A 72,089-nucleotide genomic window follows, 5' to 3' on the forward strand; every position below is an offset into this window, starting at 1 on the left:
AGAAGAAGAGATTGAGAAGTTAAATGAAAAACTTGCAAATCAAGAAGCTGAAAGTGAAAGGAAATTGGAAGAAATATTGCAGCAGTTTAAAGAGGAAGAAAATCCAAGCACTTATGGATGAATTCATGACAGCACTTCAAGGATGTAGAGAAGCCCCATTAGTTCAGGTAAAAAAAATTTGGATATTGATTTTACCAGCAATGATGATATAAGATTGTTAACTAACAAGTTACTTGCTCAATTGTTTCATATACAGACTGCCCCAGAAAGTGCAGACATCCCAGGGGAAGCTACACCACCAGTTGACAAAAGTGCTGCCAATATTCCATCTTCTAATGCGAGTGAAACTCCAATATATAGTCCAAGTACAAAATTCTGGATAATTAACACACCCTTGATAATATTGGAATATGACCTAAGTCACTTGCTCAATGTTTTCCTATGCAGACTGCCCAAAAAGTGCAAACATCCTAGGGGAAGCTACGCCACCAGTTGACAAAAGTGTTGCCAATATTCCAGCTTCTAATGAGATAGAAACTCCAGTAGTCCAGGTAATAAATTCCTGATAATGATCACACCCTTGATAATATTGGAATATGACCTAAGTTCCTTCGACAATATTATCCTACGCAGACTGCCCGAAAAAGCATCGACCCAAGTGAATCTACGCCAACAGTGGCGAAAAATGCTAGCAAAAGTGCATCCTCTAAGGCGCCGCGAGGTCTTCTTCAAAATAACAAGAATTTTATTTCTCCACATCAATTGATGAATGCTGCTGTGAAACATGTATGGACAAGAAGCCAACCGATAAGAAATGCAAATATGAATTCCATTCAATATTTGCAACTTTGTATATGACCTACATTATGTGTCCACTATAACAAAAACAAGGGACATGTTCTACTACGAATGACTTGTAGTTTAGTGCTGAAACAAGCTAAAATTTTCTTGCAGCATATAAAATTACCTGTTACTTGACATGTATTTTGTTTAATTTATGGATGTGCAACTCTGATGTGATAAGGTTATACATGAGACTTTATAATTCAAATATGTTTCAATTTCTATATGGAGCATGACATTAGAGTAGCACCATTTCTTTGATGACCTGTACATACCTAATATACTAAATACTGATTAAGAAAAATAACTATGGAACCATGCATACAAATTCTTTTTTATTCAGTAGGATAATTGAAGTTGCATAATTGATCACTCTAACTCGGATGCCTTCCATGGACAACACAAGGATATTCTGCAATGCCAAATAATGTTTGTTGTAGCCTACATAAGATAGATGTAGTTGTGTTGTTCACCTAGCACTAGCTAGCTAGCTATGAACTATTCGAATTTGAAAAATGTATTGGGCACTTTACACACTATTATCAACTCATTGGCAGATTTAATGATGGATTTTGTTTTAGTTTCATGATGATTCGATTCTTGAATTTCAGTTAATTGTTTATTATTCAGAAATAAAATTATTATCCAAATATATAAAATGCAATATGCATTGCTGCTTCAATAACCTAAATGCAACAATTGTACTTTGTTGCTATAGGTTATTGCAACAATTGTATTTTAGTTTCGATAACCACCAATATGGAGTGCTGCTATAATCGGTAATAGCCTTAAACAATACCTTGTTGCGATTTCACTTCTTGCTCTTAAATATTTCCCATTGCAACACTTATTGTTGCCACCAATATTGAGTGCTACAATAATAGTTAATAACCTCGAACAATACTTGCTTCTAAATATTTTCTGTTGCAAAACTTATTGTTGCAACCATACATGTTACCGTGGCAATATAATTAATTACAACGATTCAGTCTGTGTTGCCATACGATCAATTGCAACATAATATATGCGTGGCAATATACTCTATTGCCACGATGTTGGTAGTGGCCATACAACCTATTGCCGTAGTGTCAGGCCATTGCAACTAAATAATATAGCAATGCCTAGTTGCGTGGCAATACATACTACTGTCACCACATCGGCAGTTGCCACACTTGCAACGGTTCATTCCATGGCAATTACTAATATTGCAACATGATCAAAAAACCATTGCAATGCACCTATTACCACAAAGGTACTTGCAACGGCTTGCAACCAAACTGATTTAGTTGCAAATTGTACCTATTGCAACTATATTGGCCCTTTTGCTACTATATTGCGACCGTTTCCATAAGCCTAAAATCTAGTAGTGTGCCCCACACGTCACCTGCCAGCGTGGATGAAGCCACGTCGCGTGCCAGCGTGTCCCGGCCACATCACCTGTCAGCGTGGACGGCACCACGTAACCTGCCAGTGTGGATGGGGACATGTGGATCCGGATGTTCTGTGACATTTTCGCGACACGTCATAGAACGAAAAATAGTTCCGTGATGAAAGTTTTTTCGTCACAGATAAAATGAGTTTTGTGACATTTTTGGCCATTTTATCACGGGAGTACAAACTTGACGCTCGATTTTTTACGAACGGAAATTCATCACAAATTTGTCACAAAACTTCCTTTATGACGAATTGTCCTTCACAGTGACGGAAGTTATTCGTCATGGAAGTTACGATTTCCACTAGTGTTAAGAGAGTTCTCAATGATATTTCATTATTATTGTACACTGATACATTGCACTACTTTACATACTCCAGAAAATTAAGATGGATATCCATAATGCAAAGTTTTTTTTCCAATGCAATAAAATATGATTGATCCAATGCTGTCATAAGATATTACACGTTTAGTTTTACTTTTTTTTGTTTTACATTTAGTTTTACGAGCATCCCATTGGAAATATCAACATGAGGCTTATTACAAAAATTATTGCTACTGCTATGTAATCCAATTTTAGCTTCAAACAGACAGGCGTAACCCGTGACATACTCATGTAAATGGTGTGTAAAAGCAGCAAATATAAGGCATATGTAACCAAGACTAGCAAGTATGTAACCTTCCTGAACATGATGTAATCCATAATTGTAATAGATCCAATCTATGGACTTACAGATCAGCACTCCATCCTCGTGTAGACTCGGATGCAGGGTTACTTGACGAGTGCAAAACGTAGATGAGGCAGCGTAGATTTGAGTGGTCGTGCAGTTGTTGCCTAGAAACCTTGTTGCCGTCCCTCGTGCAGGCTTCCCGATGGCAACTGCTCGGCGATACCGCTCACCCTCCTCCTCAGTGCACGCCATGGAGAAGAGCCGGCAAGATTCAACAGCTCAGTACCACAGCACAAATAACCAGATGGAAAAGAGAGAGAAGAAGGAGTTTGTGGGTTTTTTGCTTGTACTGTTCCTCGACATCTCCAGGACTTCTTATAAAGGAGGAGGCAGCCCTCTTCCGACCATTTTTGCTATAAAATCACACCACTAATTGGTAGTAGTAACCATCCAATTAACTTGGGATTAAGCTATTGGTTGCATGCCTTTCACCTCTAATGATATTGTCAAAGGTTACACGCAAACGACAAAAAGGTTTACACCGACTTGGATGCTCGCTACCTTGCAAGTCACAAGTCACGCGGTTTGTTACACAAAAAGAAACGCAAATACGCGCTCGTGCATTGTGTAACCTATGTCCCATTCTCTTCTTCAGTTATGTATTCAAAGAAGTGAGGGAGCTCTCCTATTTAAGTTGGCTTACACCAACTCAAACTAGCAGTATGGGACTATTAAATGCCATCCACTCTTGCTTTGGGATTCCGTAGACCTCTCCATGGGGCTATATATGTTTCCAGCTTGTCCATCTCCACCTCTGTCCTTTGAATCACGCATAAGTGCTGATGAAATCATCTGTTACTGTGGCATGAATATGATCTCTGCAGCTTACATAAGCAGACAATTTTTAATTAGGTCATATTTAGGTCAAAAATTGTAATGAATATTTGCACTCTGATAGTTTGAAAGAGGGTACTCGCACCTGATCATTCCCGAGATTTTAGAATACATGAGGTGCAATCAATGTGATGAAGCGGTTACAAGCCATAGCTCCAGTCTATTAAGACAAAAGGGTGGGCAAGAATAAACTTCAAGAACGTAGGCAAAGCCAAAATATTATTAGTGCGTTACACGGAATATATGGACATGGACACATGGTGTTGATCTTTGGAGCATGCTATATTGAGGCTCATTTTCACAAGCTTCAACTTTTACGTAATAGTGTTAAAGCAAATACGAATATATATAGAGCACACGAAAACTATCCGTAGTTTAACATAAAGGAAACAAGCTACGTCATGGTATCCATTTCTACCACAACTCGCTTTCGATTGGATTTTCCTGCGATGTGGCAAAAATATTATTGTATGCTTGTAAAAAGTACGTACTTTTTTATATGCACTCTCTTCGGACGATAATACGTCGATAAGATGCTCCGCCGTAGTGTTTGGCCATCCTATCCTCAAGCTAGGCACATAAATATCTAATGTTAATATCATGTCTTGGTAACTACATACTCCTTCCGTCCCAAATTATTATTCGTTTTGGATTTTCTAGATACATAGCTTTTGCTATATATCTAAACATACATACATCAGATCCATATCAAAAGTTTTGTATTTAGAAAAGTCAAAATGAATAGTAATTTAGAACGGAGGAAGTATAACTGTACAATAAAGTATTATATCATTGTACAGACTGGCATGTATGTCTGTTTCACACGGGCATGTATTGTAGAATGATATAACCTGTTAATTAATACATGTGGTTGAGTGAAATGTCAACTATTATTACTACTTTCTGCGATAGTGATTCAAAGTAAGTACCCGTCAGCGTCCTTTGGAATACCATCCAAAAGTATATCTGGCCACACAAAAACCTCCTGCTGCCGTAGCCTATACTTTGGGGGAAATGTGTATAGTTATACTCATATTCTTTTTGTATGACATATCATTACATAAATCCGGAGTAGATTTGAGTAAGAATTTCATCCTCATGGTCAATCAAGGTACATGTTATCATTGAGGATAAAACTCTTACTTTTTTAGACCAAAGGCAATCATGCCCAGCTTTATTAAAAGCCCAACAAGCAGGATTACATCGGTTAGATAACGGGGTTACCAGTTTTACAGCTACGGGGCCAGCGCGACAAACCAGAAACAAGGCAAAACATCCCCTCTACTGGATTCTAGCTCTACACCCAAAGACAGAAAGCTTGAGCCACGAGGCCCAGTAACCGTTTTGGTGAACGCACTACACACAAAAGACATCCAGCTAGCCACAGAAAGTAATTCTTCATGTAGTCCCAGAACAGGCTTCAGCTAGCTTGTTGATCACCGACTCCATCTTCTCTAGATCCTTGATCTTGATGAGGAGTTTCCACTGCATCAGGAAAGATAGCATTTTGCAAGGCACCACCATGGGCGACTCGACGACCTTGTTATTGAACACCAGGTCATTTCTTATTTCTCACAATGCCTACATAGCACCTGCACACACATAAACAAAGATTTGTCTAGTTTTATTTCTCATATCTCTCATTATCTCTTCTATTAGTTCTGAGTAGGACTATATATGGTGTTTTGTCCATGCATAAAGTTTATTTGATAAAGGTCCACAGGAAGACCGCAATAGGACACTGAAAGATTATGTTTCTTACCATAGTCCACTCCAAACCTAATCCAAGATTGGTGTAAAGATCATATGCCATACAAAAAAGTATGTGTGTAGAATTATAGATGGGAAGGAATTGGTTAAGTATGTACGCACTGAGGTGGTTTTCGCAACGTAATGGAGTATGTGTGGCACATGAGTTGTGGGTTCGCAAATTTTCCTTTTATTAAAAGATACACTTGCTTCTTTTTGTTTCATTGTATGTGTGCTGTTGTTGAAATACATTATACAAACATAAATTACTCTCGATTTTTCTGTCGCTTTGAATGTCAGATTACCAGTAGATCAACCCTTTTGCCCCATGCATACTTTCAACTGAGATCTGAATTACCCAAATTGTAAAAGTCTCCTTCGGATACTACGAATAATGCTTGTAACATGGGTGGAGGGTAACACGAAAAAGGAAATTATTTGATGGGGTTATTAGTAAATTTGGGAGAAAAAAATTAATTTGAATCTAGTTGGTCATTGCTCAACGGAAAGGAATAAGGATATGCTATAAAAAAGTGTAATGAAAAAGCTAGCTTTTATAGCAATGGATATGTACTTCCTAAGACACGATAATAACGTGACACATTATATATTTATGTATAAACCCAGGCTTATACAACAGGTACTCCGGCAGGAGTTCTTAATCAACATATTGGTGCATGAAGAAAATGCATATCAAAAACATACTTCATGCATGCTTACAACAATATCTTAGCTACATCATATACTACTGGGGAATGGATCTTTCGTCCACTATATTAGTGCCGGTTGGTTTTTTACCCGTACTAATGTGAGCATTTGTTATTAATACCGGGTCTAACGGATAGTACCTCATGAGTCCCCCATGACCCTAGTTAGGGGCTCCACCCAATACTAAAGTCACCCATTAGTACCGGGTGGAGGCTCCACCCGGTACTAATGGGTGACCTTTAGTACCGGGTGGAGCTCCCACCCAGTACTAAAGAGCTCCCGTCCACTGCCTTATCCATCACCCCTGCCTAGGTCCCGGCCACTTCTTATCCATCCACCTTCCCCCTCCTCTATCTCTCTCTCGTCTCTCTCTCAGCACCCCCTTTCTCTCCTCCTCTGCCTCTCCTCCCCTCTGCTCGCCCTTCACCGGCAGTGAGAAGCAGCGGCGGGGCGAGGTGAGGCAGTGGCGGCGGGAGGGTGGGCGGGGGCGGCAGGAGGGCCGCGGCGGCAGGACGGGAGGACAGAATCTTTTACTATTGTTTTTTTATAAGAAACTGACATCCATTTTGTCTGAAAGAAAAGAATGGTCAAGTTATACTTGACAACTTAGATATTTCTCATATGTAAATAAATGTTTTTCTCTAAAAAAATGACGTTGAAAGTAGCTTTTATCATGAAATTCCGCACCCAATTTTACTCCCCTCTCTCCCATGGATCCCGAATGATTTGCGCGCCAAAAGAGAATCCAACGGAAGTAGAAACCAAATTCGCGCGGAAAGAGAAATCAGGTGGGTGCTCGCGCCCGCGGGAAGCCGTGCTGCCGCACGAAAGCACCCAAAAGGGAATGATTAGGGGGCCCGCAGGTACCTGAAAAGGAAAATTAGTTGCTGATCCTAGCGCGGGCTGATTAGACGGCCCTGTAGAAAAGGGGCTTGCGAGATCAAAGGCACCACGTGTTGATACCTTGCCGCCTTGATGATCCTTCACGAGCTAATTCGGTAAACCATGATTAACGACACAGACACCATTATATATTTATATTGTATAGGATTGTGCCCGTGCATTATTACGGGCAACAAAATATTTATATTGAAATACACATAGCAACCTGCAGCAGAAATCCAAAATAGGACATTCAACACTCCATTCATGGGTCAAAAGTCCATTCAAATTACATTTTTCTAGTATGATCTCAGTCGTGAGTTTAATAAGCTAGAAATCAAGCCTTCTTTTAAGTTTCACAAAGATAAATTAGATTTCAGACTGAGTTCTGAGTTGAGTTGGACTACCTCTTGCTCAAACTGTAATTGTTCCTATAAATTATTTTGATTAATCTGTTTGATATGCAACTCAAACGAATAGAGCTAATATCTCTACTTAGCATGGCCATCCTGTTAAACGTAATTGTTACCATGAAACATATGCATTACGTACTAATAAGTCTACTCCCTAGCTACTCTATAGTGATCAATATCAAATATATTTCTGAATATATAGATGGTAAATAAAAATAAAGATTTAGGAGGTAAACAGGAAAAACATGGCAACTTGAGTGGTAGAAAATACAGTAAAGTTCAGAATACAGTCATAAACCAGATACGACAGATAGTACAGAATGCATGTTAGAAACATCACCATGCAACTTAATTGGCAACACAACATTGCCTTCTGTGTCCATTGACGGTCAATCTGGTGCCATAATTCTTGCAATTTTAGGAAATACCCTGCATTCAATAGAGTAAATTCAAAGAATTATGATGGACCAGGTACACAGCCTCATGGTGGATGCTAATTCTGCAACTTGAGTAACTCTAAAATTAAGCAGTGTCCATGATGTGAAGCAATCTGCCAATCTTCTCACCTTAATCTCCATCTGCCGCTTGAGTAACTCATCCGCTGCTAACCTCTCCAATTCCTCAGCTCTCAACTTCTGCGGGTCAGAGTTCCCTGGACCAGTGAATCTAGAGTCTAATTGCCAGACCAATTTGTGCCACTTCAATGAAAAAGCAAAAGAATAAGCATGAATAGAAATTTCCAATAAGAAGTTCACCCAAATTGCAAATATTTCATGCTAAAATCGAGGAAATCACTCAGCTAATGAGGAACCCCGAACTCCCGGGGCCATAACAATCGTCGCATGCCATCCAGCGAATCGAACTCATGCCGCTAGTCCCCCGCCACTAACTCCTCTCCTCCCCCACCGCGATCTTCGATCTCGGCCAGAATCTCCGCCTTGTCCTTCCCTGTTGCCCACTGCCTCGGCTGCTCGAGCAGCAACGATCTGTTCGACCCTTTCTCCATCACCCCTGCTGCCAGAGAGAATAGGAGCAGGGTGGCGGCCAAGATGGCAGCGAGGAGCGCCGGTAGGTAGCAGCGGCTGGGCTGCTTCACCCCTGCCATGGCCGCGAGGCTACCTCACCGCCGCCAGACCGTGAGCTCGGAACAAGCAGCCGCAGGAGAGGACGAGGCGCAAACCTGAGCCTAGGGTCCTACACCGCTGCCTGAGCTCGAGCTCTCCCGCCGCTGCTCGAGCTCGAGCGCAGAACGGGCAACAGTAGGAGAGGACGGGCCGCCAAGGTAGGGGCAGGCGGTGGCCGCCAAGCCCACGGCAGAGTCAAGGAGGAGGTACCAAGAGGCAAAGAAGAGCACAGGGGCTAGCGCGACGAGCCAGGCGAGCGGGCTCTGGCAGGAGGCGGAGGCAGCAGCGGCCATGGTCGGGGGTAAGGGATTTGAGGATCGCGTAGGGCACGGGTAGCTGCGGCGCCTGGGCGGAAAAAAAGAGGGAGGGAGAATGTACGATAGAGAGTTACCGATGGATGCTGCAGAAGGTGGAACGTTGATCGAAAGGCTGTAATCCTTCCGAGGGACGACCACGGGGGGAGGGTCACGAGCGAGGCCGAAAAAAAGTCCCCCTTTTGGTTTTTAGGAGTAGAGAAGTTGAACCTGCTAAGGAAACAACTAAAATTCAAAAGTTTAATAAATTATGTCTGATTAAGTGGCCATCTTAATTGTTAGTCAAAATCTTTAAACTTCTCTCAAACATAACCTTTTTAAAAAGTTAGAAGTTGCATTAACTTGACGTTTGCACTTCACTTCGAATAATTATGTGAATCATCGGAGGATAGTCTGGAATCTGCAGCATTTATGCCCTACTTCCGCCATGGACATCATCTAGATACCCTAAACCCAAGCTGCGTGATCACGGCGATGAACAGCTAGCAGCCGCGCTATCAGGGATGGGATAGATCGAGAAGGGGTTGAAAGTCTTGATATATTTCTTGCTTAATCAAAATAGATACGATCTCCATGTGTATAGAGATGAGATGATTTTACCTTTAAGAAACGCATCTCTAGATCGAATTGAGAAAAAAGATAACAACTCAAACCAATCTAACCTGCATGCTTCGTTCCAACATGTAGGTCGTTTTGACTTTTCTAAATACATAGATTTTACTATACATCTAGATATATGCTTATGTCTAAATGTAGAAAAGGAAAATGACCTATATTTTGGAACCAGGAAGTATTATCTAACCTGAACAATATCACGTAGTTCTAGCTATTCACGTTAAGTCACATGCATGCCTGCCCTAGGTTTTGGGCTGCTCCTTCGAATGGTCCTAATTGGCTCGATGTGACAACTTCCAGGGCATCATCCAATGGATAAAGAATGCCACCATATCAAAACACCGATGAAGACCCCTATTTATTCATACTCCCTCCATTCTGTTTTCGTACGGATATTTCTAAAAATCAGATTTTCACAAATGATAGTCCTATTTGCCACTGATGTGGGCCGCAGCAATAAATTGCATAGATAACGAGGAGTCATTGAGGCAAACATTGAAGGGCTAATGAGAAAAAGCTGGTTTGCATTTATTAGATGATAAGTAGGGTTGTTTTTCTTGGTCATTGTGTTAAGGTGAAATATCCCTATCAAAAGAGAATAGAGGGAGTATAATTTACATCATTATATTTTATTTAACAAGTACTCCCTCCCTTCCAAAAATAATGATGTTTTGGCATTCAAAATTTGTCCCAAAAAGAATAATGTTCTAGGATTTAAATCTTATGGCGCGTTGATCTTGTGCATGTATGATTGAATGGAAACATATTTTCTCCATTTTCAATATACAAGCTAAACTAACTAAACGTACATGCGTATTTTTCATTCATCTCTAATCTGTCTGAAAAATCCCAGAAAGTCATTCTTTTTGGGACGGAGGGAGTAGTATTGATACGCGAGAGCCTTTTAAATAAGTTGTGCATGGATTCCTCTCTGTGTCGGCCAGGCCCCCTGCCGCGCTGCTGCCTCCTGTGCGCGACCGCCGCCATGCGAGGGCCTGCCGCCGGAGCCGTGCGAGGGCCCGCCGCCGGAGCCGCGCACGGGGGCGTCGCCGCTGGAGCACCTCCCCGCCGGCTCGGCCCTTGGCCTCACCGGACCTCTATGTTGCTGCCCCAGCACGCCCCGACCTCCACGCCTCCTCCTCGAGGCCGCCCCACTGCCACCCACCAGGCTTCTGCCCCCACCGAAGCATGGCCCTAATGAGCCCTCGCGGCCGCCGCCAGCCCACGTGCAATAGGGCCGCCGGCCGCGCCTCGGCATTAGTGCAGAGCAAGAGAGGGGGAGTGGAGGATAAGGGAGAGGAAAGGATAAGAGGGAGATGAAAAGTTGTTAGGTGGCGCGGAAAATATAAGGCGAGAGGAAAGGTGGGTGTGTGGGGCCCATGTGACGAACCGCATATTTTTTTAACGTGCCTTCCATCTTTAGCGGTGGATGACCGCGTGGTCCGCCCCTAGAAATGGATTTCCAGGGGTGGCTCACCCCATCGGCCGCCCCTGAAAATGGGGGTTATTTTCAGGGGTGGCTTATCGCATTACCCGTGCTTGAAAATCCATTTTTAGGCGCGGGTGGTAAGCTACGGTAGCATGTCCAATTTTTAGGAGCAGGGGACCTTTCAGTTTGATCCTGGAAAAAAAATGAGACGCTCCTAAAAATCATTTTTTATATTATATGCTAAATGGCTAAAAGTTCAGAAATGACGATGCTTTAGGATTGAAACATGTATGTCAATAACAAGGAAATGGCGTACGTGGCAAAGCAGCAACATACACTACAATGGGAAATTTCGTCCGTACTTGTTAAGAGTTTGAGGACAATGGATGACACAGCTTTTCGTCTTAGCAGTCTTCGCACCTTCACGCCGAATCTCGGTGAATCCAAGTAGAGACGCTCTTATATAACTGATCCATAACTTAGATGGTCCTCCTAATATTCTCTTTGTACAGAGCTCACATAGTTTTCCATGGCTTTATCTCGTCTGCTTCTATTCGTTCTCTTGTCTAGCTACTACTACATCGCTCATGGAGGCCACCGGAATGGCTTCGTAGTGGTGCAAACCAGGTCTTTTGAGTCGAAATCACTATGCTCTGCATCCACAAGTACATGGCCTCAATATTTTGTACCTTGATCGTGTGGCCTGCACACTTTTAACACAAGTAACCATATTCATGACTTTCAGCGAACCTGGAACTGGGCCGCGCCTCCGTGCCAGTAGTGCACCGGCATGGACCATGCGCGCCGTCACAGTCCTCTCACAAGCTGTCCTTTGCCGAGAGACTCCGCCTAAGCCGCGCTCGTGCTAACTTCATCATGAGCAGAGCATCCAACGGCATGGTGAGTACGCGAGACGACGATGCCAACGTGAGCATCCCAACCCACCTGGGCGGATCCGTGGACTCTCTCGAGTACGTGGTCACGGTGGGCCTAGGCACGCCAGCCGTGTCGCAGGTCCTCCTCATGGACACCGGCAGCGACCTGTCGTGGGTGCAGTGCGCGCCGTGCAACTCCGCGGCGTGCTACCCGCAGAAGGACCCGCTGTTCGACCCGACCAAGTCTTCCACCTACGCTTCCATCCCCTGCGACACCGCCGCGTGCCAGAACCTCACCGCCGACCGCTACCAGAACGGCTGCACGGACGGCGGCGCCCATTGCGGATACCGCGTAGAGTACGGGGACGGATCCAAGACGAGGGGCGTGTACAGCACCGAGACGCTAACCCTCGCGCCCGGGGTCACCGTCGAGGATTTCCGTTTCGGCTGCGGCCGCGACCAGCGAGGCGACAACGACAAGTACGACGGTCTCGTCGGGCTCGGAGGCGCGCCGGAGTCGCTCGTCGTGCAGACGTCCCCGGTTTACGGCCGCGCCTTCTCGTACTGCCTCCCGGCGCTAAACAGCGACGCCGGGTTTCTTGCCCTCGGCGCGCCGAGAGCCGCCGACACGTCGGGCTTCGTGTTCACGCCGATGAGCCACCTCTCTGATACGGCAACGTTTTACATGGTGACGCTGACCGGCATCAGCGTGGCTGGGAAGCAGCTCGACATCCCGCCGTCGGCGTTCCGGGGAGGCATGATCATCGACTCCGGCACCGTCATCACGGGGCTCCCGCAAACCGCGTACAACGCGCTGCAGGCGGCGTTCCGGAAGGCCATGGAGGCGTACCCGCTGTTGCCAAATGGTGACCTTGACACCTGCTACAACTTCACCGGCTACAGCAACGTCACCGTGCCCAAGGTTGCCTTCACTTTCAGTGGCGGCGGCACCGTCGACCTCGACGTCCACAACGGGATTCTACTGAAGGACTGCCTCGCTTTCACCGAGTCTGGGCCAGACGTCGGCCTCGGCATAATCGGCAACGTGAATCAGCGCACGCTCGAGGTGCTCTACGACGCCGGCCAGGGTAAAGTCGGCTTCCGGGCTGGTGCCTGCTGAAGTAACATGTACGGAGTAATTTTCTTGTGAAATGTGAAGTGCTCTGCAACACTCAACCAAGAGAGCGAGCAAGCAGTGCCTTTCAGATAGCTTGGGGAGAAACGAGAAAGGACACAATCAGGCACTAATAGTCACTACTGTAATCTTATAAGAACGTGCTGTATTTTCTTCTAGATGTTATCATTACCTCGCATAAATGAATAAACAAAATTCATGAGTATATTGCAGTCTACTTTGTAATAAACGAATTCGAAGCCACACTTTCGACCTTATCTCTCTAGGTTGTAACGCACAGTAGTCGATCTTCTTGTATTTTTCATACGTATGTAAGGCTTGGTTTGACTTGGTAAGATTCGGAAAGCTACATTTTAACTGCTATCAGTGCTGGTTCAGAAGTGGCATTGCTGTTAGTTAGGGATTATAACCGCTCATAAAAAATACAAGAACCCTTTTGGACCTAGGTCACCTTCATGATCATATGTAAAATCATGTGACTTCCGTGAACACACATGCACGTGCACCCCCCTCTTCCTGTTTCTTTCATCTTGCCTCTCACTACTGGAGATCTCCTACATCTATGGCACAATTTTGATGAGGCCTCCATGACCTGCAAGTCCTTATGGGGCTGGAGCCCTGGCCGCCATAGTTGTAGACCTTCCCTGGATCCTGACCATCCCACCTACGTCTACTAGCTTGCTGATAGTGATTGGGTTATTCATTTTGAAATTTTATTTTCCAAAACTTTGGATGATTTTAAAGTAAAAAAATGTTAGCTACAAAGTTGCAGACATCATTGAGCACTATGATGTGTATGCTTTCCTTGGAATTTCCCCACGAATAGTTCAGAATTGAGTTCATCTTCTTACATGTGTTTCTCCTAGAAGTTTGAAGGAGTTCATTTAAAAAAAAGACTAGAGCCAATACAACAGCACTAAAGGGACGAGCAACGACAACAAAACGTCAACTAACCAAACAAAGCTATCTTTCAACCGTAAGCCCGCAAGCAACTACACAACTATCGACAACAGCAAGTGGAATGGGAATTCCACCATATCCCCACCCAACCCTCCCGGTTCCACCATATCTGACCACCTTGGTCCTTGGCATCAACCTAGCATCCCCAAACCTTGTAGAACCACAAACACCTCCGATCCTACATCACTGGTGGATGATCGACCTGTAGTACCAGTCAGGAACACCCCTTTAGTACCAGACGTTTGACCAGTATCGCTTGGTCGGTACTAAATACCACGTCATTTAGTACTGGCAAAAATGCCAGGTACTAAATGTGCCATTTAGTACCGGTCGATAGTACCAAATAACTAAACTGCGAGCCACGTCGCGCTATTGTGGATGACAGTTTAGTACCGACTAGTTGGTTTCACTAAACCGGTACTAAATGGTTATTCATTTTCTTTTTTTTCCTTTCATTTTTAATTTGTATTTTTATTCATATCGTATTCGTATACAGTATCCGTTTGCATATAGTAGTTAATATAACGCTAATATATATTATTCTAGCATAGTAAGGGTTACATATATTATATTTATACGCAATTTTACATTACACTTCAAATTATTACAAGTACACTACATGTCATCATTCGAGTCCACATTGTTTTGAAGTTGACCCCACATTTTTTCCATCATAATAAAATTCTCCTCTCTCTCTCTCTCACAGACTCCTCTATCTTATCCGCAGGGCGCCCCCTCTCTCTCTCACAGACTCCCATCCGTCTTCTTATCATGTATCTCTCTCGATCTCCTCTCTCACCCTCGCACTCTTTTTATCTCTTGAGCTTGCGGTAGCAGCAAACGGCGGGTGGGCAGGCGGGAGCCGGCGGCGGCGGGGCTGGGCGGAGGCAGGTGCTAGGCGGAGGCGGCGGGGCTGGGCGGAGCTTGCGGCGGCGGTGACGGCGGGTGGGAGCCGGTGCAGGGGCGCCGAGCGGAGGTTGAGGCGCCAGGGATGGGCGGAGCTGGGGGTCGGTAGTGGAGGTGGCAGGGTTGGGTGGAGGTGGAAGGGGCCGAGCGGCGGGCGGGTAGAGGAGGAGGCGGCGTGGTCGGGCGGAGAGGGGGGCGGGTGGCGGAGGAGGACGGGGGGGGGGGGCAAGGTCGGGAGGGTGGGCCCGGGGGGATTTTGTTTTTTTTCATTTTTTATACGTTTAGTACCAATTGTCAGTACCGGTTGCGAACCGGTACTAAAGGGGGTTCCCAACCGATACTAAAGTCATTTTCCCTAGTAGTGTTACGAGCTCCTCCAAAAGGAATCCACATAGTTATTCTTGAATTGCCCTTGCTCGTTCTGGGGCGAGCAGTTCTTCTCTCATTTTAAAAATCTGTCACATGCAAACATCATCATTTTAAATCAATACATGTGCAGAATGATAAATAATGAATTGTTATGAATTATGTTTACGTACTTCCCATTCCCGGCCCGTCAATTGCTTTGGACCTACAAAGCTGTGGATGAACTCATATGTGTAGTATCCACATAAGTTGTTTCCATCCTCCTATCTCAAACACTATATATGGAAAAAGGAATTATGAAATATTCAAAAAGTCATGGTGTTTAAAGAAATGACACTACATGTCCAAATTGAATTCATACCGAAAAGTTCTTAATCACTAGATAAAAATAAACCTTACAAACAACCGAAGGATACAGGACACACAATATTCAAACCAAAAAAAAATCTAGTCATGATACAAGCATGTATGTCATGAACAGACAATATAAAAGCATGCCACTTAATTATACAAACAAGAGGTACTCGGTTCACCATTTTTTGCGTCACCAGGATCTTGCCATCACCTGTCTTCAGGTAGAGATGGGAAAGTGCGCTTTAAAGAGATAAGGTGCGGGGAGCGGGCTAAGCGGTTGTTGGAGATATAAGCAGGCCCGAAATTTTAGTTTTTTTGGCAGGTATTTTTCCGCCAAAATTTGGAGTTAGGTGGATTTATTTATCTTTATTTATGTAGATAATAAAGTATAAAGTTTTGAGTATTTGCATCTACTCATATATATTTTACTTTTCCATTTAAAAATTAGCATATAATCTTGAAATAAAAATAATGTTAGCTATTAAGAACCTTGAATCTTGCAAATGAATGGAAAGACTACGAAAGCTATGATCTGCTTTGAAAGCTAAATGAAGTATATGATTGCCCCATTTTCATCTTTCTTAGCCAAACATTTAGGGAATATTATAATGATGTTATAGTCCCGTGAAAATTTTTAGAAATTCCTGATAATATTTTAGGATTATTATGTATTAAAACATTTGGAGTAATTCTAGTAAAGATTGGAAATATAATTAAAATTTAAAATATGAGTATAATTCCCAATAAAATATAATTTATTTTACATAAAAAAAATGTGAACTCAATGTTATATCAAATTGACATTAAAAAGACAAAGTTAACTAGTACTCTATGGTGGAACCGCCCAAATTAACTTGGCTAAAGCACACTTAAGCCGCTTAACACGCGATCATGTACTTTAAACAAGTCAACTTGGTCGTCCGTCGGATTTCATCCGATAAACCACTTATCTCAGGATCGAGAAAGCAAGACTCGCACGAAGGCGAGTGGTTATAGAGATTACAACAGTCCATCTCAATTAAACAAGTGCATTAAATTATTACAACCTCAAGTTTGAAATTGAAGCTAAGTTTGCAGAGTTCTCAAATAACAGAAAAAACTGAGCGAAAGCTAAACGTCGTTGCAGGATATCATGACGAAGCCGATCATGACATCAATGATCCCGGTCCTCGCCATCCGAGGAGGGATCCCACTCAACCGTCCAACCAGGAGGAAGTTGGGGAGGCCAAGTGCCACTTGCGGCGATCTCAGGCGTATCAACATCACCTGAAAAGATGTGCCACAACAAGGCTGAGCGACTATGCTCAACAAGACTTAACGGACCGGTGGTACTACTCCACCAACACCTAGACATGCAAGCTTTTTGGCTCTGGGGGTTTGTTTTTGCCAAAAGCGACTAGTGTAGGTCCTTACTTTCAACATTTTAGCCACAAGTTCTATTGTTGTTTACCATTCTAAGTTAGCAACTATACTAAACCAAGCATAGTTTCCAAGCAATTAATATAGGTAACAAAATTAGATCATCATCATCTTTCATTCTTACTCAGTGTAGCATAGCAATCAAGTAGTCCCAAACTGTGAGAGGCAGACGAATCGATTCAAATTTCTTAACCATGCATGGCGAACCTAACCTCACGACATCCGCGCACCGCGAAGGGTCGCTTCACTTGTCAGCCGTCCCCATCAATTCCCAGACCCGTGTCGGGCCCACTTCCCTTGGTACAAGGCTCCATAGACCCAGCCTCTGCCGTTCTATGACCGCACTTGTCACCACATGCGGCCGTAAGGGAATTCCATTCCAGAGACAGTGGAATCCGCTCACGTTCCGGTTCAGGTACTAGGCTTCCCCATCCCATACTAGGTATGAGATTAGTACTTTCAACACTTGATCACGAACACTATCACATCTCGACCTTAGTCCAGTTTCATGTAGACAGACGGGGCAATCCACCGACCACCAAAATAGTTCACAGAGCCCTGCCCCGTCCATCGTCCTTATAGTTGTAACAAAAGGAAAGCAAACAACTCCTATAACTCGCGAGTGACAGTCAATCACTTGACTTTTACCGAGTCCTATTAAGCATTGAAACTACTCGGCCTATCATACTAGTGTTCAGATCAAAGGGCACTAATTCATGCATCTACGGTTTGAATCAATTCCTAAAAATGTAAATGCACAATCAAGCAACCAAATATATTGCAAGTAGTTAAAGATAGGAATTTATGCTCCGGGGCTTGCCTTCACATGGGAAGTTAGCGAACTGATCCTCGGCTTGCTCCGGTACAGGCTCGACTCCGACTTGCTGCAGATCAGCTACGGCTCCTTCTGGCGCCGGGTGAAGCTCGTATATTCCGTCAGCAAGGTTCAGCTCTACACGCAATGCAAATGCATCAAGTTCTATTACCATGCCTTCTCATAGGATGCAAAACATGAATTAGCACTGAAGTATAAATTACATCATGACCACATTCACAGGTTCTACACCTTCTTTATCTGCATAAGGTAAGGTGTGTTATGGTGTAAACCCGGTTGACTTAATTGTGTTGTGTACATATATACAACTTAACTTTATTAAACTTTAGATTGGAAAGTTAACCTATTTCTGAATGTTCTTTTGTACCTCTTCCGAAAAAGACTATTACCTTTACTTAAAGGTTCTTTCTTCCATTTAATTTGGTTCATCTCCCAAATTTTATTTCTATTATCAAAAGCAAGCTACGGAGTTGAAACTTTACCAGTAACTTAACCTTGTCATGATTAAGCTACTGCATAAATTTGAGGTTTATTAGAGTTGCACAAAAATAATTAAAATTGTTTCATTATGATAAGGTAGTGTGTGCTTAACTATTTTTAAGACAGAAACCATAACGAATTTGGGTATGAAATTTTAACAGTAGATTCCATAGGTGAAATAGAACCTTTGGTGAATTTTTCATAATTTTTAGCGAAGGGAATCTTTTTCCATACATTACTCCCATTTATTTTTCCCCCAAAAAGGAAAGTGGTTTTTCTTCTGCTTCTGATCAGGTTCTATATTTTTCCTACAAACTATACCACACCACTGACTTATTCCAATTTGTTTCATATTTTTCTCATCTCTAGTTTAATTGTTATGCAAAAAGATAAAAGCAATCTTAGATTTCCACGATAAAACTAAAATAGAGATTTGGACATCTGAGCTAGGCTCTACATCATTTTTATAAGCTTTCATTCTCTAAAACAAACACTTGAGACACTATTTTAGCATTTTTCTGCAATTTATTATGATTGAAATGGCTTAAACAAGGATTAAAACATATAATATTAATCCTAGCTGAGACATTTTAATTAGAAACTACACGTTTGTACTGAGTCTAGCAAAATTGGTTTGATATTTTTTTGAATTTTCTACGAGTTTTGGTGAATTTCCAAAGTTAAATACATTTTCTGCCGATTATAAAAGAAAAATCGTGACAAACTTACGGTTTAGCCCTCAAGTCTATACTTTATTTGCGTAGGGGTCCCTGGTTTTTGCACTAAAGCTCTTGGAAGAAACGGGAAGACACAGGGGTGCCCTCGGTGGCGCACCCGGCGGCGGTCCGACCAAATTCCGGCGATGCGCCGGCTAATCCAAGGCAAGAAGTCACGGGAAAGGCGCGAGAGCTCATCGGGAGTCGATTGGCAGCGGTTGGGGTGCAGAGGGGGCTCGGTGGAGGCAGAACGGCAAAAGGCGATGCTGCGGCTACGTTGGAGCTGGGCGGCGGCGTTCCAACGGCGTTGAAGCTTGGTGACGGCAATGGTCAGCGGCTTGAGCTGCGCGAGGTGGTGGCGGAGCGATTTGCGGCGTCGGCGAAGAGTGAGGCTGCGCAAAAGGGGGAGCTGCACGGGAGGACTGAGCGGTGATGCTTGGATGTGGTGCAGGGGAGCTTGGCGGGCGGCAAGGGCAAGCGGGGAAGGCGGGCACGAGCAGCGCTGGCGGAGGCTTTATAGCCGTGCGGGTCGTGTGGCTGGCCGATGGGTCGGAGGGGCGCGGCGCGTGCTGCTGCGGCCATTAATGGCGGCGGCACCATTGGCGGACAGGGGGGTGACTGGCGGGGTGCGGCAGGCGAGGTTACAGGCTCGGGCGAAATGAGCGTGCGCGCGAGGAACGGCTTTGCTGGGGCGTTGGGTTGGCGAGGCGGAGTCCAAGGCGTCGTGGCCGGGGTGGCAGGTGGTGGAGGCGGCGGCGTCAAGCAGGCGTCCGCGGGGACGCACGCTTGGGCAGGACCGCGGGCAAGGCATGCCCTCGGGCGAGGCGGAGCGGCCGGGAGAAGGTGGGACTGGCAGCGGGGTGCGCGAGGCGACGTCTTGCCGGGCTGGAGACTGAGCGAGACGACTTCACCGGTGATGCCGTGCCATGTGGCGGCGGTGCTCTGGAGCGCGCAGCGTGTGTGCTCTGGCGCGCTTTGGGCCAAGGGATTTGCGGGATTTCTTCACCGGGCCGATCTTCAAGCGCAATTACTCCAGATTTTTGAACCGCGCGACCTTAACCCCCTTTACAAAAGTTGTAGTCCTCAGTCCCAAGTTCAACTTTTGTAATTGAACCGAGTTCAAATTCGCAGCAGATTTGAAGATACAAAGCTTCAAAGTTTGGACGAACGCCGGATTTCCAGTTTGGCCAATTTCAAGATTTTTGGCTGACTTGAGCCCTAAATTTGAAAAGCTTCTGATATGAATTTGACCAGAGTCCAATTGAGGAAGTTGTTGTATAAACTTAGTTCTCAAAGTCTTATAAAGGGTTTTGCTGGTGTTCTGTTCAAGTTTTGTGAGATAAGCTTAAGCCAAGATGCATGGTTGAACTGCTTCCAAACTTAGCCTATATTGAGGCTGGGTTGACCGAACTAGCTGACTTTGACCTAGGTTTTGGAAGTCTTCTGTGCGGATTTCGACCTTACTCCTTTAGTCAAAGTTGTTAAGGGCTTGAAGCTCTAAAACTTTTGTATAGAGTTCAGCTTGAGTTTATTTTGGAAAATTCTAGATAAAGAGCTCCAAAGTTGGGGCTTTATCTGTTTTTCTTAAATGGACACAGTTTTGAACTTTGAGTTTTTGAAGTTGAGTTCTACAACTATTAGTTGGACAGATTCTTAAGTTCTTAAGCAAACATTTGAGTTATGGTTTAAACATTTGTTCATCTTGTGAGGGCAAAAGTGTCTTTTTACTTGTCTTCACAACTGCCAATTGTTCTTCTTTATGCTCTAATGACTTTATTTAAGATTAAACATGGTTTAATTAGGCTAGATTATTACATACTCGTCACCTTAAATCATAGTAGGAGAAGGGTGTGACTATGGAGACGTGCTATTTCAACAGCGTAGCTACCATTGCCTCTTCGGCGTGCCATCCTGCATCAGTGCCGCCCACCATTGCCTCTCCCGTGGCTTCTGACATCAGCACCGCCCACCATTGCCTCTGTAGCATGGCATCACGCATCGGTGCTGCGCACCATTGCCGGTGGCGGAGAGGGGATGCAAGGCGCTAGCGCAACAATCAGCGGCGGTAGCGGATTCAATGGATCCAATTCCAAAGAGATAAGGCAAGGCGTCAATGACTAGCGAGTCCCCTTGTAAGTGGCAAGACGTCGTACTTTTGGGATACAATTTTTCAAATTACTTATAAAATGAAACCAAACGTGCTCTATCAGGACATCAACTCCTCGAGACACTCTATATTGATTGTATGTGCATAGTAAAACTATAAAACTATCAAATATATGTTGATTTGGCCTATATATGTGTGCATCAACTCTATATGACTCGTGCCTCATAAACATGTACACACCACCAATAACAACATATATATATTTTTTTCAATTTTTTGTATCCTATTAGATGCACATGTAGTTCAATTTGAAATTAATTTTGATAACCTTGTAGAAATTCATTTAACATATAGAAAATAGTAAATTAGTTCCTAAATTTTTGAAACTTCTAGAAGGCAACTTATCCGTAATCTATTACATATAAAAAATGATTTGGTGCATATAAGATAATTATTTGTGTGTTACTTCACAATAGTGCAATAATAAAATCTACTACTTAAAAAATGGAAGGCCGACGTTTTTTGTATCTCCCTGGGATCAAACTTTCTCCTTCCGCGTCAACACTCAACAGGTAAACATCTCAGTGCCGTTCGTTCTTCCGCTCATCTCCCTACGCCTCCGACTCCACCTCCCCCTCCGCATGCCACCTCTTTCCTGATCCACAATGCCTCCTATGCTCCATCACCACGCCGGGCCGCCTCCACCCGGACCACGCCGCATCCGTGCGCCACCACGCCGAATCCACGGCGGAGGAGCCCGGGGACTCCAACGGTCCCTCCTCTCTTGCTGCTCGTTGCGCTCTCGGGCTCTTCTCCGTCCACCACTTCGGAGGCCATCCCCGTCCACCTCTTCGCCGTACATTCTTCTCCCTCTGCACCTTCTCATCGCCCGACACCGCCGCCTCCTCTTTCCTGGGACTCATCCGCCCGCACTCGCTCGATTGGTGCCTCCATCCATCCCACCGGCGGCCAGAGGACCTAGAAGCTCCCTACCCTCGCCTCATCTCCGGCCTCCGATCCAATCGGACCCGCCTTCCATCCGCCGGCAGCGTGTTACCTACGGGACGGGAGATCCATGGCCGCATCCCTCCGCCATCCTCAATGCGGCATCGGCGGCAGTGCACAGCTGCGAAGAAGGAACTAGACGCGGCGGTCACCCGCGCCTCTGTCGACCCCTCCACCATCTTCCATGGTGATGCCCTGATCCCTCCACCATCAAGCGCAGCCCGGCAGGAACACGGGGATTTGTAGCGTGCTCATCCTTGGTATTAGTTATTCTCCTTGTCCCTGCCGTATTCCCTCTCTATCAAATGCATCCAAAATCTCTCGGTTCAAGCACTCAAGCTTGGCTTCAAAAGACCTTATCTTCTCAAGCGCCAAGGAACACTGCACCAGGCGTTTCTTTCAGTAGCTCTATCTATGTTCTTATTTTATATTTCAGCAGCTCTATCTCTGTTCTTATTATTTTCAGGTATTTTCTCTAGCAACTCTCCATTTGGTGACAAGCTCTTGCCGCTTGCTTTCTTTTGGTTAGGCCATCCATGTTCTTTTCAGTAATTATTCTTGCTCAACGTATCGTGTGGATTAGTTATTAGTGGTGTGTTTGCTAGCTGAATCGAGGTTAAATAAAGGGCCTGGGAGTATGACCATGATGGAGATTATCAGGTATGTTTAATCAATGTTCATTGTAATAAATAGATAATTTATCCACTCATGTAGCATTGAATTTTGTAGTTCTGGATAAATATAGCATAAATGCCTTGCTGCGTGCTACCATTTGACTTTTGTATTTTGCAAATTTCTTATTGCAGTGCCACACTGCAAGTGTCGAATGCAGCTTTCTGAATATGATGGGATCTTGAGATGGGTCAATTATCTTTGAGAAGCATTATAAGCTTGATGTTTTCTGAACATCTCAGAATTCAGACACGTTGAGCTCAATTCATGGTTCTGTATGCAAGAGGTCAGTCCTATACTTTTCGGACAAGTTGATCCTCTGATCCTATCCTATACATTGCTGTATAGTTCATATCGGTTTACATGTGGATGAAATGAATGCCACACAGTTCCATTCGATGAAATGAGTGCATCATCAATTGACATGGTTTTTTTAGTTTGTTCAGTGTAAAGTTGTGCATCGTGAAATGCCGACACTTAGAGCTCTTTCATGCCATGTAGAGTGGACATAGATATAGCAAGGTATTAGGATTGGTACAATATGGCAGTTTTACGTGTTGTGGCTGCTATCCCGGTGACAGTTAGACAGATGCTGATGCCTTAAATTATGCTCTGCAGGTGTTGACCCCAAGTCAATAGTGTGCGAACTGGACAAACATTGATTGGACTACGCAGACAAGCATGATGCAGGTATTGGACAAGCATTGATTGGACTATCACCTTCTTCTGTTCAAATTGTTTTGTATAAATTCATATGCTATTTGTTATTGCCAGAAACTGTGGAGGACTGGGATCAGGAAAACTCTGGAGAAGGTTGTTGAATCGAAAAAGACAGATAGAAGCGCTCAAGAGATAGTAGGCTGGGGAGCAGATGGTGTGACTATGGGCAGTGTAATTGTTTGACAGTTACCTGAAGCTGCTACTCTTGAAGAAGGGTTCAAGAGGCTAGAGGAGTACACCAGGAATCACTATGCCACTAAGGTGCACTACCATGATGAACAAGGGGATTAGAACACAACAGAATACTTCTTGCCAGCGTAAAATTGTACGTAAAATACTTGCTGCTAGCGTAAAGATATAAAATAGAATTTGTTGGACTAGGATGATCAGATTGTACCTAGATTTATTTACTTTAAAAAAACTATATTCTTGAATTAACTATGTGTCTAGATCACCATTTCCCCCCTATCTGTTGTTATAACTATGAGGGTACAAAGGTCAAACGCGCTCCTCCGTTCCCCCAAATCGATCAGCGCCCCTCCGTTCCTACAAATGCGCTCGTGCTAATCACCTATGTCGTTGATCCATTCTACCTCCTCCAAGATGTCCCTTGCCTCCTACTACGATCGCGCCTCCATCTCTGGCCCTCCGATCGAAACCTAGGCGCCCTCCCTCATCACCTCACTCACCTCACGCAAACATTCGCCACCACCGCCGCATCGCCTCCGTCATCGATCCCCGCACCACCATCGTATCCACCCCGCCCCATCGTCTCATCCCCAGCACCTATGACTCAGTGAAGCCAAACCACCACAATCCCTTCTAACAATCAAAATGAGATCCCCGCTGCATCCTCTTTCATTTTCTGTATTTTCCATCGAAATCCATTGCTCATACATCATTCTAGCTTTTCTCCGGTGAACTCCGGCCATGCACGGCACATGGCACCACCGTCTAGTCGTCCTCGGTTTGGATGGAAGGAAGAAGATGAAGCTGTGACCTTTAGATCGAAAATCAACGGACTACGTTAGATGAAGGCCATAAACTTTCGCGTGGACATGGTGCACCGTAGACCATACACTAACACACGGGCAGCATCCGACCACCTGCGGTCGGTCAACGCCGACAAGTGGACCACACGCATGTTGCCATCCCCCTCCCCCATCTACAATGCATAGGCGCCGCCCCTGCATCCTCGCTTCGCTTGCCGCTGCAGCCTCCCCTCGCGCAGCCCCACGGCGTGGGCTCCTTCACCGCGAGGCTCGGGTCGAGCGTGCAGCACGAGAAGGCCCTCCCTCCCCCCCTGGAGTCGACGCCAGCGCCAGCATAGGAGAAGACGGCGGAGTGGCTGCTGTGGTGGCCGTGGTGGAAGGTGAGGAAGATCTCGCCGACCACCCTCCCCGCGATCTTGCCATGGTGGAGGAGGAGGTGGAGGTCCATGGCAACCTTGCGCCCCGATGGCAGGCCCCGCCGCAGCATGTCCAACACGTCGCGTACCACCCACCACAGCCGCCATGCCACGCCTGGCTCCGCCGCTGCCACCATGCCCTGCTGCTGCTGCTTCCCAGCAGCCATTCCTTGCTTCTGCTCTTCTCTCCCTCCCTCTCTCCGCTCTAGCTTCATCGGCGAGTACTTGAAGCTGAGCCCTTGATTTGATCCACGGCAAGCAGGGGTAAGCACCATAAACACCCGCTCGATTTGATTTGATTCGATTCACAAGAAGCCAAGAAGACGATCACCAACGATGCCTCCATCAATTCTTGAGAACGTGACTCCATGAGTTCTGGGCAACATCTACCTCTTTCTTTTTTCGATCAACTGATCTGATCAGTATAATCCTAATTATACTGCCATATATATTTCTTTACAGAGCACAACAAGGGGAGGAGACTAGGGAATCAGCCAATCCAATCACCTATTCGGGAATCAACCAATCAGAACCAAGGTACCGATTGAGGTTTATATTTTAGTATATAGCTAAGAAATTTTGCCCTACCTCACTGAATTGTGTCATTGTATTTTGTTTATTTTTCAAGCACATAGCATGGTCATATCATCAAGAAAATATTCATTTGGTAATGAGCAAAGAAGAAGAGGAAATGAATAGATGTGTTTATAGAGCACAGAGAGGAGCCAAATACATATCAGTTCAAAATCAAAGGAAGTTATTTGTGTAATTATGTACCTGAACCTTTGCCTATCAATCTTGTGTGCTGAAGATCCTAATGGTGGCATGAATTAATTTCTTTTGGTTAACATTGTATGCCAGAGATAAGTTGTGTTACTGTTCAAGTTAGTTTAAATAATTCATGTTGTAATCTTCAAAATTTCTACATCTCACACTGGATGCTTTAGTTTTTATCTATTTCTTATTTGTCAATCACACTGGATTGTAATATAGCTTCAGTTTGCTTATGGTAAGTCAAGGTATATCTTTCTTACTAATCAATCATTGATTCCATATAGCTAAAAGGTGAACTAATTTTGGACATATTTGTTCATTTGAAGGGACAAACCAGCTTTTGGCCATTCAATTACCATCTGTGAGACAATGAGAGCACCACTACGGTAGGTGAAAACCTTTGAGATATTAGGTGAGGCCATTCATTCATATGTGTGCTGTCTGCTCACAATATTCCTGAGCTCCTTGATCCCAATATTTTAATTTTCTGAGTTTGATCATTGGTAACTTAGGCACACTGGTTGACTCAGTGCCAGCTCTAGTATCATGCTTGTTTATTCTTTAGCATATGTTGGGCTTGCTCGGCTGCGCTACTTCCAACTGGCTGCAGCTGCAGCAGCTAGCAAGCAAGCCACTCGGCTGTGTTGGGTTGCAGCGCAAGCAGGGCAACGGAACAGCACCGGCATGCAGCAGCTACTACAGTAGCCTGAACGCTGGCTGCTGCAGCAGCACCTGCAGCGCTTTGCAGCCGAACGCTTCGTTTCTGTTTGAGGTTAATTATGAAGAGGAAGAAAATCCTCATGATCTAGGTATTGAATCAAAATAATTTCTACCATATGAGGTTGCCATGTATATTTTCCTACCAGCTGAGCATATGAGGTCTTGCTACGTGTTCTTTCTCCATCACAATTCACAAGTATTACTTTAGAAAATAGTTGCATGAACAATGCTGGCTGTTTTGTTCCTCTGATAATTTGTGGAGTTAGTTTGGTGCATCTCATAGTTCGTTGAAATGCATTCGTAAAAATTCTGTCTTTATGTGTATACAATGCAGTTTGATTAATATCTGTAATTGCATTATGGTGTCTCATTTTGTGCTCTTGCCCAATGCACTTTCTGTTAGGCAATGCCTTTAGACTGACCTATGCATTGTTCAGGCTTAGCTATATATTAAATTATTCTTCTAATGATAAATTGAATATATTTTCCTTCAGGTGAATCTTGCTGAAATTGAGGACTGCCAATCTGCCTCGATCCGCGTGGATCTACATAAGGTATCCTTACATCTGATTTTCTAGCTGATCAATTCAATCCACTCAAAATCCTGTGGTTCTCCTTGTCGATCCAATTTTCTAGCTATGCATTCTTTCAAAAGGTTCAGGTTAAAACTTTTTAGTGTATTTGAATTAGCATATGGTCACGTTTAATCTATCGGAGTTGACTTCATTTTGTAAATGAAGCTAAAGGTAGAGCAATCCATGTTGAAGGTAGTGTGCATGAAAGTGTTCTATCAGAAGACTTGTGGCGTCAAATAGAATGAATTCTGATCTTTTGATTCAAATGTGTTTTATCAAAGTCTTTTGTATAGTTCGGCAATATCTTCTGGATATATTCTAACAAGATTTGTTCAGAAAGGACTAGCTGGTAATTCATTTGTAATAATAAAAAAGTGAAGAAATTTGGTCCAGTTAGTAAGAACCAGTACAGAATAATTAGTTATATGTGCAGGGAGGTGTAACCACAAGAATGCCTATTTGTAACTGACCCATGTGGGGGCTGGATCCAACTCCATAGGAACACACCAGGTAACTGCACATGGTTGACCTGCTCCTGAATTCCTTCAATTTGTTCATGTAAAATCTAACAAGTTTGATTAGCTCACTTACGCAGCTTATCTTTTTTTTGAAACAAACAGTGATGTCCTTGCTTGCTCTGCTCAACACACCAATATGATATCAGAGATATGGAAATGTAGGTAGTTAGCTATATGAATGTAAGGTTCTCAATTTTGTGATCTGATTTGCAGTGATAGGATCATTTTGTGGAGTTTGTGAAGAACTTGGGGATATTTGATTAAATGTTCAACTGATCGCTGAACAACCTGCATTGTTATGGTATTGGTTATACACATCTTAGTGCACTTGCAGATCTTCTCTGTTAAATTTATCTTAGATTTCTCTATTTTTGTGAATTTTTATTTTAAAGATATGTGTGACAATGTGTGCAAAAAACTATTGAAGGGTAGGAGAATTCAAATATATTGTAGTTACTAATTTGTGATGAGCTCGTGCATTCATGCTTGCATTTTATTAAACGAAGTAGCCATGAGAATTTTAAACAATGTGCATTCATATGTTGATTGATTAATTTAAACATTTCACTTCCTTTCGCATAACATGATGAAATGCTATACTTATTTTGCCCTAGCAACGCAAGGGCACGGTCGGTATCAGTGAGAAAATAAATATAGGAATATGACACTCGTGATTTCAATAAGTTTACACTGCCTATAGGCACCTTTTTTTTTTAGGGCACGCCTATAGGCTCCTTCTGCAGAAGTCCTTTGCCTTTAATTTTTCTGGTGTCAAGAAAGTGTTTGACTTCATTTTTGGAGCGGAAGGTATGGTCATAATTCCTGTGATTATAATACCGGAAAGAGGAACAGACTGTCATGTTAGTATATGAAAATGATATCAATCTATGCTTATGAACGATGAAAGAGAGACCGCGCCGCCAAGATCCTGCACCTTGCGTCGGAGCTCATCCACAGTTCCCGCTGCGCCTTGGTTCGCTCCTCGTCCCGGGCTGCAGTCACGAAATCACTAGCGACGAACCAAAATTTTCGAGAATGAACGGGAATACAAACCATGCTAAGGGACTCACCTAATTTGAGGTTACCTTGCAGTGCCACGGCTTCTTGTTTCAGAGCTGCCGACTCGTTCTTAGCGTGGGCATTCTCTACCTGCAGCTCCTCGATCCGCAGGTTGGCAGCCTGCTGGCGCTCGGCAAACTGCGTCTCCAACCGCTCCAACCTAGCCTCCAGCTACTGCTGCATGTCGTAGGCCAGCATGGTGTTGACTGTCCACGAGAAGATGAGTAAAAGACATAGAAGAGAAGTATGGTAGGACTTTATTCCAAACTATTTCCATAAATATTGGTGAATATTTATATGCAGGTGATTAATTATAAAAATAAGAGAAAACACACCCTAAAGGAGTGTTGGTGGATGTTAGCACACTAAGTTGGTGAACCGCAAGCGTACGGATCAGTTGCAGCTCTTCCTAACTATCTCTAATGCTGTGTTTGGACGTAGATATTCAAGCTCAAAATTCGGAATTGGAATTGGTACCTCCGAATGTCGGCTGTTTGGATGTCCTGAAACTTAGAATTGGAAATGAAACCCAATACCAACTGGTATTCAGCCCACCTTCACCCCTTCATCTTCGATACCAACCCAACCTGCTCTTTATTCACTGGAATCGTCTCCTCCCCCACCCTCCGTCTCTCTCGCAAATTCGTACCAGCGTCTGGCATCGCCGCCCTCTCCTCCCTCCACCGGTGGGCTGCCCCGCGTCCCTCCCCTCCTTTCCCACCGGCGAGCTGCCCTCCCCTCCCCCTCCCCCCCACCGGCCTCTCCTCACCTCCCTCCGCCGGTGAGCCATGCCACCACCGCTCCCTTCCTCCACCAACGAGCCACGCCACCACTGCTCCCTCCCTCCATCGGCAGCCGCGCCGGCCTCCCTTCCTTCCTCCCTCCACCGATGGGTTGCGCTGCCACCGCTCCCTCCCTCCGCCAACAAGAAACACCGCCACCGCTCCCTCCCTCCATTGGCAGCCACGCTAGCCTCCCCTCCTCCCTCCCTCAGCTGATGGGCTATGCCGCCCTCTACTCCCTCTCCACTCTATGTCTGTGTGTGTGCGCGCGTGCGTGCGCTAGCTGAGCCATGACCAGGGTGGAGAAATGGAGAAGACAATGTAAATTCTTAATTTCACGACATACACATCAAAACATGAATTGGTATTTGCCACCCCCATTCACTTCCAACTAGCAATTCCATCTACACCCAAACGACAGATTTGGTATTATAACTCATTTCCAAAATTAGTCTGCTTTGGTATTGAACTCAATTCAATTCTAGGGTCTCCAATATCTACATCCAAATAGACCCTAAGGGAAAAGCTCTGATCCGTGCACTTGCGAATCACCAATTGGCGTGCTAACTGCTGCCAACAAGCATTTCTGGCGCCGTTGCCGAGTGTTGACGGCTCTTAAGTACCAAATCTAGACCGTTAACTCCTACATAAACACTGAAAAGATAAGCATCAACCTAGTGGTAGGGGTTTATTACTAATCATTTCCACAAGTATTGGTGAATATTTGTATGCAGGTTACTTATCCTTAGAAAGGAGGAGAAAACACACCCAAGAGGTAAAGAAACACAACTCCAGCCAATCAAGGAAGAGCACACGGATCCATGGGCCCACATCAGGGGCTAAACCACCTTGATATAGTATACACAAATAGTACTTATACCTGAGTGAGATCAGTTCTCTTAGGGGGCGTTTTCTTCCCGTGTCTTATTTTTAGCACGTGTCACATCGAATGTTTAGATACTAATTAGGAGTAGTAAACATAGACTATTTACAAAACCAATTACATAAGTGGAATCTAAACGGCGAGACGAATCTATTAAGCCTAATTAAGCCTAATTAATCCATCATTAGCAAATATTTACTGTAGCAACACATTGTCAAATCATGGACTAATTAGGCTTAATAGATTCATCTCGCCGTTTAGATTCGTCTTATGTAATGGGTTTTGTAAATAGTCTACGTTTAATACTCCTAATTAGTATCTAAACATTCGATGTGACGGGTGCTAAAGTTTAGCAAGTGGAAGAAAACAGGCCCTTACTCGCGGATTCATCGCAATACAGAGTGCTGTAGTTTGCTATGGGGTGCCGGTCGTAGTTAGACTGCAGTAGTAATCAGTAGCATAGACGTGGTGTCTGTGCTAAGAGTTATCCTTCGTTTTCCTTATATCCCACAGGCTGCTAGAGGTAGGCCGTAGCTAGTGACAGCCCTATTGGTCCTTTGTAATCCTCCACATTCAAATATAGCATAGAGCTATTGGCCGGAGGCTCTTGACTCATTCAGGGTAAGCCGGTGCTCGAAGCGAGTATTTTGACCCAAGAGACCGACCTTTAACTCACCTATAGTGCTATCCTTAGGAATCCTCGCTACCCTCGCCACCTATCTTGGTGTGTCTTTGGATCGACTAGAATAAAAGTTAGTGCACACAAGTTCCCTTGGATTCGATACCCTTGGAATACTCTGAGCTGAAAGCTACAACGGTATCCGTGCGCTTGCAAATTTGTTTCCATTCGTTACTTATACCAACGCTGGGGAACTAGTCAGTTTGCTATGTTTAACTTTGTATTAATTTTGCTAACCATCTTGTAACAAAGGTAAATCAGCAGCTGGTTCCACTATTTGTTGCTCTTGATTAGCATGCAGAGTGAACAAATTTTGGACATTATGGGTCACATCTTTCTTGCAAGTATTCACAGATAATAAAATCTCCTTTTCAATATTGAGAGCAAGACAAAATAATTGACTAATATGACTATATGATTTGCTAATTAACAAGGTTCAAATTTCAGAATTGAGCCCTCTTATGAACCTACTCATAACATCTTCTATGCATTCATCTAATCCACCAAACATGATACAAATTTTAAAATCATGGTAGTATTGTTTCATAGTCCTACTACATTATTTTAGTTTCTCCAGTTTGTTAAGCAAATGATCGACGTAATATGCATCTCGAAAAAGCATTTTAAAATATTTTCAAGTTGGTGGAACTTTGTTGTGCATACAAATATGTTTCCATTCTTACCGAGTGTCTTTAGTTAAAGCATTACAGGCACCAAGAATCATTTGCTGTTCAGACATGTCATAATTATTATGCATCTACCTTAAGCTCTCAATCAATATATGCATGAGGGTTAAAATTTCCCTCGAAAGAAGGTAGAGCATAACTGATCTCAGTTAGAACATCATCATGTACCTCCAGTGGGTGTGCTCCCATAAGTTGTTGAGGTTGTGAACACCCATGATGCAGGCTCCCAGCTCATACATGTCTCGTCGGGCCTGCCATTGTTAGCAAACAGCAGAAAAATTCACAAGAAGTTGCCTACCAACTCAAGGAAATAGGTGGTGGCAGATTGCATTTTTACTCAAACTGGTCCATCCAAGTTCTTACATGTTCTTACCACACTTTCAAAAGGTGTTGGTAACCAGCAAGAACAACACAAATGGTAACACAAGAGCAACCCTGTGATTTAGTAGATAATATGTGGAGCTATTGGTGGTTGCAAGGACAATGAATCAAGGTATAGCTAGAACCAGTCAATGAAAGTTGAATAAGCGTTCAAAGATGGTCTTGAGCTGGTCCTAGGCTAAATTCATGCTAGAGATGTGAGCTTGAACACAAGCGTTGTCACACACCAAAGTAACCCAGGAGTACAAGGAAAACAACAACTTTAGCCCGTTCTTTGTCTTCTTCTTTTTCTTCTTTTTTTCTTCCACTTTTTTTCTTTCTTTCTTTCTTCCCCTTTTTTTAAGAGTACTAATCTATTTTGTTCAGTGTCAAGACAAATCAACACAAAAAGGCTTACTGCACACAGACCCTTTGAATTCAAATTCTAGTTTCAAACAGAAGATTGCAAATCTCCAGCGCAGTTGCAAAATGCTCAAAAAGAATTTGGGGGCAAGGACAGCTACATTGGAAAAGATCACAATACAAGCTTTTTAGATTGTATTTAAACTCCCAAAATGGACACCAAACACAAAAGATATGACTATTTTCTTCTTGTGCTAAATTGGGGACAAATGGATCCATGGTGGCAGCGGAGATGTAACTAGTTCTGGTGGATTTTGTGGTGACTAAAACGTGAGCAGAACTCGAAACTCTAAAGAATTAACCACTAGGAACCAACAACTACTCCAATCGATGCAATTTAAAACTCAAAAAGCAAAGAACGAAGTAGAACAACAAAGGCTCAAACTTGTTGCTAAGATTTCACATCTAACCTATTTTTGAGATTTTTTGCACTGTAGGTAAAGTAAAAAAGGGTAAATGACTCACCAAAGAACCTTGCTCTGATTACCACATTATGGAACCCGCTAGGGTTTGGGTCCCGATCTTTCGGTGAGTGGGGGATAACTCGATTTGGTGGAGGATCGACGTTGTGCTGTCCAACTACAATGACCAACAAGGGTGCCATGCCTTAGCGACAGTTACACCAGCTCCGATTTGTTATTGTTCTTTCTGTGCCAAGAATAACTTTGAACCTGTAAGCAAATCAAAGAACAAGTGGACAAGAAAATAGCACATAGACCTTGCCCAAGGGATGAGTCTGATACACACGAGTTTGGAGTTCTAAATCAAGCAAATCGGGTGGTCTAATTGACACACGCATTTACAAGGAAGTAGTAGTAGCTAAACTTGTATCTAAACAAAACTCAAAGCCTAATGTGGTGGTAGCTACTGAATATATGAGCATTAGGTTGTGGCAAAGCCCCTGGACACGTCCCTATTGGACTCCAAAGCGATACATGGGTCAACAACCCAAAAGACGGCGGTGCAGCACCTTGACAGATTCTAGATGTCGACTTGTTTTGGCGATTCCCATCTACTCTAATAGAATTTAGACCTAGGACTGGTTCCATTGGAAAGCTTATCTCCTTATCTTTCCATACATATGTAGAATGCCTAAAATGGAGCATGTATGCAACATGGGCATTGTTTTTTGGTGCAGGTTACTCCTGGACTCCGAGGTGAACTCGAACTTTGATTTGATTTGGACCTCCACCTTGGTGACTTGAACCAGATGAGCTTTGGGCCTCCTTCTCCACTTGGACAATCTTGTTGGTCTCCTCCATCTCCATGCCATTCTCCATGCATGGCCCTAGGCATATGTGTCATGTCCTCACAATCCAAGCCTCTCTCCAAATATTTCTTTGTCAGAACTGTTGCATGTGTTATGCATGCACGCTCGTACCTTCCTCCCCTCCTGCTTTTCACAATTTTCAGCTCTCTTGGAGAGTTCATGATCTATATATGTATTTGATGCATTCACAAAATCTAATGCAATAGAATTTGGAATATCCGCATCAATACGTGTGATGTCCTCACAATCCAAGCTTCTCTCAAAATATTCCTGCCTTGTGTGCATCTATAGGAGTCATTTCCTCGTCATGAAGTCTTCAAGGTTTTGGTGCCTCTCACCCCGTCGCTTGGTCGCATCCAACCTTAGCTTGTATAAAGCTACTCTGGATCGTGGTTCTGTGATCGTTTGGAGATCGAGTCGGAGTTCTCTTTGGTGCCTCTCTCCCCATCATTTGGTCGCATCGAACCTTTGTCAGGTATAAAGCTAGTTACCTACTGCTTGCAGCAAGTTATCTTTATTATGAAACCTACTATCGTGAAGATCAGGCTATCCAAAAGACCTTTCTTGTAACGGTCCCTATCAGATGAGGTTGAAGCCTTAAAGATAAACATTCCATGAAATACTTCCTCTCATCTGAGGAGACATCATCAATAGCATATTGGGCAAGATAATTGAAGGTATTGAGATACCTTGCACCGGTTTGTTCCCTTGGGTAAGCTTGTGAAATTCATCCTTCTTGATCAAGCGGACACTTTTCGGAATATGATATCCGGTAAGCCTCACAAAATTTAGCCCAAGTCACCAAGGTCGGCCCTAGGGGCGGCAGGGTGTGCGGACACCCCGGGCCCCCAAATCCTAGGGGCCCCACCCCAGGTGTGCTTATTGCCCCGCTGTGCAGGTTGCATGCAACCTGCATGTGGCATGGCCCAAGGCCGGTGAGCCATAATTATTGCCCTGCTGCGCAGGTCGCATGCAGCTTGCATGCAGTATATGGCCCAAGGCTGGTGAGCCATAATTATTTATTCATGCGGCAGCCCGGCAAATGAGTTGAGGACGCGATCGAGGCGACCGATCAAGCGCCGATTTGTCTAATCGCAATTAGATCCAATTCCTTTGATCCTTTCCTTTGCTCGAGCCTGGTACTCCGTACTCGACCGCCGCCCAAGGGCTAGGGCCGCCGCTGCCCGCTGGTTCTCGACTTGTTGCTTGCGGTTGGCGCTTGCGTAGGTAGTACTCACTACTCAGCAGGGACTCTGAACTCTCCTCTCATGGCGAACGGCCCTGGGTATGAACGACGCAGTCACGCGGAATGGCGGACAGGTGGAGATCAGATAGGAAATCGTCAATTCGCTTCTATGATCAGGTGATTCGATTGCCAATTCCCCAATTCTCCATACCATTAATTATTAATTCACTTTCACAAGTTCTTTAAGCTCAACTGATTTATAACCATTGTGTATTTATATAATTTCAACACTATGGGATACCATGTCGTCTAGAAAATATGAATCAGGTAACGAGAAAAGGAAAATAAAACGACGTGTGGATGAGTTGATAGAATCACAGAGAGGAGCTATGGATAAATTTTGCAAGAGTAATCAGAGCCCTGAGAGTAATACGGGCGCTTTGACGAATCTAGATGAGTTGGCAATAGTTGTTGTAGATGAACCAACTAATGGGAATCAGGAAGAAAATGTTAACATCAACGTCGATGATAACAATGTAAGTGACTCTGAGAACACAGTAACTTCATCAGGTGCACATGCACAACCTGCTAGTGTTGATGAGCCAAAAAATTGGAAAAATCTTGATAATAAAGCAAGAGACATATTAGTCGAGAAAGGGCCTATAAGAGAAGAAAATATCGAATTTTCTCTATATGCTGCCTCAAGACAATTTTTTATATGCTCATAATCCTAGAAAATTAAGCAATGGAGAGGTACATGATAGAAAATAGTTACTTTATTCAAAGCATTTTGATAAAGTTTTTTGTTTCTGCTATAAGATCTTCAAGTCTAGCACTAGCAAGAGTCCTAGTTCCTTAGCAAGTGATGGGTTTAGAAATTGGAGGCATATTAGTGAGAAGCTTAGAGAACATGAAAATAGTGTCGAATATATTAGTAACATGAATAGTTGGAATGAATTGAGAGCTAGACTGCAGAAAAAGGAAACAATTGACAAAGAATTGTAGCAGCAAATCACAAACGAGAAAGAACGGTTGAGGCAAGTTTTGTTAAGAATAATATCCATTGTGAAATTTCTTGGTAAATGCAATTTGGCTTTCAGAGGAAGCAGTGAGCAGCTTTATAATGATAATAATGGTAATTTCTTAGCTTGTGCTGAGATGATTGCAGAATTTGACTTGGTAATGCAAGACCACCTTAGACGTATTCAGAACAAAGAAATTCATTATCATTATCTCAGTCATAAAATTCAGAATGAGTTGATATCTCTTTTGGCTTATGATATCACAAGTTCTATTATAAAGGTTGTTAAAGAGGCCAAGTATTTCTCCATTATCCTAGATTGTACCCTGATGTCAGTCATCAAGAACAAATGACTTTATTAGTTCGATGTGTTAATTTGTCTAATGGCAAGATAAAAATTAAGGAGTACTTTTTGGAGTTCTTGAAGGTGGATGACACATCTAGTTTGGGGCTTTTTAATGTATTGCTTGACATAAGGAAGAAACAATTTGATGAAAGTAATTGCTAAGAAGAAATTCTTGAAGCTAAGAAGGCTTTTCAAGTTAAATTTTTTTTTTGTTTGGGTTGATATGCCGATCGCTTCTTCAAAGAACAGATTTGAAGAATTCATAGTGTTTAAATATATATTTGGATTTTTATTGAGCTCAAGCACTTTGAAGTCATTAAATGATAATGAACTTGAAGAACATTGCACTAAATTTGCAGAAACTTTTTCTTTTGATGGTTCATCTGATGATCTTATTTTTGAATTAAAGATTATAAAATTCACTTTGCCAGATGGCGTAATATCTGCTATGGAGATTTTCGAGCATGTCAGAGATGTGGATTGTTATCCTAATATCTCCATTCCTTACTGACTCTTATTTATTGTGCCTGTGACTTCGCATTGGCTGAAACAAGCTTTTCAAAGTTGAAGTTATTGAAGAACTATTTGAGGTCAACAATGACTTAGGAGAGGTTAAATGGTTTTGCAACATTATGCATCGAGAAGAAATTGTTGGATGAGATTGGCATCAACCCTATTATAAGTGACTCTGCATCGAGAAATGTTAGAAGAAACTTTTAAGGTAATATGTATAAATAATTTGATATGAATATTACTTTTAGATACATTTAAGTATTTATTGGTAACATTTCATATATATTTATTATAATATTTATATTAAAAGGTCCGAGTTTTACTTTCGTCCCGGGCCTCCCAAATCTTAGGACCGGCCCTGCAAGTCACTTGATGACCTTCTCCAACTTGAGCTAAATAACCTTGCCACCATGTTCCCTCGGCATCAACTCAACCTTCTCTTGATCATTTCTTTCAAAAAGCCCAAACTTTTGATCCATGCTGCGAAGCCAAAAGTTGGCGTCCAAAGATAGGAGGATAGGTAACAGGGAATGTGGGGTAGCCGCAGAGTTGATGGTCTCCACCACCGCCACCCTGCCCTTGGCCGGCCATGTTTTGGACAAGAGCTTGAAGGACTTGATTTTGAGCTTGTCGGGTGTTCTCAAACCTTCTAAGGATTTCCAAGAGGGCGGGATGCATCGGAGGAGGAGGTCAATTTTCTTGCCACTGGCACCACGGGTGCCGTGACCCGCGTAATCCTGCTGCCAACCACAAAGTAGGTTAGCGACTAGGAAAAAGTAAAATAGATAGAATACCACAAGAAAATTGTACAACAAGGTATAATACCAACCACAAATGTTTGAGAGACATGATATCATAACATAGATGATAAAGATCATTATAAGATAATAGGAAGATGATGGTTTCGACCCAGACACTCCATACTAGGCTGACGATCCCTCGGAAGACTGCCTGTGGGTCGATGGAAGAACCACTCCGTTGGAACTTCTCTTTTAAACCTGAGGGTCATTCCATATTAAAGTTACATTTATGACATTGGTAAGACCCACTCTGTTGGAACCCTTAAGTGTACTTCTCTTTTAAACCTGAGGGTATAAATTTATGTATGACATTGTGCATACCATAAAGTTACTTTTTCTAATATTTATAGGCTACAATATTAATTATTTTTTCTTAACATTCACAGAGTGCGAAGTTACCTTAAATAGAAGCATTACCGTTCCCAACCCAAGAACCATGCAGCAGCAAGCAGCGTGCACCAGCGTAGCACTGGCAGCATGCGTGTGGAAGTAAGGAAGGCCTGGGCGAAGTGCCGGAGATTTTCCGACGCGAAACAGGGACGAGGTTGACTGGGGAGCTGGTTGGTTATTGGGCTCCTACATGGCTTGCGGAAGCCAGATAAGTCCGGTAGCTTTAAAACTCCATCAGGCCCAATTAAAATCATATAATTCGACATTTCAACCTATTACATTCAACATTTTTCTAAAATTAGTTCAACATCTAAAATTAGTTGATTCAACATTTTCGAAACCAACAATCAACATTTCATAGAAAAATATTAAATTCAACATTTTTCATGTCCTATTTCAACATCCAAAAAGAATATATTCAACATTTATCAAAATAAAAATCAACATTTCAAATTTTAATTTCTGGGTTGCTTTCCTCTTCTCCGACGACGGTAGCAGCATCGAGGGCGGCGCACGGGACAGCGGTGGGCAGCGGATGCGCGGCGGCGGAGCAAGCGGACGGCGTCGTGCAGGGGCACGGGTGATGGCGACGTGCGGCGGCGGCCGCGGAAGCGAGGACGGCAGCGTCCTTGCAGTGGTAGCAGCGGCGGAAGGGCGGCGACCGCCGCCAGGGGACAACGGCAGCCGAGCCGCTGCCGCAGCGCGCGAGGGCGGAGGCGGCCGCAAGAGACAACAGTGGCCTGGCCGCGGCAAGGCGGCAACAGAGGATGCCGGGAATGGCGGCGGACATAGGGGGCGGCGGCGGGCGTCGACGCGCGCGCCTCCGCGTGGGGGAGCGGCGGTAAAGCACGCGGACGGCGCCGCCGGGCGCAGGGGGTGCCAGCGATGGCCGTGGTGGACGACGGCTGGCGGGAGTAGGGGCGGCGGCGCGCAAGAGGTGAAGGCGGCGGCGCACAGGAGCCTGAGGAGGAGATGGACGGCATCCAACGGATCGAAGTCTTCGCACGAATCCCTATAATAGACAGACTTCCGGAAGCCATATAGGATCCCTGGCTGGTGTGGCGTCTTAGTGGGCTCGTGGGCTGCAAGGGGAGTGACGGATACTTCGTTCGGCCTTGTTTACTACCGTGTTGCTAGGCCACGGATGAACTACTTGGGCCATGGAAAAATAAATGGAGTATAGGGGGGGATATGGGCCACGCCTAGGGCCGTGTCCCTAGGCCCAAATCCGAAACTACAATTTTATTCGCATGTGTAGATTGCAACATCACTGGCGCTTTTACTTGTTTAGTTTATCCACCATCATTCGTATGCATAGATAAAAATCATGTCAGAAGATGAACGGTCCATAGAATTGCTGAAAGAAAGGCCATACGAGTGATATTGTCCTTGTTATTAGGCTATTTCTAGTGAGGAGTTTATCTCGCAGTTTCCAAGAGTGACATATCATCTAAGGTGTTTGAGTTGATGGATGAAACAACATCCCCAAATGTTGAGTTTCGTTTCATGATCTCATAAGCTGCCCATACCATTTAATTGCAAGGCATGTGATTGAATATGATCAGATAAAATTAAACTCAATAGCCACCAATGCAAGTTTCAACAAGTTTTATAGTCTTGGAAACCGTGCTTACACAGTTTTATCCTGAAATTTCTTCCCTCTCTCACTTCATAATTACCTTGCCATATTATCACATATACTGATGTATCACAGTATTTAATGTGTATGAAACCTCTACGAAATTTGCATTGGGATTAACGTGCCTTACTACCACACAATTACCGGTAATCATGCATATGCCGTCACTAATTACTGTGCCTTTATTCACCTGTTGAATGCAGCCTTACTGGCGCTTTTACTTAGTTTTTACATATACATATTTGTCATCATTTGTCACCAACTCAGCATAACCATGCTCTTCCTCATTTTGCCACCCTTCCGAATACAGAAGAAAGGCAACACCAGCGTATTGCCAGGGAATTACAGCTTTCAATTACAGCGTATAATATGCATAACAATGTACCTGCAGATCATCCTCAATCAAGGACGCACAAATGACGCCAACCGGGTATTCAAAACATATTATATCTGCTTTATGTCACTTCATCCATGCTTTAACTGATCATTGGATGCATTTGCTTTGCCATTGGCAAGCGAAGCAGGCAGCTCCCAAGCGAGGACGTGCCGCCAGCTGATTGGCGGCGGCCGCCGGTGACCGGAGACCACCTTGACCAGGTCGAAAGGGTTGTGAACGAAGTGCACCACCGTGCTCCGGGACACGCTGACCCCGAAGAGGTACATCTCCAGGTACTTCTCCAGGAAGAAGTACACCACGTCCGGGTTACTTGGGTGCAGGAGCGCGAGGACGGGGACCGTCGCCGAGAGCCCCGTCGCCCTGTAGCTGTCGCTCGCCCAGATCCTCCCCAGGCTCGTCGCGCTCTGCTGCTTCCAGAACGTGAAGCCGGACGGGCCGAAGACCAGCGTCCAGACGACCACTAGCGTCTCCTCCTGGCGGTGAGCGCGCCCGCGTGCGACCTCCACGAACCGGACCTTGCCCTGGCTCACCCTCACCATGCGCCGGCTCACGACGTCCTCCGCCGTGTGGCCGACGACGGGGTACGTCTCCTGGAAGGCGACGTGGTGCAGCACCGGCTCGTCGGCGAAAGGGTCGCAGCCGAGGAGCCCCCACACGAGGTTCACCCACCAAAGCTTGCCGTCGTGGGCGATCACGTCGTGGGACGACCACATCCAGCGCCGGCCGGACATGGAGGGGCAGCTCAGATCCTTCTGAACCCACGCGTCCGTGCCGGAGCGGAAGGTGAGGAGAGTGGCGCGGCCGTCGTCGTCGCTGCCGGCAGCAATGCGGAGCTCGGCGACAACGTATTCGGCGCCGCCGCTGCCGGGGAGGGAGACGAGGCCGACGTTCCTTACGCTGGAGATGCCGGGCTGGTAGGTGCGGGCGCGGTCGGGGACACGCACGACGGAGGTGGCCAGCGCCTTGCCGGGCCCGGCGGCGGCGAGGAAGTCGCGCGCCACGAGGAGGATGCCCGGCGGGTCGCGGTCCAGGTCGAAGCCGACGAAGGGCCAGCGGGAGGCGTGGAGGAGGACGCCGGCGTCGCCGGCCGCTATGGCGTAGGGGTGCCTGTCGGTGTCGTCGTAGCCGGGCTTCGGATGGACGCTCATGGGCACGGTGAGCGTCGAGGCGCGCGGCGGCAAGGAAAGCTTGACGGAGAGGTCCCCGGGGTCCTTGACGGAGTCGTGCTGCACGAGGGCGACGCGGCCGAGGACGACCCACAGCGGCGCCGGGGAGGACGACGACGCCATCATATTTCCGTCGATTCGGTGGTGTTCGGGGCAGTGAGAAGGAAAGGGGGGAGAGGGGAATGGATGTCAAATTGCGGCGCTGGGTTTTTGAAGGGTTTTGGCTTGAGGATTGAAATCCCAACACAGGCTACAAGTACACACTTCAGCGTGTATTGATCTTTTGGTTGCGTAATACAAATACAAATACAAATACAGAACGAAAACGCGACAGATGGCACAATCTATTAGCTAACAAATCGGCGGTGATGGGTACGCATGCCTATTAAAAAAAAAATCCTGGCCGGCCGCGTTTGGCCTCCCCGCCGCTGGGTGCCGCCACCATGCCACTACAGCCCCATCCCGTGCCACCACCGCCCCCATTCCGCGCCACCCAAACGCCCGAGAGAGGGAGAGGGACAGGGAGATGGGGGAAGCTTACCAGGGCCGGATCTCGCTGCCGGCGGATCCCGTGGTGGCCGGCGCCACCAATAGATCCTCGTGCGCCACCGGATCCCATGGCCGCTGTCGCCGCTGGTTCCCCGTGCGTCGCCAGGTCCCGGCGCGGATCCGTGCACCGTCGAGGCTCCCTGCCCCTGCTCCTCTCTGCCAGGTCGAGGGGCAGCGAGCGGAGGGGGGAGGGGAGGAGCAGCGAGCAAAGGGGGTAGGGGAGGGGCAGCGAGCAGAGGGGGGACCGGAGGGAGGACAAGAGGGAGGGAGAGCCGAAGGGAGGAAGAGAGGGAGGGAGGTCCGGAGGATGAGATGGTGGAGTGAGAGATGGAGAGGGGCGGCAGAGGGAGTTGATGGAGTCGGAGGAGGGAGAGAGCTGACGCGAGAAAAGAATGAACTGTGATTGATAAAAATTTCGGATCCAGCCTCCCCTTTCACCATCGGACAATGGGAAGACCCGGCGGTGATAATTTTCACCGCTGGTTTGAAACATAAACCAGCGGTTATGTCCTGTCATAATTTTTTTAAGAGAAAGGGAGTTTCACTGCCGGGTTATCTGAAACCGGCAATGATAGGACGTCTGGAATAGCCCAATCTGTACTACTAGTCGTTCTTCAAGGTGTGGAAAAGCAACGTTAACCAGTCCCTTCGATCATCAGGTCAGCAAATTGCAGGGTCGTTGGACAACGTAGAATGCGAACTTATACGATGGCACTTTCTGTTTGATTGACAAGTGAATGTCAAGTTAAATGTACGCACCCACACACCCTACACTTTTAATTCACCGAGGTAGCAAATTCAGAGACTGATGGATTATCATAGGTACTAAATTCATACCACTAAATGGATAATTAGTAAAAAAAATATGAGTACTCATGTCAAGTCGAGAACTTAGACTCAAGATGATAGAAGGGGTAGACCTAGAGCTAATTAATCTTAGCTAATCTTGAGTGGAGCACACACTTTAAGATCAACCAAATTTTGAAAGCTTAAACATGGTGAGAATTTGATAATTACCGTAACAGCAAGCAAATTTGAAAGCTTAAATATGGCAAGAATTTAATAATTAGAGCTAATCCTGAGTGGGGTTACACTTTAAGAGCAAACCAAATTTTGAAAGCTTAAATACAGTAAAAAATTAATAATTAGGGAAATTTGTCCAGGGGACACTGCGAATCTCTGGTTTTGTGTTCAACACATTGTCAAATTCCATTTTGTTCCTAGCACACTGCGAAAACATAGTTTTAGCTGCAACACACCGTCCGAATAAAATGATAATTTCTAGAGCTGAGAAAAGAGAGAATGGGTGTTAATGGACATTTCTGCCATTGCAAACCGGCCCTACATGCCATCTTCCTCCATTCTTGTTTCTCTATCTCGCTCAGGGCAGCATCAATGGTAAAAGCTCAAATAGCAGTAAGGGTGGGACTCAGTGAGAAGAGGCTTTTGCTATTTCTATACGCACAATGGGTACGGTGGAACATAGCATTAAGGTGGGGTCTAGGTTCCAATAAAAAATTCCACCTTAACTTCCCTTTGCTTCCTGTGTTCCTATTTCCGTACGTCCATTTGCATGTTGGAGAGAGAATGAACATAACTGTGATCGACATGTAATAGTTTTACCTTGCGTTAGATCGGGCAACGGGCCCAACGTCCAGTTGGGGTCGGTCGGTCGACTATATTTCAAAGTCCAGTTGCTCAAAGTTTGCAGTAGGGGTACAAACGAGAGAGGGATGAGAAGGGGTGTTTGAGATCTGGTCGTGCTCTGGTCCAAGTGGAAGAGAGTGACCGGGGGCTCAGACGTGCGCTATGTGTTCAAGAGTGTGTGCGTGTGTGGAATGAGTAGAAGTGTCTGCCTCCAGTGTCTCTATTCAGATAGGGAGGGCCCGTTCCCTTTTATAGTACAAGGGGACGTCCTTACAAGTCAGAGAGAGAGTGCAGGCGCTGCCTAGTCTTGTCGAGGCCCACGTCGTTGGGTACGGTATGGTTGCTGTCCTCGGTCCCTGTTCATCTCATCAGGCCACTCCGTTGTACCAGGTAGGTTGCGGCGGCACTGTTCGGGGTGTGCGCAAGGCGTGGTGCGGTACAATTCCTCGTACGGTAGTTGACCTGGGCACTTCCTCTTACCCGTTCCACCTGCTCCCTAGGCCCATACCGAGCGGGCGTCCTCAGTTGATTATCCCAGTCGGCCCCGGCCGTGCCGATCGGAGGGAGTGGTGTGATCGGTACGGCGCATCCCCGGCCAGGGGAACTCAGTCAGGGTTGGACTGTGGTCCCTCCCCCGACTGGACCCTTCTAGTCGGGGCACCGACCAGGCCTCCTGGTCAGAGGAGCTAGTCGGTAGCCGGATCTTGGTCTCAGCTTGCGTTGCATTGCTGGGCCAGCCCAAGTACGCATCATCGCCGCACCTCTTGTTGGGCCAAGTGCTGCGGGAAGGAAGTCCTATTGGGGATCCCAGGTCTATGGACCCGTCAAGAGCCCCCGAGCCCCTTTAGGGCTTTGTTGATGCCGCGAAGGGGCAATTGAGTTTCAATCAGTAGGTCGCTGCTTTGTTAGTGGGAACACACAAGGGTGCTATTTGTTTTTGTCTTGTTTGCGAGAAGGACAGGCTGCGTGCGGTGACCGGTGTCGTATCCTAGACGATAAGGATGAGCGTCACGTGGATCCCGTACCGTCGCCTCGTGCCCCGGTAACTTTGCCTTGATTTTAGGTGCCTTTATTGCGTGGTAGTTGTTCCGTCACCTCGATTCTAGGTGCCTTTTTCAGGTGCCTTCATTGCACGTCACGGACGCGTACTGTTATGCTCCCTGATGGTAGCTGGTGGCTTGTCTATAAATAGGGGTGCTTCCGCATCTGGAATCCCCATGGCTCGGGTTGTAGCGCTAGTAGGTTTCTGGCTCTTGCTCTTCGCTAGGGGCAGCTTTGGCCGCTCCTCATGATGCAAGAAGATTTCTCGTAATAGGCGCCATGTTGCTCCTTCCCTTTGCAGCCTCTTCGGGCATGTTCGGGAGCCACGATGCTTGAAGATCTCTCATAAGGAGAAGGCATTGTGTGTCCCAGGCGAAACTTGCCCCTGAGGCTGGATGGGAGGATGAGGGCATCGTTGAGGGAAGACGAGGAGCGCGGCTTCCTTATCCTCGCTCTCTTCCCAGGTGGCTGAAGACCGCACATCGTCATCGAAACTGTCGTGCTCATACTCTAGCTTCTCCGATGCGCAGTCCTGAGGCAGTTTACCCAGGTCGCCACAGAGGGAGGAGAGAACTTTGAGCGCAACTTTCTTGTATTGCATGCACTCTTTTTGTTTCTTTCAGTCCCGAGGCGTAGAGTAGTCCCAGGGTTGTTCACACACGCTTTGCATGATATTGTAAAAGCCTGGGACTCCTGTATTCGCACGCTTTGCATGATATTGTAAAAGCCTTTGGCTCAATGAAAGTTTATATTCACTTTACATTTTCAGTATCCACTACGCCGTTGAGGCAGATTGTTATCGGTGCAGAATCTGGCCGACGAGTAAATGTTAGTAGTTTTGCCGTGCATTAGATTAGATAGAGCCTAGCACACAATGACACAGGATGTATACTGGTTTGGAAAATGGGCCCTAAGTCCAGTCGAGGTCGGTCGGTCGACTATATTCCTGAACCTAGGTGCTCAAAGTTTGCGGTGGGAGTACAAACGAGAGACGGATGAGAAGAGATGTCCGTGACCTGGTCGTGCTCTGGCTTGAGTGGGAGAGAGTGACCGGGGGCTCAGACATGCGCTATGTGTTTGAGAGTGTGTGCGCGTATGGAATGAGTAGAAGTGTCTGCCTCTAGAGTCTCTGTTCAGACGGGGAGGGCCTGTTCCCTTTTATAGTAAAGGGGATGGCCTTACAAGTCAGAGAGACAGAGTGCAAGCACTGCCTAGTCTTGTCGAGGCCCACGTCATCGGGTACTGTAGCAGAACGGCCCAGATTAACCCGGCTAAAGTGTGCTAAACATCGCCTCAAATGCGAACTCACAGTTTAATCAAGTTAAAATGGCAGTCTGTCGGGTTTCACCCGATAAAACCACTTGTCTCGATCGAAATAAAGCATACTCGCACGAAAATGAGTCCAAAGATTACAACAATCCAGATACATTATTACAGGTCCCACATTCAGTTTTTACAACTCAAGGGTCCAAATGCATAAAGGTAGAGTTTAGAGTTCAAAGCAGCAGAAAATAAATGGTAGTCTAGCGTCGATACAACAATACCATGGTGAAGCCTACCATGATATCAAACGCCACGATCCTCGCCGACCGAGGATGGGTCCCACTCAATAATCCAACCCGAAGAAGTTGGGACAGCCGAGTCACACTAGCAACCAAGTCAACAGCAAACCTCAAAAAGATAGCCACAAGCAAGGCTGAGTATACTAATACTCAACAAGACTTACCCGTCAGGTGGTAACTACTCCACCAACTCCTAGATATGCAAGGCTTTTTAGCTGAGGGGTTTATTTTGCCAAATGCTTCTAAGGTAGGTCCTTACTTTCAAGTTTTAGCAGCAGGTTATAGTTGATTAACCATTCTAGGTAAGCACCTATTCTAATCAAGCATGTTGAACAAGCAATTTAATTCAAGCAATCCATATTAATCATCATACTTTGTTCCACTTCTTACTTAGTGCAGCATAGTGATCAAGCAGTCTCAAACTGTGAGAGGCAGACAATTCGAATCGAGTTTTTAAACTTTGCAAGGTGAACCTAACCCCATGACATTCGCGTACCACGACAGGTTTGCTTCACTTGTCAGCCATCCCCATCAATCCCCAGCTACGTGTCGGGCTCACTTCCCTTGGTACAAGGCACCATGGTCCCGGTCGACACTATACCGTGACTGCACTTGTCACCACATGATACACCAGGGGAAACTCAGTTCTAGAGATAGTGGGGCGGTCCGCTCACGTCCTGGTTTGATCAACTACTAGGCTTCCCCATCTCATACTAGGTCTCATACTAGGTATGAGATTAGTACTTTCAAACACTTGACTGTGAACGCCGACACCTTACGACCTTAGCATCTTTCTTCTAGACAGCCCAAAACAATTTATATAGCCCAGCCCCGCCCATCAATCCTTATGATTCCAACATAAGTAAACAAGCAACTCCTATAACTCACGAGTGATAGGAAATCTCGACTTTTACTGTGTCCCTATTTGGCATTGCAGCTACTCGTCTTATCATATTAATATTCAGCACATAGGTACCTAGGATCATGCAACTAGGGTTTCAAGCAATGCCTATAAACTTATATGCACAAATATAAGCAACATAAGTAGTGCATCGTTAAGATCAGCAAGATCATTGGAGTCTTATTGAGCTGATGAATTAGCAACTTCCACAGCAAAAAGACCACAATGACCTTAAGGAGTTAAACTGTTGTTTACATCCTAAACCACGTTTTTGCACAACAACTTTAAGTTTAACCAACAAGAAAGTTGTCCAACTGGTTAAATACCAGCAACCTTGATTCTCAACTTTTGTTTTTCCTTAGCCAGCCAGAGCTCTAAATCTGTGAGACAAGTTCAACCTTGGAGCCTTTTTACTCCAATCCATTGCAATCTTGATCTAACTTCTTTTGGCAATTGATGGGAATTGATGGGGACGGTGGACAAGTGAAGCTATCCTTTGTGGTGAGCGAATGTCGTGGGATTATTTCCACCATGCATGGTTAAAACTTGGATCGATTCGTCTGCCTCTCACAGCTTGAGACTACTTGATCACTATGCTACACTGAGTAAGAAGAGGACATGTTGATGATGTTAATGCTGATGTTTTCTATTAATTGTTTGTATAACCATGCTTGTTCAGTATGAGTTGCAAATGTAGAATGGTTAATGAACTAGAATTCATGGCTAAAATGTTGAAAGTAAGGATCCACCACTAGTCGCTTTTGGATAAACAACCCCTCCGGCCAAACAGCCTGCATGTCTAGGTGTTGGTGGATTAGTACCACCGACGGGTAAGTCTTGTTGAGCGTAGTCGCTCAACCTTGTTGTGGCTTATCTTTTCAGGTTTTGTTTTGGAAGAAGGTACCGCTGGGCCCTGCCAGCTACCTTCAGGATGGACGGTCGAGCGGGCTCCCTCCTCGGACGGTCAGGATAGAGGTTACTGATGTCGTGACCAGCTTCGTCACGGTGTCGAGCGTCGACGTTTAGTTATCGTTGTTTATTTCCGCTGCTGAACACTTTGCAAACGTGTGTTGAATTTCGAACTCTTTTGTTGTAATAAACTTATGCACTTGTTAAAAGAATGGACTGTTGTAATCTCTGCAACCGCTCACTCTCGGGTGAGTCCTCTTTCGCGATCATGTAGCGTGGTTTCATTGGAAAGAATCCGACAGATGACCAAATTGGCTTGATTAAGGTGCACGATCGCATGTCAGGCGACTTAAGTGTGCTTTAGCCGAGTTAATTTGGGCAATTCTGCCACAGCTTGCCTTCTTGCCCTAACTCAACCTTGGGCTCTTCCGAACTTGGTTCAGGCCTTGATTTGCCTCGATTACGTCCAGTTCGGCAAACACCCTCCTGCTTCGCGTTTCAGGCCGAGCTCATATGTTCGGTCAGCGCGGTTAGCTTCTACACGAGATGCAAATGCAAGATTTCAAAAACAAGCTTTTATGTGTAGGTTTCATCTTGTTAATTAAGTGTCACACCCTAAAATTTTCAAATTTCAGGATGTGATTAAAAGGAATAATTAAATAACGATTTTCTATAATTTAAAATTTTTGCCAACATTTATTTTCTTTACAGGAAATTTAGCATAGGAAAAATAATTGTTTGTTTTTTTGGCATTAAATAATGTTGTTCTGTGTATGTGCATTCATGCCAATGCATCTTGGTGTTTCATGAGTGAAAATTTTTCAAAATGCGTTTAGACGTTGTCCAAGTTCTTCTGAGAATTTTCCAGTTTTTTTGGAATTTATTATCCTTTTCCTAGAGCTAAATCAAATTTTTAGATAGTTCTAAAATCTTTTTCACAAGCTCCAAATATTTTATTTCGATTCCTCATGTCCCAAACTATCTCTTGGATTTTTCCTAGAATTTTTGGGATTTTCAGAGTATTTTTCATTGTTTAAATGAATTATCTAGCTTTATCTCGATTTTCATTTACACGAGGAATTATTTCTGAAATCTTTCTTCTTATCTCGGCCCGGCCCATTTCCCCTTTCTTTTCCTCAGCAGGCCGCCGGCCCAAACTCCCTCCTCTCCTCTCACCCGCCGGGTTGTCCCGGCCTCCTCTCTTTCTCCCTTGCGCTGGCCCGTCTCTCCTCTCTTTATCCTCACCGGCCCACCTTCTTCCCTTCCTCCAGCAGGCACAGCGCCTCACACGCCGGACCATCGGCCCATCTTCGCCCTTCCCCTCTCCCTTTCACCGACAGGCGGGCCCCACCTATCGCGAGTGTCTCCCACCTCTAGACGCACGCACACGCCGCTGCAAGCACCTAGGTCAGGCGCTGCCCGTTCGTCTCCCGCTACGCTGCGTCTCCCGCTCCCGCCCAACTACCTGCACCGCTCCTCCTCCCCACGTGCAAGCCGCCGCCCCCTCGTTTCTCCTCCTTTTGGCCGGAAATCGTCGCTCCACTCTCGCACGCCATTAATGGCCGCCGGTGCCCTTTTACTCCTCTACTGCGCCCCCTCCACTCCCTCCGCGACCCTATAAATGGCGCCCTACCCCGCCTGGTGCACCTCATTTCTTCTTGCCTCCAACCACCACCCAGAGCGCCGCCCCACCACCGCCTTGCTGTCGCGCTCGAGTACCGCATCCTGCACCGCGTCCCCTGCCTCTTGCTCACCGCTGCCGCCACCTCCTGCAAGCCGTACCGCCGCTTGTCCGCGTTTCCTGCTCGCCTCCGTTGCCGAGGCTACCTAGCACCTCTCCCCTAGCCGGCCATCGATCACCGACAAGATCTCCCCTCGAGTTAACATCGGAAAGCTCGTATGCTTGAGAAGGTTTCCTCCAAATCGATGATTAGATCCTCCTGATTTCTTGTTTTGATGACTATGTCATCCACGTAGGCTTCTACGTTGCGATGCAATTGCTTTTCAAAGCACATATGTATAGCTCGTTGGTAAGTTGCCCCTGCATTTTTTAGTCCAAATGACATTGTTTTGTAGCAGAAGGCCCCAAATGGAGTGATGAAGGCTGTCTTAGCTTGATCTTCTTCTTTGAGGCTTATCTGATGATAACCTAAGTAGCAGTCAAGAAAGCATAGCAAATCGCACCCAGCAGTAGAGTCAACTACTTGGTCGATCCTGGGTATTCCAAAGGGGTATTTTGGACAGTGTTTGTTGAGATCCGTGCAGTCGACGCACATTCTCCATTCGTTGTTTTTCTTGCGAACAAGTACAGGATTGGCTAGCCAGTCAGGGTGAAAGACTTCTTTGATGAACCCTGCTGCGAGTAGTTTGGCTAGCTCTTTTTTGATTGTTTGTCGTCTGTCTTGGGCCAACCTGCGGAGGCGCTGTCGTTTTGGGGTAGCTTTGGGATCAACGTTGGTTTCCAGGTGAAGATATCATGGTTTGCCCAAAGAAAACTGATGAGTGCAGTTTCCTATTTAGGGTCTAGCCCTGTTCCAATCAGAGCTATTTTAGAAGAGTCGTCAGTTTGGAGATTAACTATTTTGAAGTCTTTCTCACTTGTTAATTTCACTTTTGTGGATCCCGACTTGTTTTCTGGGATCTTGAGTTCTGTTGGGTGAAGTTTCTTTGAAGCTGTGAAAACTTGTTGCATAGGGCTGGGTGCTTGAGAGGTTGCGGCAATCTCCACGGCTTTGGTGTCGCACTCGTAAGATCGCCGTAAATCTCCTCGTAGCATTAGTTCTCCCTTGGGCCCTGGCATTTTGAGTACCAAGTAAACGTAGTGTGGTATGGCCATAAACTTAGCCAGAGCTGGTCTTCCGAGTATGGCGTGGTAAGATGTCTCGAAGTCGGCGACTTCAAATCTGATGTACTCGGTTCGGTAGTGTTGCTTAGTTCCGAAAGTAACTAGCAGGACGACTTGTCCTAGTGGTATGGCTGCGTTTCCTGGTACGATTCCGTAGAAGGGTGAGTCTATTGGAGTGAGCATTTCCGTGACATCAAGACACATTTTTCTTAGTGTTTTGGCGAAAATGACGTTGAGCCCGCTTCCACCATCGATGAGTACTTTTGTCAGTTTTGATCCTGCAACAATGGGATCGAGTACTAGAGGAAATCGCCCTGGTTCTGAAAATTTTGTCCACTGGTCCCTTCTGCTAAAGATTATGGGTACCTCTAACCATTTTAGCAGTGTTGGATTTGTTGGTTCGATGGCCATGATTTCCCTAAGTACCAGTTTGCTGGACCGCTTGGATGCGGTGCTTGGGATTCCGCCAAAAATGACGTTGATTGTTTTGGAGGCGGTCTGGAAGTCGCCTTCTCCTTCTTCATCGTTGTGGACCTTGTTTTTGCTTTTATCTTTTTTTCTTATTGTACTCCTCGGGAGGTGGAGGTCCGGGCAAATCTTGCATTACTCGACGCATGCTGTAGCAGTCTATTGCTGAGTGTTTGCTAGTCGGGTGCCATGGGCACTGTTTTTTGAGTAGTTCGGTGAAGCTTGGCCCATCATCGTGTTTGCGGGATCCCTTCTTCCCTGAGTTAGTCATGGAAGCAATGGTGTTGTCAGGTTTTCGTTTGCGATTTTGATTACTCAAAAAGTTGTTTCGTGTATCGCTGTGTCGGTTTCTATCCTGGTCATGGTTGTTATTGTCGCGTCCTCGGTCTTTGTCTTCTTCATCTGCCCATTGTTGCACCATGACTTTGAGATCTTTGACATTGGTTGGTCGTCATCTGCCAAAGTCTTGGTATGTTCATCGATCATAGAGGCCATTTTGGAAGCACTCGATGACGTCTGTTTCTGAAATGTCGACTATAGTGGCCTTCTTTTCGAAGAATCATCGCAAGTAGTCATGCAGTGTTTCGCCTTCTTTCTGTTTTACTTGACTTAGGTCGATCTTGTTACCCGGTCTAGTCATGGAGCTGGCATAGTTGTTGGTGAAAGCTTTTGTCAAGTCTTCCCAAGAGTCGATTGATCTAGGCTTGAGTGATTCAAGCCATGTCAGAGGCACGGGTTCCATGCATATGGGAAAATGGATGACTTTGGTGTCGTTATTGCCACCAGCTACCTGGACTGCCAATGAGTAACATCGGAGCCATTGAATTGGGTCTTGCTTGCTGTCATACTTAGTGATTCCTGTTGGTTTGAACTTTTTGGCTAATCTTGTCCTCATTACCCGAGTTGTGAAGGCAAGAAAGTGGTTGTAATTGTCGACCTCTCGCTCACGTCGATTGTTGATTATTTCTCGTAGATCGCTGAAATTCGATACTTCATAATTTTTCCAGATATGGCAAGGACTTTTTGCGGAGTTGGTGCAGCTGACCTTCCCAACATCTTTTTGTCGCACTGGGGCGTTGTGTTTGCTCGGTCCTTGGCTATGTTGCCTTGGTTGGTTTACTACTTCGTTGTTATATCTTTGCGCTTCATGGAAGTCATTGTTAACTACAGCACCTCTACTGCCCTCTTGCTAAGCTGTAATGCGGGGAACGGACGGGATTGGTGATTCCTTATCGAGTAGCTTGTAAGCTTGTTCTGCGAGTTGTGCAATTAGTCCGCTGCCTTGCTGCGCAAGTTGAGCTATCATTTTGTTGTCTCTGTCTCGAGGTATGAGAGTTGATATAAGGTTGATCGAGGCGATTGCCACGAGTGGAGTGTTATGCTCTTGAGCTTGTACTGCGTCAAATGCTCTTTCAAGGTTTGTGATGGGAATGTTTGTAGCCAGCATTTGTCAACGTTCAACCCGAGTAATATTGCGCATCCTTCTTTGGTTTCTTTGATCAGAAGTTTCATCTTGTGGGGCATTAGCTGATGACTCGTCCTCTGAGACGTTGTCGAGTTGTGCTATTCATCAAGAGGTTCTCTGTTGGCTAGTACCCGCGTTGTTATTTTGAGTAATGAAAAAGACTTATCTGTCTGGGTAGTAGCTTCCAGAGCTTGATGTTGCGATTTCTGTGGAACTTTCCTCGCAGCTTAAAGTGAGTGGGACACCTTCCTGGTACGGGAGGTTGTCTATATGAGCGACGAGGCGTGACTCGTAGTCGTGAGCGAGGAGAGATGGTCTCATTCCTGGCCAGTGAACGAATCTGCCTTGCGATGTTGAAGTTATTACCAGACCTTGGGCTGGTCCTGACAGTGGGATCTCTGGGACGTAGTCCGAGTCGGAGTCGTCACCTTTGTCTTCCCTGTGTTCAAGTTGAGTTCAAGTGAGGAGACCTTTGTAGACTTCGGCTACATTGCGGAGTCCATATGGGAACCGTTTTGGAGTTGAAGTCGATTTGTGAAGTGAATGGGACCGACTAGTCCGAATTGGGGTCGAGTCCGCAGCGTAGTTGAACTCGGGGTTGTTGATTTTGAAATTTCAGTTTTTCCTGACCGAATCCTCTATTTTCGGCTGGGAAAGGCTTTCGTCGAGAGGTTTCTTCTTTTGGATGTTGATGATTTGGCACTAAAACGATCCAGCGCCGTTGGCGATGCAGAGCTAGGATCCAAAAATGAAAGTTACGCCTACCTCGAAGGTGAAAACAAGCTTGATAATGACAGGTGCCATCGAGCTCGCGCAGAGAAACTCGACGACTTCCCCTACCTGGCACACCAGCTGTCGGTGTTTTAGACCGGCAACCCGCCTAGGGGGTACCCTAGGTGGTCTTTTAAGCGGTAAGGGCCGTCGAGAATCAAGGAGTCGATGGTGACACAAGGAACACGATTTAGACAGGTTCGGGCCGCTAGATCGCGTAATACCCTATGTCCTGTGAGTTGGCTGTATTGATCTTGGATGAGTTAGAGTTGTTGTCTTTGAGGGGGTCCTTGCCCACCCTTATATACTCGGGAGAGCAGGGTTACAAGTTTGAATCCTAGCCGGGTACAATTACAGAGCTCTACTCAGTGTAGACCGAGTAGTTTCCATATGCACACCTAACTAGTCCGAGTGGGATACGCCTTTTGCTGCGTAGCCCCCTTGTCTTGATCGTGTCCGAGTACGCCCCTTAGTGGGCCGCATAGGGCCTACTTGTGGGCCTGGGTGCAGGCCTGACAGTTGGCGAGGAGGAGGGCCGAGAGAGGGGGGCTCCATGGAGGGGTTGAACCGGCGGTGGAAAGTTTCTGTAACTTGGGGGAAACTCGGATTCCCATCGATTTGGTTGACGATTGATGGAGAGGAGGGGCTGAGGGTGTAGCCAAGGAAGTGGAGCACCTCTAGGCGATAGGAATCGAAGGGAGATGGGAAGAATCGACGACGAACCAAGAGAAGCTCGGAAGGGCAACAATGGAGGAAAGCTCAGTTTTGGGGAGGCTATGGCTTGGAGGGGGCCTGATTTATGGACGGGGGATGGCGAGGATAAGGATGGCGAGGTGACAAGGGTGACACAGCACCGGGTGTGGCCATTGGAGGAGAGGGAGCTGCTGGTGTTTGGGCGCCTGGTGGCAGCCATGGCGGGCGCACGGGAGCTCGCCCAATGGAGCGCAAGGCATGGCGTGGAGAGGAAGGAGAGGCACGTGGGAGGATGCTTGGGCAGCCTATGGATGGAGGAGGAGCCCTGCAGGCGCTAGGGAGGGGCCAATCCGGCGAACTTGGGGCTATGTGCCGGCCATCTAGCATTCAGGCAGAGGAGGAAGGAGGAAGAAGGTAGCTGACAGGTGGGAGGAAGAAGGTAGCTGACACGTGGGCCCGCAGATTTTTCAGCCATTAAACTTTGCTCCCTTAAACGACCTGGCTACAGGTATCCAAAAATACCCTAAAAATACTCGTTGGAAAGATAAAATCATAAAGAATACAATGCAACAAGAATCAACTCAAAAGCTATTATTGTTTGCACAAAGTCGACAAAACAAAATAGCTAAAATTGAACTTTAAATAAATTTTTGGCACAAGCAAACATCTCTGAAAAATTTGGTAAAAATATTTTGAAATCACTAAAGTGTATCTAGTATTTGAATAAAATAATAGGAGGCAAATTTGTATAAAATAAATTGGGGTTGCTTCACAAAATTGGGTTTTTAAATAATAAACAATCAATTTCTGGGCACTTAAACAATGTATGGCCACAAATTTCATTTATGCACAAATGATGCTCATGATGGTCAACTATGCACGAAGGGTTGTTCATGATGCTCAAAAATGCACAAAGATGCTTATGATGCATGTCGTGCAAAGGTGTCGTGTTTAACGTGTGTTTTCTCACCAAGTTTGATCTTTGTGCTTGCATTTCCAAAAATAAAAGTTGGAGTTCAAGGCGTGGACTATAACTTTCATAAAGGCCATCATATGAGGAACTTGATGGATTTGGAATTAGGATTGCGGGAATTTTTTGTGGACGCCGGTCAAAGCTATTTTTAGAATTTGATTGAAATTTGAGCGAACTTCAACTTAGTTTTTGAACTCCCTCTGCTCAAAATCAGAAGAAGTGCTTTGAAGGGAAAGGTGTTCAATTTGAAAAGATCTACCATTTTCATATTGGCTAAAATTTAAATTCTCATATAAGAATTGTTTTATTGGCCTCACTAGTGATTATCAACAGAAAGGAGTTTCTAAAACTCAGCAAAATTTGAGATGTTTTGGGATCTGAACTCTTAGCAATTTGAAGTTAACTTTGATTTTCTTCTTAATCACCCCGTTGATTATTTGATTTAGGTTCTTAATTACTCGGGCTGTCATAGGTACGGTATGGCCGCCGTCCTCGGTCCCTGTTTATTTCGTCAACGGGTAGGTTGCAGCGGCACTTTGCGGGGCGTGCGCAAGGCATGGTGAGGTACGGTTCCTCGTACGATAGTTGATCTGGACGCTTCCTCTTACCCGTTCCACCTGCTCCCTAGGCCTACATCGAGCGGGCATCCCCGGTCGATTGTTCTAGTTGGCCCTGGCTGTGCCAGTCGGGGGGAGTGGTGTGGTCGGTACGGCGCATCCCCGGTCGGGGGAACTCAGTCAGGGTCGGACTGTGGTCTATCCCCTGACTGGACCCTTCTGGTTGGGGTGCTGACCAGGCCTCCTGGTCAGAGGAGCTGGTCGGTGGCCAGATCTTGGTCTCGACCTGCGTTGCATTGCTGGGCTAGCCCAGGTATGCGTCGTCGTTGCACCTCTTTGTGGCGGAACCACCTCGGATTATCTTAATTAAAGCACAGTTAAGTCGCTTCACACGCGACACTCATGCCTTAATCAAGTTAACTCGATGTGCCATCGGATTTCATCCGATTTAACCACTTAACAGGACCAAATTAGCATAGTTCACACGAAGGTGAGTGGTTCCAGAGAATACAACAGATCCATCATTAGATTAACAAGTTGTTACACACTGGTTAAAAATCAGAGTTTTACAAGTTCTGAAGAAAACAACAGAAGGTAAAAACAAAGCGGAAGCTACTCGTCGGGGTCGGATGTCCCTGGTAAGGCCAGCCGGGACATCAATGATCCCATTCCCCGCCGTCCGAGGAAGGATCCCACTCGACCGTCCAACCCGGAGGGAGTTGGGGCGGCCAAGTGCCAGCAGCAAGCTCAGAAGCTACAACTTCACCTGAAAAGAGAAGCCACAAACAAGGCTGAGCTTCTAAGCTCAACAAGACTTAACCGACCGGTGAGAAGAACTACTCCACCACTTCTAGACATGCAAGGCTCTTTGGCTGAGGGGTTTGTTTGCCAAAAGCGACTATGTTAGGTCCTTGTTTTCAAAATTTTGCTCAGATTCTAAGTTCATTAACCAGTCTATGTTGGCAACTTACACTAAGCAACCACAGTTTCCAACAACAATGTATAGAACAAGCATCGAGTTCATATCATCATCATGTTCCATCTTTACTCAGTGTAGCATAGCGATCAAGCAGTCTCAAACTGTGAGAGGCAGACGAATCAATTCGAGTTCTTTAACCATGCATGGTGTCTCACGACATCCACGCACCACAAAGGGTCGCTTCCTGTGTCGGCCGTCCCCATCAATTCCTAGGCACGTGTCAGGTCCAAACCTCCCTTGGCATGCAATGCTCCACAATCCCGACATCTTGTCGTACCGTGGCCGCACTTGCACCCACATGATGCACCATGGGAACCTCGTTCCAGGGACAGCAGGGGTATAAGCCACGCCCTAGTTCAATCAGGTACTAGGCTTCCCCATCCCATACTAGGTATGAGATTAGTACTTTCAAATACTTGATCACGAACACCAATACTTTTCGACCTTAAGCAACTTCATATAGAAAGACAAGGCGATCCACCGACCACCAAAAGAGTTCACCAAGCCCTGCCCCATCCATCGTCCTTATAGTTGTAACCAGAAGGAGAACAACCAACTCCTATAACTCGCGAGTGACAGGAAATCACTCGACTTTTACCGAGTCCTATTAAGCAATGCAACTACTCGGACTCATCAGACTAGTGTTCAGATCAAGGGAACTAAGTCATGCATCTATGGTTTCAAACAACTCCTGTAACGTAAATGCACATACAAATGAAGGAAGGCATGTGTAAGTTTAGAAAGTTGGGTTCATGCTCCGGGGCTTGCCTTCGAGCGGGGTGGAGGCAAATGGGTCTTCTGAGGGCTCTGCTTCAGCTCCTGCGGTCGGCGGCCCAGCTACTGCTCTGTCTTCTGGCACCGGATGCAGCTCGTATGTGCCGTCGGCGAGATTTAGTTCTACACGAATGCAATAGCAAGAGTTAGCACTTAGACGGTTATTTCAACAACACTTGCAAGCTTTAGCCCAGAAACTTGTAGCAAGGCTACGGAAACGTATGGAGGTTCAAGCTTCAGTTGCTAGAGAACAAGACAAGGGTCGGACTCGGAGAAACTTATGATCTGACCCTCCGACCTAAGGAATACTGTACCGGGGTCCTCAGACTTATCACAGAGAAGTCCCCGAAATTTGACACAGATACCTTTGGGTCAAAGAAAAAGATACAGCCGAGCCCTTGGGCGAGACGGATAAGGGTTGGCGAAACAGACAGGGTTGGGCGAGACGGAAAAAGGGGTTGGGCAAAACAGACAAGGTCGGGCGAGACGGAAAAAAAAGGGGTCGGGCGAAACAGACAGGGTCGGCAGCTTACCTTCAGGCCTACTGGTGAAACTTTGGGGTCGGGGAGGAACAGACTTGGGCGGAAAGACTAAGCACTAAGGCTTGGGTGGCGGCGAGGTTTGACGGTGCTCCGGTGGCGGCGGTGCTTCTTGTGGGTAACAAGAAAGCTCTAGCACAGCGCGGAGGAGCAGACGGCTGGTGGATTGGGGAGAAGCGAGTTTGAGCGGAGAGGGGAACTTCTCAAGAGTTCAAGTAGCAGAGCTCAAGGGCGCTCAGAGTAAGGGTGGCGAAACAGCGATGGTGAAGGAAACTCCGGCGGGACTCTGGTACCCCTTTTTATAGCTGTGTGGAAGAGAGGGAGGGTTTGAGCAGTGCGAGGATCGGGAAGAAAAGGATTGAGTGCACTGCCATGGTGGCGATTGAGCGGCGATGGGTAGCGGAACAGAGCTTCGGAGATAGCGTCTTCGGCCATTGGGCACTGGAGACAAGGCTTATGCAGGCGCGGTTTTGCCGGAGAAAAGGATTGGTGGGGGCGAGCGCGGGTCTGGTCGCATCAATCAGCGGATTGGGGGTGGCGACGCGGCTAGCGTGTGGCAGGAAGGATGGCGCTATAAGTGAGGTCGCAGCAGGCGAGGTGACAGGGCGAGCGGCGGTGCGAGCGAGCGCAAAACAGCGGCTTGCCGGGGCACACTATTGACGAGATGGGAAAAGGAGTTGTCACTGCTGGATCCATGGTTGCTGAAAGCGGCATCGTCGAGGGGCGCGCGCGGCCGGGGATCCAGGTGAGATGATGAGCGCGGGAGGCGAGGCGGTCTGGTGCAGCAGCGGCCAATCTCTGGTCGCAGCAGCGATAGGGCGCCAGGCACGGCCGGCGAGGTTGCGAGCGAGGCGAGGCAAGGCAGTGAGTCTGCAGGGCGCTTCTGTGCGCGATTGGGAGGGAGGCGTGCTGATCCGTCTGGTCGTGGCCGGCGACTGGGCAGGGCGGGGCTTGTCGGGAGGTTGAGCCACGCGGCGGAGAGACTCTGAAGCAGGGCGCACGCTTGCTCGGGCGCGCCTGACCCAAAAGATCCGTGGGATCTGGTTGTGGGTCCAACTCCCAGACTCTGGCTCTCCCACAACTCCAAGGTCTGGAGGAACACTGGCTTTCAGGATTTAGAGAGAAACAACGGGTTGTTGGGTTTCAGGGGTCGGGGCTGATTAGAACTGCAGATTTGGGAACTTGTCTTAAGATTAACTTGGCTGATGATCCGGAGTCATTACAGCCTACCCCCCTTAAAAAGAATCTCATCCCGAGATTCGGGTGTAAGGACAACCAGTGGGGGTGCGGTTCTTACCTCCTTGGCTGAAAAGAAAGCCTCTAAAGTGCTTGTTCAGATACTCCTCTGTTTCCCATGTTGCTTCATCCTCCATGTGGTTATTCCATAAGATCTTGTACATTTTCACCACTTGTCGTCAGGTGCGCCTCTCCTTATGGTCGAGAACTTTGGCCGGGTACTCAGCATAGGTCAGGTCGGGCTCGATTTGCAATTGCTCCTGTCCCAAGATCTCAATTGGGACTTGGACACATTTCTTCAGTTGGGAGACATGGAAAACATCATGAATGGCCGAGAGCTGCTCGGGTTGTTGGATTCGGTAAGCAACGGGTCCGCAAATTTCCACAATCTCATAAGGGCCGATGTAACGGGGAGTCAATTTTCCTTTTACTCCAAACCGTTGCACTCCTTTGGTTGGGGAGACTCGAAGATATACGTGATCACTAATGTCAAACTGTAGGGGTCTCCTCCTCCTGTCGGAGTAACTCTTCTGTCGAGATTGGGCTGCCTTGAGATTTGCTTAAATTATCTTAACTTGCTCTTCGGCTTCTGCTACCAGATCAGGGCCATAGGTTTGCCTTTCTCCAACTTGTGACCAACTAAATGGTGTCCGACACCTCCGAACATATAAGGCTTCAAACGGTGCCATCTTCAAACTAGTCTGGTAGCTATTGTTATAGGAGAACTCTGCCAATGGTAAGCACTTATCCCAATTCTTGTCATAATGAATAACACAAGCTCTCAACATATCTTCAAGGATCTGATTTACCCTTTTGGTCTGACCATCGGTTTGAGGATGATAGGTTGAGCTACGAATGAGCTTGGTGCCAAGTGATGCTTGTAGTTGTTCCCAAAAACACGCTACAAACTGAACATCCCGATCAGATATGATCGTCTTAGGCACACCGTGCAGAGAAACAATACGGTCAAGGTACAGCTCTGCATATTTCTTGGCTGTGTAGGTGGTGTGGACAGGGAGAAAGTGGGCAGACTTGGTAAGGCGGTCCACGATAACCCAAATGGAGTCATGTCGCTGAGATGTAGGGGGCAGTCCAACAATGAAATCCATGCTGATGTCTTCCCATTTCAAGGATGGGATAGGTAGCGGTTGCAGGGTACCTGCTACCTTCAAATGGCTGGCCTTGACACGTTGGCAAGTGTCACATTCCGATACGTAGCGTGCAATTTCTGGCTTCATTCCACTCCACCAGAGAGTTTGATGGAGATCATGATACATCTTATTGCTGCCAGGATGGATCGAGAACTTGGAGAGATGGGCTTCATCTAGGAGTTGCTTCTTAAGAGTGGGGTCGGATGGGACAACAAGTCGGTTCCCATAGTACACTCTCCCATTCTCATCCTATCGGAAATGCTTATACCCTTCATCCTTCCATGAAATCTTTCTTTTAATTCGCTTTATTTCCTTGTCCTCCAACTGTGCCATCCCAATTTGATCCTCCAAAGCAGGCTCAAGGGAGAGGTGACCGAGGGTTCCAGGGGAAACAATTTCCAAATTAAGTTTTCCCATCTCATGACACAGAGTCTCTGTGAAGTTGGTTGCCGACAAGCAATTGCAATGGGTCTTGCGGCTAAGAGCATCTGCCACTACGTTGGCTTTGCCGGGGTGATAATGTACTTCCAAGTCATAATCTTTAATCAGCTCTAACCATCTTCTTTGTCGCATGTTGAGGTCGTCCTGAGAGAAGATGTACTTGAGACTCTTGTGATCGGTGTAGATGTTGCAGTGGGTGCCCATTAGATAGTGTCTCTATATCTTTAAGGCATGAATCACTGCTGCTAACTCAAGATCATGGGTCGGGTAGTTCAGCTCATGAGGTCGCAACGCCCATGAGGCATAGGCAATGACTCAGTTGTCTTGCATAAGGACACACCCAAGTCCAGTGCCGGAGGCGTCACAGTATACGTCAAACGGCCTAGAAGGGTCGGGTTGAGCTAAAACGGGGGCAGAAGTCAACAATTGTTTCAAGGTGTGGAAGGCTTCTTCACACTTGTTTCCCCACACAAACTTGACTTCCTTCTTCAGTAACTCAGTCATCGGCTTAGCTATCTTGGAGAAATTTAGAATGTAACGCCGATAGTAGCCTGCTAATCCAAGGAAACTTCGGATCTAGTGGACTGAAGTGGGTGGCTTCCAGTCCATGACTTCCTGTACCTTGCTGGGGTCAACTGCTATGCCATTCTGAGAGATGGTGTGTCCCAAGAACTTGACACTCTCTAACCAGAATTCACATTTGGCGAACTTGGCATAAAGCTGATGATCCCTCAACCGTTGAAGAACCACATGAAGATGATCGGCATGTTCTTCTTCGTTCTTCGAGTATACTAGGATATCATCGATGAACACCACGACAAACTTGTCCAGCTCGGGCATGAACACCGAATTCATGAGATACATGAAATAGGCGGGTGCATTGGTGAGTCCAAAAGCCATAACCAGGTACTCGTAGAGTCCATATCTCGTGGAGAAGGCAGTTTTGGGGATCTCACAGGGTCTGATCTTGATTTGGTGGTAACCGGAACGAAGATCGATCTTAGAGAACACTCTTGCTCCAGCTAACTGGTCAAACAGAACATCAATGCGGGGAAGTGGATACTTGTTCTTGACGGTCACCGCATTGAGGGGTCGGTAGTCCACACACATGCGTAGACTCTCATCCTTCTTCTTCACAAACAGGGCTGGGCAACCCCAAGGTGAAGTGCTGGGTTGGATAAAGCCTTTCTCCAACAACTCATGTAGTTGGGTTTTTAACTCAGCCAACTCGGCGGGTGGCATCCGATAAGGTCTTTTGGAGATAGGGGCGGTGCTGGGGATCAACTCTATGGAAAACTCCACATCTCTATCGGGCGGCATGCCTGGTAAAACATCGGGAAACACATCGGGGTACTCACAGACTACAGGGATGTCCTCCAGTCAGGTCTCAACTGCAGGATACGCACAAGAATACACATCTTCTCGGTGAGGTAATTGGACAACAGAGGGGCCTTGGTGGGGTGAGTTGACATGGATAGCTCGGGCTGGGATATCTAGCACAACCTGGTGCCTAGTCATCCAATCCATTCCTAGGATGACATCAATCCCCTCTAGATCGAGGATAACAAGATTCTCCTTAAAAAGGTTTCGGCCTAGCTGGATAGGCACATTGATACTCATCCTATCAGATGTGATTACCCCACCCAGGGTGGATATCCTAAAAGACCCTCTTGTTTGGCATTCCTTTAACCCATATTTGTCACTAGTCTTTCTTCCAATAAAACTATGTGAGGCTCCTGAGTCAAACAAAATCAAAGTTGAACGACTGTGGATAAGAAAGGTACCCGTCATTATCGGTGCACCTTCAGGAAGCTCTGCTGCATTGGTGAAGTTTAGCCGACCTTGGCGAACTTGCATTTTGGGCTTCTTCCCTTTATTGAGCATTGCATTGCTCTGCCTGGGCGCTGATTCTGATTCCTGGGGCAGTCCTTGGTGAAATGCCCCATATTGCCGCAGGTGAAGCAGCGGTTACCATTTGCAGGGCGCGGTGGCGGCGGTAGGTGTTGGAGGTATGCCTTAGAGGCAATCGTAGAGATGATGATATTCCATTTGTATCCATGATTTGTATATTGTGTTCATTGAATATCCATTAAAGGCTACTTGAATTGATTTGCAATTATGTGAATTGTATGTGAAACTCTTTACTTGTATGGTTATTCTAAAGTTGTCCCTAGTCGGAGTTCATGTGAGGACACACATGAATATTAGACTAGCACATGTATTAGTTGATGACTATGTTTCACAAGTCATGGACATGGAGATGTTGAACTAATAATGTGGACACATGTGGAGACATGTGCTAGGACTGACCCAACACGAGAAGTAGTTCTCTCTTTAAACAACATATACGCTTTGTCCTTAGACCTGAGATTGTCGCATGTATTCAAGATGTGGATCGACCTACTTAGGGGCTATCAAACGCTACGCCGTAACAGGGTAGTTATAAAGGTAGCTTTCGGGTTTGTCAAGAAGCATGCTATGAGACATGGTCAATCAAGATGGGATTTGCCCCTCTCTGATTGAGAGTGATATCTCTGGGCCCCTCGAGTGATCGGATTCGAAAATGCATGGCCATGCTACGTACGGTTAAGAGTTAACCTACAAAGGGATTCCGAATCACAAGATCGAGAAAGAGCAGTCAGCTTGAAGCTAGACCAAATACCATGAGGCAAAGGGAATAGCATGTATATTATGTTGTGATGGTTCGTCTGATATGATCTTCGTGTGCGTATAGGAGTTGGCACGTCTTGCTAGAGGCTGCTACCGACTATTGGGCCGAGTAGGAGTAATCGGGCCATGTCTATACGTATCCGAACCCATAGGGTCACACACTCAAGGGGCTGGAAGCCCAATTCGGATCTGATCCGAGTTGGATTAGGTTTAGAAGTACTAATGGGCCTCGGACCCAGAGGCCCGTCAGGAACCTCTATAAATAGAGGGGTGGGGGCGCCCTAGGGTTTACACCTTTTGGCAAAACACATCTTCCGCGCCTCCCACGCCCTCGCCTGTTGCAACTCGCGGATCTAGCAGTCCGGCTTGCGACGCTTCCTCCCTGCACGTGTGGATACCTTGGAGGTGTTGCGCCTGCAGCACTCAGACGAGCCGCCGACGAGCCACGACGAGCCGCCGACGAGCCACGACGAGCCGACGACGAGCCGCAGCATGGGGGCGATCTTGCTGCACGTGGACGAGCTGCTGAGGAGCTGCTGGACGTTGACGTGATCGACTACGTACGACTACGTTGATCGACTACGTACGACTATGTTGATCGTCTTCACTGCATCGACGCAAATCTACATCTTCCACACCAGTAGTGCGTCGAGTGGTAATCCCATGATCCTTATACGGCACTTCTTCCTAGTTTTACGCGGTAGAAATTTTGATTTGCGCTAGTGTAGCCTACCTCGTATCCTTACAGTGGTATCAGAGCCGTAGCTATTTAGTTTTGGATTCGTGATGTGTGCATATGGAGATATGCGAGTTTTCAGTTTGATCTATGTCCAGGTTTTGTGTTGTTGCTGCAATGGTAGTGTAACGACATACTCCTACCGGTCGGTTTCCGCCATCGGAGTTAAATGATACACGTAATTCCAGTTGCAGTGAGCGAAGATCAATATGATTGGTCGAATCGAAATTCAGGGTCATACGCCAGGCGCATTAGATGTGCAATAGTAGATGAGATCTACTGCCGGGGTTGGGATTTTTGCCGTATGCGTATGCTTCGGTAAATCAGCCGTAACTTTTCGGTACGATCTCTGATCGGGGCGAATTTTATATGAAAATTGATCTACAGAAAAAGTTACACATGAAATTCAACCGCTTCGCCATTTTCGGCGAAATTAGATTTCCCAAATTCGGCTTGGAAGATAGAGTTTTGGGCATCCGAAGTTTGGAACGTTAGGACACTTAACTCTGTTTTGCAGGATGTATGTATCTTGTGATCAGTATGGCCCTTTGTGTATATGATGCATGTGTGTAACTCATTCGTGACCTGTGTGTCGCGCGTACGGCAACACGGCAGGAGCCATATGTGTTGTCACTTTATTGTATTTAATGGTCTACGTACCAATCTGTGATGATCCAAGCAACTATGTAATCTTCATTACTAGCTTCTTTACTAGCTGTTAGGCGTAATAGCATGTTCTAGTTCTTGGAGGACTCATCACCAGGAGGATGGCGCACATGGAACATGGAGATGGAGATCACCATGGTGAACAGGTTCTATGGAGATGGAGATCACCATATGAAAACGGGTCATACTGTGTCACAACTGTGTGAATGCTATTATGTTTATGTTTTACTTTCTGCATGCTGTGATGTTAAAAGTAGAACGATCCCTCACAAAGTTTAAGTTAGTATGCCCTCCCAACTAAAACTTGCACCGTCCCATGTCTTGTACAATTAGTGGTGGGTCTATGAAATTAGGGTACCACTAGTTTTCCTTGACTAGACGGGTTTGTGTCGGACACTTACACGCATAAGGGTTGGTTTGCTTAACAAGGTTATCTTAACGGTTAAGGACCTTGGAGCATAAAGGTTGGGCGCCGAGACATAGAGATGTCACCCAACAACAGGAGTCATATGTGATATGATTAGCAAAAGTTGCTTACCGATCTACCTTGTTTGCTAGCGGTGATGCTAAAGCTCACTAGTAGACTTGTTAGTTGTGGATCATGAATCACTAAGTTTCAATAGAGGGATATTGATTTTAGTGGGAGTAGATTCTGTTAAAATAGTTTAATATGATTTGCTCTATCATGGATACGTTTGTCTTAGTGTATTTTGCATTACTTTGTTGTAGATTAAATGGCACCTAGCAGCACTACATTGTTTGCTTTGCGTTCGGTCCTTGAGAAGGACAAGTTGAATGGAACAAATTACTCGGATTGGATCCGTAACCTGAGAATTGTTCTCAGGGCTGAGAAAAAGGAAGATGTTCTAGACAACCCACTACCAGAAGAACCTGCTGATGATGCACCCGCTGCTGCTAAGAATGCTTACAAGAAAGCATGTGATGCTAACCTCGAAGTAAGCTGCCTTATGCTTGCTTGCATGGAACCCGAGCTGCAGATGCAGTTCGAAACAAACCATGAGGCGCACGATATGATCGTGGCGCTTAGAGACATGTTCCAAACACAGGCCAGGACTGAAAGGTTCAATGTGTCTAAGGCCTTTGTTGAGAGCAAGCTAGCAGAAGGCACAGCTGTAGGACCACACGTAATCAAGATGGTTGGTTACACTCAACGGTTGGAGAAGCTGGGCTTCCCATTGGGCCAAGAGTTGGCCACTGATTTCATTCTTTCGTCTCTTCCGCCTAGCTATGGGAACTTCATCTCGAACTACCATATGCATGGGACGGAGAAAGGTCTGAATGAGCTGTGTGGCATGCTTAAAATAGCAGAGGCTGACATCAAGAAAAGCGCTAGTACCAGCCATGTGATGGCTATACAGAACAAGCCTAGCTTTAAGAAGAAGGGCAATTCTTGGAAGAAGAAGGGCAAGGCTGGAACGTCCAAGCCAAACCCAGCGCCCAAGGTTAAAGCTGGACCTGGACCTGCTCCAGACAAAGAGTGCTTTTACTGTCATGAACTTGGTCACTGGAAGAGAAACTGCAAGCAGTACCTAGCTTCGTTGAAGAATGACGGAAGTAAGAGTACTTCTACCTCAGGTACGCTTGTTGTTAATGTTATAGACAACATTTTTCTCGCTGATACAATTATTAATTCTTGGGTATTTGATACCGGATCGGTTGCTCATATTTGCAATTCGATGCAGGGAATGATAAGAAGTAGAAGCGTGGAAAGAGGAGAAGTTGATTTCCACGTGGGCAATAATGCAAGAGTTGCTGCGTTGACCGTCGGGACGATGCAACTCCACCTCCCGTCAGGATTTATTATGGGGTTGAATAATTGTTATTTCGTTCCTAGTTTAAGTCGAAACATTTTGTCTCCTTCATGCTTGATGAAGGATGGTTATTCATTTGCGAGTGAAAACAATGGTTGTGTGATCTCTAAGAATGATATGTTTATGGCTTTTGCACCCATTGTGATGGATTATTTGTTTTAAATCTTGATGGTTCACCTGTCTGTAACGTAAGTGCTAAAAGGCCTCGGCCTAATGATTTGAGTCCTACCTACTTGTGGCATTGTCGTTTGGGTCATATAAGTGAAAAGCGCATGAAGAAGCTCCATTCTGATGGACTTCTAACTTCGTTTGATTTTGAATCATACGAGACATGTGAGGCTTGCTTGCTAGGCAAGATGACCAAGACGCCTTTCACAGGATTTCCTGAGAGAGCAGTAGACTTGTTGGAACTCGTACATAGTGATGTATGCGGACCAATGAGCACGATGGCTAGAGGAGGATTCCAATACTTCATAACTTTCACTGATGATTTTAGTAGATATGGCTATGTCTACTTGATGAGGCACAAGTCTGAAACCTTTGAAAAGTTCAAGGAATTTCAGAATGAAGTTGAAAATCAGCGTGGCAAGAAAATTAAGGCTTTACGATCTGATCGTAGAGGCGAGTATTTGAGCCACGAGTTTAGCAATCATCTAAAGAGTTGAGGAATTGTTCCACAACTTACGCCGCCTGGAACACCTCAGAGAAACGGTGTATCCGAGCGACGTAATCGAACTTTGTTAGACATGGTTCGATCAATGATGAGCCAGTCGGACCTACCGTTGTTATTTTGGGGATACGCTCTAGAAACAGCAGCTTTCACACTTAATAGGGTACCATCTAAATCCGTAGTTAAGACACCATATGAGATATGGACTGGAAAGGTTCCTAGTTTGTCTTTTCTAAAGAATTGGAATGTGAAGTGTTTGTCAAGCGACTTCAGTCGGACAAGATCACACCCAAGTCGGATAAGTGCATTTTCCTGGGATATCCAAAGGAAACTTTAGGATATTATTTCTACAACCGATCAGAAGGCAAAGTGTTTGTCGCTCGGAACGGGGTTTTCCTAGAGAAAGAGTTTCTCAAAGGAGAAAAGAGTGGAAAGATAGTGCATCTTGAAGAAGTTCAAGATGAGTCGATTGGGCAAGAATCAATGAGTGATGCTAACGTAGCAGAACAAGTTGAGATACCCATGGCAAGAGAAGCACCGCCACAACCACGAAGGTCGGCAAGGCTCCGCAAAATGCGGAAAATATTATTGTTGGACAATGATGAGCCTGCGACATATGCAGAAGCAATGATGGACCCAGACTCCGAAAAATGGCAGAGTGCCATGCAATCCGAAATAGAGTCCATGGGAGACAATAAAGTTTGGAACTTGGTTGACCCGCCTGATGGTGTTAAAGCCATAGAGTGCAAGTGGATCTATAAGAAGAAAAAGGACATAGATGGAAATGTTCACATCTATAAAGCACGACTTGTCGCAAAAGGTTTTCGACAAGTTCAAGGAGTTGACTACGATGAGACCTTCTCGCCCGTAGTGATGCTTAAGTCCATTCGGATTACTCTAGCTATAGCTGCATATTTCGATTATGAGATATGGCAGATGGATGTCAAGACAGCTTTCCTGAATGGAAACCTAGCTGAGGACGTGTATATGATACAGCCCGAGGGTTTTGTCGATCCAAAAAATGCTGGAAAGGTATGCAAGCTTCAGAGATCCATTTATGGATTGAAGCAAGCATCTAGGAGTTGGAACATTCATTTTGATGAAGTGGTCAAAGGGTTTGACTTCACCAAGAATGAAGAAGAGTCTTGTGTTTACAAGAAGGTTAGCGGGAGCTCTGTAGTATTTCTAATCTTATATGTGGATGACATATTACTGATTGGAAATAACATTCCTTTGCTTGAGTCCGTAAAGACTTCACTGAAAAATAGTTTTTCGATGAAGGACTTAGGGGAAGCGGCATATATTCTGGGCATTAAGATCTATAGAGATAGATCGAGAAGGCTTATAGGTTTAAGCCAAGATACTTACATTGACAAAGTGTTGAAGCGGTTCAGCATGGAAGAGGCAAAGAAAGGGTTCTTGCCTATGTCACATGGCATACATCTCAGCAAGACTCAGTGTCCTTCGACTGTTGATGAGCGGGATCGTATGAGTAGAGTGCCATATGCCTCGGCTATTAAATCTATCATGTATGCAATGATAAGTACTCACCCAGATGTTTCATATGCGCTAAGTATGACAAGCAGACACCAATCTGATCCAGGTGAGAGTCACTGGACATCGGTGAAAAATATTCTTAAGTACTTGAGAAGGACTAAAGATATGTTCCTCGTCTATGGAGGTGAGGAGGAGCTCGTTGTAACAAGTTACACCGATGCTAGTTTCCAAACCGACAGAGATGATTCAAAGTCACAATCAGGATTTGTGTTCGCGCTAAATGGTGGTGCTGTTAGTTGGAAGAGTTCCAAACAGGAGACGGTGGCCGATTCTACGACAGAAGCCGAGTACATCACGGCTTCGGAAGCCGCGAAGGAAGGTGTTTGGATAAGGAATTTCCTCATTGAGCTTGGTGTGTTCCCGAATGCGTCCAATCCATTGAATCTCTACTATGATAATAATGGGGCAATTGCGCAAGCAAAGGAGCCAAGGAACCACCAGAAGAACAAAAACGTAATGCGGCGATTTCATCTCATTCGAGACTTCGTTAACCGGGGTGAGATCAAGATATGCAAAATACACACGGATCTGAACATTTCTGATCCGTTGACAAAACCACTCCCGCAGGCTAAGCATGATGCGCATGTAAGAGCTATGGGTATTAGGTACCTTCTAGATTGACTCTAGTGCAAGTGGGAGACTGTTGGAGGTATGCCCTAGAGGCAATTGTAGAGATGATGATATTCCATTTGTATCCATGATTTGTATATTGTGTTCATCGAATATCCATTAAAGGCTACTTGAATTAATTTGCAATTATGTGAATTGTATGTGAAACTCTTTACTTGTATGGTTATTCTAAAGTTGTCCCTAGTCGGAGTTCATGTGAGGACACACATGAATATTAGACTAGCACATGTATTAGTTGATGACTATGTTTCACAAGTCATGGACATGGAGATGTTGAACTAATAATGTGGACACATGTGGAGACATGTGCTAGGACTGACCCAACATGAGAAGTAGTTCTCTCTTTAAACAACATATACGCTTTGTCCTTAGACCTGAGATTGTCGCATGTATTCAAGATGTGGATCGACCTACTTAGGGGCTATCAAACGCTACGCCGTAACAGGGTAGTTATAAAGGTAGCTTTCGGGTTTGTCAAGAAGCATGCTATGAGACATGGTCAATCAAGATGGGATTTGCCCCTCTCTGATTGAGAGTGATATCTCTGGGCCCCTCGAGTGATCGGATTCGAAAATGCATGGCCATGCTACGTACGGTTAAGAGTTAACCTACAAAGGGATTCCGAATCACAAGATCGAGAAAGAGCAGTCAGCTTGAAGCTAGACCAAATACCATGAGGCAAAGGGAATAGCATGTATATTATGTTGTGATGGTTCGTCTGATATGATCTTCGTGTGCGTATAGGAGTTGGCATGTCTTGCTAGAGGCCGCTACCGACTATTAGGCTGAGTAGGAGTAATCGGGCCATGTCTATACATATCCGAACCCATAGGGTCACACACTTAAGGGGCTGGAAGCCCAATTCGGATCTGATCCGAGTTGGATTAGGTTTAGAAGTACTAATGGGCCTCGGACCCAGAGGCCCGTCAGGAACCTCTATAAATAGAGGGGTGGGGGCGCCCTAGGGTTTACACCTTTTGGCAAAACACATCTGTCGCGCCTCCCACGCCCTCGCCTGTTGCAACTCGCGGATCTAGCAGTCCGGCTTGCGACGCTTCCTCCCTGCACGTGTGGATACCTTGGAGGTGTTGCGCCTGCAGCACTCAGACGAGCCGCCGACGAGCCACGACGAGCCGACGACGAGCCGCGGCACGGGCGCAATCTTGCTGCACGTGGATGAGCTGTTGAGGAGTTGCTGGACGTTGACGTGATCGACTACGTACGACTACGTTGATCGTCTTCACTGCATCGACGCAAATCTACATCTTCCGCACCAGTAGTGTGTCAAGTGGTAATCCCATGATCCTTATACGGCAGTTCTTCCTGGTTTTACGCGGTAGAAATTTTGATTTGCGCTAGTGTAGCCTACCTCATATCCTTACAATAGGGTCGGCCGCGGTGCCTGAGGTTGAATTCCCGGAAAATGAAGTGCTGCCGTCGGTGGGGGTCCGGCAACCCATCTTCCCGACTGCTGGGGTCGGCTGGGCGCCTGTGGGGGAACCACTCTAAATCGCTGTGCAGGTGGGCTGGGCGTCAGCAGTGGAGCCTTCCTCTTCCTCTCGGCTGACAGAGCCTTCATGCAGTCCTCTTGTGAGATGGCCAAGTTGACCAACTCGTTGTACGTATTCACCTTATCGGGTTCAAACTCTCCCTGAGCTCCAGGCTTAGCCCTCTGCGGAACCTGTCCCACTTCTTCTCATCTATGTCCGCATGGTATCCAGCGTACCAGCACAGATCATTGAAAGCATGCGCATAGTGCAGGACATCACGATTTCCCTGGGTAAGGGTCAGGAACTCGTTGAGTTTACGCTCCAGGAGACCTTCAGGGATATGGTACCCCCTGAAAGCGGCCTTGAACTCAATCCAGCTGACAACATGGTCGGCTAGCAACATGGTGTGGTAGTGGTCCCATCAAAGCCAGGTGGAACCACGCAGTTGTTGAGCTGCGAACCGGGCCTTGTTCTGGTCGGGGCACGGGGCGGTGAGGAGTTCAAATTTGGATTCGATCGTACGAACCCATGCGTCGGCGTCGAGCGGGTCTTCCGTCTTGTGGAAGGTCGGGGGCTGCGTGCTCAAGAAGTCTTCATAGCGAGCAACTTGAGGTTGCTGATGAGCCCTTCCCCCATGAGGCTGCTGTTGTTGCCATTGGGCAATATGCCTCAGCAGCTCGGTTTGAGCCGCTAAGATGGCTTCCAGCGAAGGTGGGGGCGCAGGCGGGGGAACCACTCCTCATGTCGGTCACTTCCTCCTCTAGCTCGGTAATCCTGGTCTGCATGTCGGAGATCTATATGCCCCTTTGGATAAGCTGATATGACTGTTCCACCAAGTCTCTCTTGGCGGTGTTGAAACGCTCCTGGGTGTCTACGGCGATCCGTGCCAAGACAGCCACAGCCCGTCCTTGAAGTTCAACCAGTCGATATAAAGCGGACATGCACCTTGTCGTGGTGGAAACGGTGACCAGTGAGTGTGATGCTGCCAACACCTCCACGTTATTCACTCGATCAAGCCAAGCCGGGTCCATCCGATCCCTGGCTGGAAACAAACCGATTGGGTCCAAAAGGACCTCAAACGGGTGTAGCCGGCAAAACTGGGTGAGAGCCTGCAGGGC

The 72,089-nt window shown here is 46.0% G+C and overlaps 2 protein-coding genes and 2 long non-coding RNA genes across 5 annotated transcripts; 2 read left to right on the forward strand and 2 right to left on the reverse strand.

Annotated features, from left to right (window-relative positions):
* The first annotated feature begins 11,381 nt into the window (after positions 1–11,381).
* Positions 11,382–13,069, forward strand: LOC101778799 (aspartyl protease family protein At5g10770). The gene is made up of 3 exons (XM_012845241.1): positions 11,382–11,521; positions 11,645–11,754; positions 11,832–13,069. The coding sequence occupies exons 1-3, from the start codon at positions 11,382–11,384 to the stop codon at positions 13,067–13,069; spliced, it is 1,488 nt and encodes a 495-aa protein (XP_012700695.1).
* An 8,783-nt stretch (positions 13,070–21,852) lies between these two features.
* On the forward strand, positions 21,853–24,004 carry LOC101772141. Of its 2 annotated transcripts, XR_215041.2 has the most exons (5): positions 21,853–22,492; positions 22,699–22,892; positions 23,039–23,190; positions 23,523–23,594; positions 23,679–24,004. It is a non-coding gene; the product is annotated as an uncharacterized LOC101772141 (long non-coding RNA). The 2 variants fall into 2 exon arrangements; XR_001163857.2 differs by having other exon boundaries at positions 21,853–22,892.
* Positions 24,005–37,186: 13,182 nt separating this feature from the next.
* On the reverse strand, positions 37,187–38,996 carry LOC111257121. Its single transcript, XR_002677530.1, has 3 exons — positions 38,027–38,996; positions 37,657–37,825; positions 37,187–37,564 (listed from the first exon to the last, which is right to left on the reverse strand). It is a non-coding gene; the product is annotated as an uncharacterized LOC111257121 (long non-coding RNA).
* A 1,125-nt stretch (positions 38,997–40,121) lies between these two features.
* Positions 40,122–41,342, reverse strand: LOC111257064. Its single transcript, XM_022826090.1, has one exon. It carries the CDS (start codon positions 41,340–41,342, stop codon positions 40,122–40,124), a length of 1,221 nt encoding a protein of 406 aa, XP_022681825.1.
* Positions 41,343–72,089: the final 30,747 nt, after the last annotated feature.

Source organism: Setaria italica, chromosome IV, assembly GCF_000263155.2.
Source record: "Setaria italica strain Yugu1 chromosome IV, Setaria_italica_v2.0, whole genome shotgun sequence".
NCBI classification, from domain to species: domain Eukaryota; kingdom Viridiplantae; phylum Streptophyta; class Magnoliopsida; order Poales; family Poaceae; genus Setaria; species Setaria italica.

Bases quoted from the DNA above. Each gene is read 5' to 3' on its own strand.
- LOC111257064 (XM_022826090.1), bottom strand. From the start codon at position 41,342: ATGGCGTCGTCGTCCTCCCCGGCGCCGCTGTGGGTCGTCCTCGGCCGC.
- LOC101778799 (XM_012845241.1), top strand. From the start codon at position 11,382: ATGGCGTACGTGGCAAAGCAGCAACATACACTACAATGGGAAATTTCG. The intron at 11,522-11,644 runs GTAGAGACGCTC...TCTCTTGTCTAG, and splicing joins CCGAATCTCGGTGAATCCAA to CTACTACTACATCGCTCATG. The intron at 11,755-11,831 runs ATTTTGTACCTT...CGAACCTGGAAC, and splicing joins CACAAGTACATGGCCTCAAT to TGGGCCGCGCCTCCGTGCCA.